Consider the following 72,089-nt stretch of genomic DNA (forward strand, 5'->3'; position numbering starts at 1 on the left):
AACTTATATATTCGTTGTTATTAAAATATTATATGAAAAATCGAAGGTTTACCCGTGAAAAGGTAGTACAAGAAATCAGTAGAAAACTGAATCAGCCCTCAAATCCCCACTGATGCCATATCTTATTCTCGAAGAGATTATTTATCCTTGTACTGTTTTAATTGAATTTTATTATTGTTAATAAAATTTCAAAACGTACGAGGGCTGTTTTTTTTTAATTAAAATCCGTTTTGTTGCTTACACTACTAATAGGTCGCAGCTAGTACTTGCTTCGTGTCTCGGCATTCCTGTGGAACAACTGTGCAGCTGCGTTTGTAACCTCTGCGGTCATTTCTGCGTGTTTAAAATGTTCAGATTTAAGAAATTGCCCTCAGCGAGATGTTTTTAGTCGGCCAAAAACCTGTTTGCTTCATATACCGACAGATTTGTAAAGTTTACGAAGCTTCCAACTGGTATGCTGAAGGAAATTTTGTAACTCCATGACAATCACTCTCACCACAGCTCATTCCCAGACAGCTAATTGGACTCTTTCGGCTGGGAAGTTTTGGACCACCCTCATTACAGACCAGACCTAGCGCTAAGTGATTTTCATCTTTTCCGATGTTCCAAACATTTTGATGGCAACCAGTACTACGATGAAGTCGTGAAAACTGTAGTAACCTCTTTATTATCGGAACAGGCGAAAAGTTATTATAAAAAGGGTATTCTAAACCTAGTTGTAAGGTTTGAGAGGTGTTTAACCAAGCTTGGAAACTATTTAGAGAAAAAAAAAAGAGAAACGTATGTAGAATCAAAAAATAAGCTTAATTGCTTTGTGAAAATTTTCTTTCATTTGGTTTTTATTTTCAAACGGCCCTTACTTAAAAAAACAGCCCTCTTATTAACTGTAGTTCCTCTTCATTTGAACACACTTCATCTGTATCATCGTAAAATTTGAATTTGAGAGGAATGTAATAAAAGTTATCCCCGAAAAATCTAAAAGTGATTTATTTTGGCCGCTATTGTGTAAACACTACCACTCAATTATTTCAATACACCTCCGATTAGGTTAGTTCTTTTTTCCCCATCATAAACAAGTTATTATAATACTAAGCCTTGAAAAATCTTCCGGAATAACTTTTACTCTTATGATTAGAATTTTAGGTAATAAAAACCTATCTTTATGTGCAAAAAATTTGATCACTAATATGCTAATTAATTAGTGCTTAATACTGAGTCATAAAAAAGTTTTTTTTTTTCTTTTAGTAAACATATCTTTTTTCCGGATCTAGTAAAATTTTTGACCATTAAAATATGCAGTTGAGTAGTCACAAACTAGAAAATTTGATCCTAATTATTTAGTTAGATATGCTATAAAAAGTTTGAGCCTTATATTGTTAAATTTATTATTTTTGTAATGTGTTCTCCGTATTTATTACTGGCACTTTTTATGAAGAGTAAAAAAAAGTGCTCACAATTATAAACTTTCCTTACCCAAAGAGATTTTCGTGAAAAAAAATTTAAAAATCGTTTTGTTTAATAATAGTCAAAAGACTTTGAATTGTATATTATTGAACATTTTTTTTTTACATAATTTTAAACTAATTTATTTTAAATAACAAAATATGAAATTTTAACAAAATCGGACAAATAAGCTTAGAGTAATGAAATTTCTAATTTTTATTCTAAAGATTTTATTTCTCAAGAAGTCTTAGAAAAAATGATGAAATGTCAAACGGTGGGGTAAATAAGTCGATGCAAAAACGCACTTAAAATATTAACATATCTTAAAATGTAATATTATCATCAGCTATTTTCCGATTGATCGTAAAGACACAACTCCTAGTAGATCATCGAAATCAAACATCACTGGCAGCTGTCAGTGATGCTTGATTTCGATGATCAGTGAGATCAATCGATGATCAGCATTCGGTGAGCGGGTAGGTGACAACATTGAGCAGTCTGCGAAGGGACCGAGGCTGCGGAGTATCGATCCACGTTAAATTATTTTGTAATAAAGTGCTTGAATTTCCGCCCAAGTCACCAAGCTACCAAAATAAGGGAGCTATTTTCTTCTCGAAAAATCAAAATTGTGGTGGCATATCTTCGAATTGTTTTCCGGAATGTTTGCTACCAACCAACGCTAATAGCCCATTCTGTAGCTCTAGTGCGTTGTAAATAAAAACTATTACTTCATCAATAACTGGACAAATAATTATTTAAGAAAAAAATTTTTTTACATGGATCTTTGGACAAATGAATTTCAAAATTGAGTGCATAAGTTGTTTCATTCTTTTAAAAAAGTTCCTGAGTTCAGAAAGTTTTAAACTATTGAGTTTATATTTTCCAGATTTCAGCCTCCCAATCTATTTTGATAGTTAAAAATCCGAATATGTTTAAAAAAATGATATGTTATGTTTTCATCATAGAAAAAAAATGGGTGAGAATTTCTCACCCTTTCTCAAAAACAGGGTGAGATTTCAGAAAGTTAAGTGAGATTTCTAAATACTAAAAAAATACCAATAGACATGAAAAAAAATTATTTTATTATAATACATTTTTAACGTCTATTTTGTAAAGCATTGAATATTTTTGCTGCATCGTCATAGAAGATTTTGCCTTAACTACGTATTTGACCATCTTACTTTAGTGCATAAAAAATTTGAGCGTCTTACATGAAGAAACCTTACCTACGTTAAACACGTGGTTGCAGAGAAATGTGTTCTGAAAGGGGTTCCGTGGTTCGAAGGGGTTGTGTTCTGTTGTTCGAAAAGGTTCTAAACAATACTGGTAAATAGGGAAGCTAGATAACAGGGCAAATGTTGAAAATAACGACTAGAAAGAAAGAAAACTAGAAAGAAAAGTGAAATGGATTTTATTCTAAATGGCGTAATTCGAAGCTTTTTCCAAAATGCGAGAAATTCGCGAATTTTGAAATTGATTTATAGAATGCGCGAATTTCTCGCGGTAATAATTTTTTAATGCGAGAAAGGAAAAAAATATGCGAGATTCTCGCGTTCTCGCGCTGTAGTGAAAACACTGTATGTTTATTCAGATAGTATTTTTTTGTGTCTGTTTTAGTTACTCGTTTAATAGGTAATATTAATTACTATGTTTGAAGTTGACCCTTTAAACATTAAATTTAGTTTTGTAAAACGCGTAAGTTCTCTACATTTGAGCAAAAGTTATTCAGGGTGGATATCTTCTTTTTTTTTCCGCAACTGTTTTAGTAAATACGTTTTCATTTATTTTTGGACTGTACATGGGTCGTAGAAATGGTTAGAACTACCGTTTTTGAAAGTAGTAACAAAAATTGTAGAGAAGTGTATATTTGCATTACACGCTGCAAACTACTCGAACGAAGTTGCAATATGCTCAGGTTTCAAGCTAAACGAAATGATAGAGATTCTGGAAGAAAATTTTTTTAGGTCTGGATTTGAAACAAGTTTTGTTTTTCATTCCTCCAAAAGAGTTGTGTCGATTCTGGAAGCTTGTAAAGTAATCATCTGTAACAAAAAGAAGAAAAGAAAAATCAGCTAAATAACAAACAAATGAGAAAGTATCTCTGATAAAATGATTCATTACTATATCTTCTCAACCCATTTCTTTGGAAAATTTTCTAAACTGATTACAGCATGTATCTGTAGCTTGGCAGGAATCTGTAACATGGAGGCAGCTTTTGTGGGTTAAGAAGCGTGCTGAATATCGAAAATGTTTCCGACCGTTCTGAATGTCGGAAAACTTCGAAACCGGAAGATAAAGTGTATAGTTATCTATTATATTTGTATGATTACCAAAAAACAAATGCGTTAAGAATATTCCGTTGAATTCGTGAAATGATTATACTTAGAGGAACTTGCATATCGATATCTGTAAATCAACCGTAGTCTCCAAGCCGCTGATTAGAAGAGCTGTTTGTCAACAAGAAAAACACTTCGACGGCATGAAAAATCAACATTAAATTCATAGATTTTACTCATGATCAGTTGAAAGAAAATACAGGCATGAATTATTTAAAATACCCATATTCTTGGAAAGTATAAGTAATATTCTAAGATTCGAAAAATATTTTTTTGGAAGTACAATCCTTCAATTTCAAGCTATTGTCTTTCTCAGCTCTTCCTTATTACTTCTCTTAATCTTTTCATCCATTAACAACTTGTCTTTTATTTTAATACTTTTTTAACTATGAACTTTAAATTTAAAATAGCATTAACATGCGCGCGTTAAGGTCAATTTATATTGAATTTATATTGTCTGAATATTTTTTTTAAAAGTAGTTGTTTCGATCGAGTAACTCCATCTCGTCATTTAAGGGGAAATGGAATTTTTCGGGGAAAGAATTAAAACAATATTCTTAACCCCTTCTGATTAGATAATTAATGTAGTGATGGATAAAGCGATGCGTACTTAACTAAAACGAACAACAAAAAAAATAATAATGAAATAATTTTACGAAACACATTTAAATGCTGTATGACTTAAATATTTTTGTCTTTGTGTTTTCTTTCAAGGTGTTAAAACTGTTTTAAAAAGCCCTTTCTTAACAAGTTTTATAGTAGGTACTACTTGCAAGTATTTTTTTTAATGAGAACAGAGTTAGTTGTACTACCAGAATTGTAGGGTTTTTTCTAAGATAAAAATAACTATTTTCCTGCATTTAAAACCATCGTGAATTCCTAATTTTTATGAAAATATTCCTTTTTTTATGAAATTCTTTTTTTTATGAAAATATAACAGGAGACTTATTACTTATGATTGTTTTAAAGAAGGGTTCTAAAAATTAATTATAAGCGGTCTAGAGCAAAATTTTTTTTAAAAACCTTTTTCGAGCATCAAGTTAAGCTTAAAACAGGGTATCTGCGCATCTGGAAAGGCATGAAAAATCATGGAAAGTCTTGGATTTAGGTCTCCGAAAAATCTAATTTTTAAAATGGAATCCCCCGCTCCCCAATTTCCCGGTGTTCCGAATATCTGATTAATTTGTAACAAAAACACCACTCACAATCATATTTAATTAAAATATAAGATGTTTTTATGCTGTTCTTTAAAAATTTTGGCGTTCTTTCAAAAAATGAAAGAAAAAACATTTCTAGAACGAATTATCTCTTAGACTTCTGTGATTTAAGATTTTTTATTTTATCAATTTAAATTCTAGCTGAGGCAAACCAGTCATTGGCGAATTTTTTAAATTCCGAAATGAGAACATAAAAATCAGGAGTATTTTTCTTTCCGATAAACAAGAAAAGTATCTTAAGAATATAATTCTGCAGAAAAAAAAGAAAAATTGTTTTTGCTTTTGTATTTTTTTCAGCTATTTTATTGTTTCAACTCTTTCTTTACTCTGTTTTTTAAATTTAAAATCTATAAATATGAAGATGCAGAGTATAACAGTTTTGGTTATACCTATCATTTCAATTAATGTTATTATAATGCTTTTTTTAATTTATTGTTGTGTTTTTGTCGGAGAAAATAGCAACTTCGTTAAGTCAGGAAAAATTCTTAGTATTAGTCATGGAAAGTCATAGATTTGAAAATATAAAATGTAGCAGATACCCTGTTAAAACCAGAGTCTATACTTCCTAAAATAGGTGTTAATTTGTTAAATATTAATTATTTACGTTCATCTTCGAAAAAGACAGTTAATACTCTTAAAATATCTTTTTTCCTCTTGGTGTCTCATATAATTTTACATTTTAATTATTTGAGGCGAACATGCCTGCAGGTTTTCCGTATTTTCAAAAAATTCAATCGAGATTTTTGAAAGCTATTATCATATTGATTTCACGACTTTTAATGAAAGAAACATTGTTGAAAAAAGTTGTGAATGAGTAAATAATACGCATAGCTTTATGCAATAAACATAAAAAAATTCAAATCTGATCATATTTTTTGCTAATGAATGGGATTAAGTATTCTAATAATGAAATATTAAATTGAATAAATATGAAGTCAATGCAGCCTTCATTTAAGAGTGCTTGATTATTTGTTCACATTTTCATTTTTTTTTTTAAAAACTTAACTGTATTTATTTTCCAATTTCCGATCCCAACACTTTTCATTTTACACCTTAATGTCTCAAGATCTAAGAAATTTTGTATTTCCATAATAAGTGCGGTTTCAAAAACTAACTCCTTTATGAAAGGTGCTAAAATGGTAACTGATTTTTGGAAGCAAGGAAGGGATAAAAAGGAAGATAGGGGTTAAGAATCATTTGTTAGAAACCCTAAGAATGTAAGGGGTTATTGTTAAAGACAAGCCACAAAGAAAAAGTTAGAGAAAATATAAAAGAAACTATATACCGAAAAAAGAAAGATAAAAAACTTACTTAGAATTTCCAATCACAGGGATGAGATTCTTCCGCGGATTCGCGAATTTCCGCTTTTTTTCAGATTTTTCCATTTTTCCCGCGAATTTCCGCTGAAATTTTTTTTTGCCCAAGTTAAAATGTTTTATGAGGAATTTAATTTTCCGCGGAGGGAAATTGTTGAAGTCCCTTTTCCTCCCTCTAAAGTTTCTCTAAAAATCATTTCCTTGGGATAAAACTGGTTGACCTTTATACAGGGATGAGATTTTTTTTGTCTCTCGAATTTCAGCCTTTTTATCAAAAACTCCGATTCTCTAAAAGTTTCGTTTTTTTAAATAAATATCCCGTTTTTTTTAAATTCAGTCATTGAAGTAAAATAATTATATTTATTTACGATTTTCAAAGATAAACAGAAAATTCAATCTACGCCCTAGCTGCTAACCCTTCCGCATTTTTACTTATTTTAGCTATTTTCTCCGATTTCACGCACAGAAAATAAGATTTTCCGTATTTGTATTTTTTATCCATCGGCTGGATAGCTCGTATTTTCGTAATTCAGATCTCGATTTTTATTCACGCGATTTTAATATCAATCATCGATTTTCGTATTTACCTGATTTAAAAGTTGCACATTGCGATTCTTATTTACGCTATTTAAATATCGTATATTATGATTCTTATTTACGACATTTAAAAATCCAATATCGTGTTTTGTATTTATGCATTTTTAAAATCTCGATTTTATTATCAAATCTCGATTTTCGTATTTACCTGATTTAAAAGTTGAACGTTGCGATTCTTATTCAGGCGATTTAAATATTGCACAGTGCGATTCTTACTTACGAGATTTAAAAAATCAATATCGCGATTTGTATTTACGAGCTTTTAAAGCCCCATGTAGCAATTCGTATTCACGTGAGCTTAAAATCCAATATCGTGATTCGTTTTTGTGGTTGTAATATCGCGCAATTTAAAAATTATGCATCGTAATCAAAAAATTAAAAAATCATGATTTCTATTTTCGCATTTTTTAAATTCGATGTAGACTTTCATATTTACGTGATTTAAAAGTCTCATATCGGGATTTATATTCACATGGTTTACAAGTTTAAAAACCGCACTTTTTTGTCAAATTTTTGTTTATATATATATATATATATATATATATATATATATATATATATATATATATATATATATATATATATATATATATATATATATATATATATATATATATATATATATATTTATTTATTTTTTTTTTTTTTTTTGGATTTCCTCTTTTTTACTTTCTGACTACTCTCATCCCTGTAATATGTAACTGATACGTTATTTGTTCTTTCCTTTCTCACCTTTTTTTAATCTTTATTTTTAATGTTTTTTTTTTCTTTCTTTTTACTTATAACCACCTTGTTGCCTGCAATGCTGTTGTCTGGGGAAGACACTGGAATGTGCACTGGGCGTTGTAGGATGATGATGTCCCACCTCGTTGGAGGTAGGGAGGCCCAGTAACACTTTCAAAGTATCAGGCAGTACAAAACTCTCTTCTGTTATTATTTAAGCTCTAACGTTTCCTCATATTTTTTAAAAAAAAATTTTCTAATATGTAACTGATACGTTATTTGTTCTTTCCTTTCTCACCTTTTTTTAATCTTTATTTTTAATGTTTTTCTTCCTTCCTTTTTACTAATAACCACCTCGTTGCCTGCAATGCTGTTGTCTGGGGAAGACACTGGAATGTGCACTGGGCGTTGTAGGATGATGATGTCCCACCTCGTTGGAGGTAGGGAGGCCCAGTAACACTTTCAGAGTATCAGGCAGTGCAAAACTCTCTTCTGTTATTATTTAAGCTCTAACGTTTCCTCATATTTTTTAAATATTTTTTTTCTAATATGTAACTGATACGTTATTTGTTCTTTCCTTTCTCACCTTTTTTTAATCTTTATTTTTAATGTTTTTCTTCCTTCCTTTTTACTAATAACCACCTCGTTGCCTGCAATGCTGTTGTCTGGGGAAGACACTGGAATGTGCACTGGGCGTTGTAGGATGATGATGTCCCACCTCGTTGGAGGTAGGGAGGCCCAGTAACACTTTCAAAGTATCAGGCAGTGCAAAACTCTCTTCTGTTATTATTTAAGCTCTAACGTTTCCTCATATTTTTTAAATATTTTTTTTCTAATATGTAACTGATACGTTATTTGTTCTTTCCTTTCTCACCTTTTTTTAATCTTTATTTTTAATGTTTTTCTTCCTTTTTACTAATAACCACCTCGTTGCCTGCAATGCTGTTGTCTGGGGAAGACACTGGAATGTGCACTGGGTGTTGTAGGATGATGATGTCCCACCTCGTTGGAGGTAGGGAGCCCCAGTAACACTTTCAAAGTATCAGGCAGAACAAAACTCTCTTCTGTTATTATTTAAGCTCTAACGTTTCCTCATATTTTTTAAATATTTTTTTTCTAATATGTAACTGATACGTTATTTGTTCTTTCCTTTCCCACCTTTTTTTAATCCTTATTTTTAATGTTTTTTTTCCTTCCTTTTTACTAATAACCACCTCGTTGCCTGCAATGCTGTTGTCTGGGGAAGACACTGGAATGTGCACTGGGCGTTGTAGGATGATGATGTCCCACCTCGTTGGAGGTAGGGAGGCCCAGTAACACTTTCAAAGTATCAGGCAGTACAAAACTCTCTTCTGTTATTATTTAAGCTCTAACGTTTCCTCATATTTTTTAAATATTTTTTTCTAATATGTAACTGATACAATATTTGTTCTTTCCTTTCTCACCTTTTTTTAATCTTTATTTTTAATGTTTTTTTCCCCATCCTTTTTACTAATAACCACCTCGTTGCCTGCAATGCTGTTGTCTGGGGAAGACACTGGAATGTGCACTGGGCGTTGTAGGATGATGATGTCCCACCTCGTTGGAGGTAGGGAGGCCCAGTAACACTTTCAAAGTATCAGGCAGTACAAAACTCTCTTTTGTTATTATTTAAGCCCTAACGTTTCCTCATATTTTTTAAATATTTTTTTTCTAATATGTAACTGATACGTTATTTGTTCTTTCCTTTCTCACCTTTTTTTAATCTTTTTCTTCCTTTTTACTAATAACCACCTCGTTGCCTGCAATGCTGTTGTCTGGGGAAGACACTGGAATGTGCACTGGGCGTTGTAGGATGATGATGTCCCACCTCGTTTGAGGTAGGGAGGCCCAGTAACACTTTCAAAGTATCAGGCAGTACAAAAGTCTCTTCTGTTATTATTTAAGCTCTAACGTTTCCTCATATTTTTTATATATTTTTTTTCTAATATGTAACTGATACGTTATTTGTTCTTTCCTTTCTCACCTTTTTTTAATCTTTTTCTTCCTTTTTACTTATAACCACCTCGTTGCCTGCAATGCTGTTGTCTGGGGAAGACACTGGAATGTGCACTGGGCGTTGTAGGATGATGATGTCCCACCTCGTTGGAGGTAGGGAGGCCCAGTAACACTTTCAAAGTATCAGGCAGTACAAAACTCTCTTCTGTTATTATTTAAGCTCTAACGTTTCCTCATATTTTTTAAATATTTTTTTTTTCTAATATGTAACTGATACGTTATTTGTTCTTTCCTTTCTCACCTTTTTTTAATCTTTACTTTTAATGTTTTTCTTCCTTCCTTTTTACTAATAACCACCTCGTTGCCTGCAATGCTGTTGTCTGGGGAAGTTACTGGAATGTGCTCTGGGCGTTGTAGGATGATGATGTCCCACCTCGTTGGAGGTAGGGAGGCCCAGTAACACTTTCAAAGTATCAGGCAGTACAAAACTCTCTTCTGTTATTATTTAAGCTCTAACGTTTCCTCATATTTTTTAAATATTTTTTTTCTAATATGTAACTGATACGTTATTTGTTCTTACCCTTCTCACCTTTTTTTAATCTTTTTCTTCCTTTTTACTAATAACCACCTCGTTGCCTCCAATGCTGTTGTCTGGGGAAGACACTGGAATGTGCACTGGGTGTTGTAGGATGATGATGTCCCACCTCGTTGGAGGTAGGGAGGCCCAGTAACACTTTCAAAGTATCAGGCAGTACAAAACTCTCTTCTGTTATTATTTAAGCTCTAACGTTTCCTCATATTTTTTAAATATTTTTTTTTCTAGCATGTAACTGATACGTTATTTGTTCTTTCCTTTCTCACCTTTTTTTAATCTTTATTTTTAATGTTTTTCTTCCTTCCTTTTTACTAATAACCACCTCGTTGCCTGCAATGCTGTTGTCTGGGGAAGACACTGGAATGTGCACTGGGCGTTGTAGGATGATGATGTCCCACCTCGTTGGAGGTAGGGAGGCCCAGTAACACTTTCAAAGTATCAGGCAGTACAAAACTCTCTTCTGTTATTATTTAAGCTCTAACATTTCCTCATATTTTTTAAATATTTTTTTTCTAATATGTAACTGATACGTTTTTTGTTCTTTCCTTTCTCACCTTTTTTTAATCTTTATTTTTAATGTTTTCCTTCCTTCCTTTTTACTAATAACCACCTCGTTGCCTGCAATGCTGTTGTCTGGGGGAGACACTGGAATGTGCACTGGGCGTTGTAGGATGATGATGTCCCACCTCGTTGGAGGTAGGGAGGCCCAGTAACACTTTCAAAGTATCAGGCAGTACAAAACTCTCTTCTGTTATTATTTAAGCTCTAACGTTTCCTCATATTTTTTAAATATTTTTTTTTCTAATAATGTAACTGATACGTTATTTGTTCTTTCCTTTCTCACCTTTTTTTAATCTTTATTTTTAATGTTTTTTTTCCTTCCTTTTTACTAATAACCACCTCGTTGCCTGCAATGCTGTTGTCTGGGGAAGACACTGGAATGTGCACTGGGCGTTGTAGGATGATGATGTCCCACCTCGTTGGAGGTAGGGTGGCCCAGTAACACTTTCAAAGTATCAGGCAGTACAAAACTTTCTTCTGTTATTATTTAAGCTCTAACGTTTCCTCATATTTTTTAAATATTTTTTTTCTAATATGTAACTGATACGTTATTTGTTCTTTCCTTTCTCACCTTTTTTTAATCTTTATTTTTAATGTTTTTCTTCCTTCCTTTTTACTAATAACCACCTCGTTGCCTGCAATGCTGTTGTCTAGGGACACTGGAATGTGCACTGGGCGTTGTAGGATGATGATGTCCCACCTCGTTGGAGGTAGGGAGGCCCAGTAACACTTTCAAAGTATCAGGCAGTACAAAACTCTCTTCTGTTATTATTTAAGCTCTAACGTTTCCTCATATTTTTTAAATATTTTTTTCTAATATGTAACTGATACGTTATTTGTACTTTCCTTTCTCACCTTTTTTTAATCTTTATTTTTAATGTTTTTCTTCCTTCCTTTTTACTAATAACCACCTCGTTGCCTGCAATGCTGTTGTCTGGGGAAGACACTGGAATGTGCACTGGGCGTTGTAGGATGATGATGTCCCACCTCGTTGGAGGTAGGGAGGCCCAGTAACACTTTCAAAGTATCAGGCAGTACAAAACTTTCTTCTGTTATTATTTAAGCTCTAACGTTTCCTCATATTTTTTAAATATTTTTTTTCTAATATGTAACTGATACGTTATTTGTTCTTTCCTTTCTCACCTTTTTTTAATCTTTATTTTTAATGTTTTTCTTCCTTCCTTTTTACTAATAACCACCTCGTTGCCTGCAATGCTGTTGTCTGGGGAGGACACTGGAATGTGCACTGGGCGTTGTAGGATGATGATGTCCCACCTCGTTGGAGGTAGGGAGGCCCAGTAACACTTTCAAAGTATCAGGCAGTACAAAACTCTCTTCTGTTATTATTTTTAAGCTCTAACGTTTCCTCATATTTTTTAAATATTTTTTTTCTAATATGTAATTGATACGTTATTTGTACTTTCCTTTCTCACCTTTTTTTAATCTTTATTTTTAATGTTTTTCTTCCTTCCTTTTTACTAATAACCACCTCGTTGCCTGCAATGCTGTTGTCTGGGGAAGACACTGGAATGTGCACTGGGCGTTGTAGGATGATGATGTCCCACCTCTTTGGAGGTAGGGAGGCCCAGTAACACTTTCAAAGTATCAGGCAGTACAAAACTTTCTTCTGTTATTATTTAAGCTCTAACGTTTCCTCATATTTTTTAAATATTTTTTTTCTAATATGTAACTGATACGTTATTTGTTCTTTCCTTTCTCACCTTTTTTTAATCTTTATTTTTAATGTTTTTCTTCCTTTCTTTTTACTAATAACCACCTCGTTGCCTGCAATGCTGTTGTCTGGGGAAGACACTGGAATGTGCACTGGGCGTTGTAGGATGATGATGTCCCACCTCGTTGGAGGTAGGGAGGCCCAGTAACACTTTCAAAGTATCAGGCAGTACAAAACTCTCTTCTGTTATTATTTAAGCTCTAACGTTTCCTCATATTTTTTAAATATTTTTTTTCTAATATGTAACTGATACGTTATTTGTTCTTTCCTTTCTCTCCTTTTTTTAATCTTTATTTTTAATGTTTTTTTTCCTTCCTTTTTACTAATAACCACCTCGTTGCCTGCAATGCTGTTGTCTGGGGAAGACACTGGAATGTGCACTGGGCGTTGTAGGATGATGATGTCCCACCTCGTTGGAGGTAGGGAGGCCCAGTAACACTTTCAAAGTATCAGGCAGAACAAAACTCTCTTCTGTTATTATTTAAGCTCTAACGTTTCCTCATATTTTTTAAATATTTTTTTTCTAATATGTAACTGATACGTTATTTGTTCTTTCCTTTCCCACCTTTTTTTAATCCTTATTTTTAATGTTTTTTTTCCTTCCTTTTTACTAATAACCACCTCGTTGCCTGCAATGCTGTTGTCTGGGGAAGACACTGGAATGTGCAATGGGCGTTGTAGGATGATGATGTCCCACCTCGTTGGAGGTAGGGAGGCCCAGTAACACTTTCAAAGTATCAGGCAGTACAAAACTCTCTTCTGTTATTATTTAAGCTCTAACGTTTCCTCATATTTTTTAAATATTTTTTTCTAATATGTAACTGATACGTTATTTGTTCTTTCCTTTCTCACCTTTTTTTAATCTTTATTTTTAATGTTTTTTTTTCCATCCTTTTTACTAATAACCACCTCGTTGCCTGTAATGCTGTTGTCTGGGGAAGACACTGGAATGTGCACTGGGCGTTGTAGGATGATGATGTCCCACCTCGTTGGAGGTAGGGAGGCCCAGTAACACTTTCAAAGTATCAGGCAGTACAAAACTCTCTTTTGTTATTATTTAAGCCCTAACGTTTCCTCATATTTTTTAAATATTTTTTTTCTAATATGTAACTGATACGTTATTTGTTCTTTCCTTTCTCACCTTTTTTTAATCTTTTTCTTCCTTTTTACTAATAACCACCTCGTTGCCTGCAATGCTGTTGTCTGGGGAAGACACTGGAATGTGCACTGGGCGTTGTAGGATGATGATGTCCCACCTCGTTTGAGGTAGGGAGGCCCAGTAACACTTTCAAAGTATCAGGCAGTACAAAACTCTCTTCTGTTATTATTTAAGCTCTAACGTTTCCTCATATTTTTTATATATTTTTTTTCTAATATGTAACTGATACGTTATTTGTTCTTTCCTTTCTCACCTTTTTTTAATCTTTTTCTTCCTTTTTACTTATAACCACCTCGTTGCCTGCAATGCTGTTGTCTGGGGAAGACACTGGAATGTGCACTGGGCGTTGTAGGATGATGATGTCCCACCTCGTTGGAGGTAGGGAGGCCCAGTAACACTTTCAAAGTATCAGGCAGTACAAAACTCTCTTCTGTTATTATTTAAGCTCTAACGTTTCCTCATATTTTTTAAATATTTTTTTTTCTAATATGTAACTGATACGTTATTTGTTCTTTCCTTTCTCACCTTTTTTTAATCTTTATTTTTAATGTTTTTCTTCCTTCCTTTTTACTAATAACCACCTCGTTGCCTGCAATGCTGTTGTCTGGGGAAGTTACTGGAATGTGCTCTGGGCGTTGTAGGATGATGATGTCCCACCTCGTTGGAGGTAGGGAGGCCCAGTAACACTTTCAAAGTATCAGGCAGTACAAAACTCTCTTCTGTTATTATTTAAGCTCTAACGTTTCCTCATATTTTTTAAATATTTTTTTTCTAATATGTAATTGATACGTTATTTGTACTTTCCTTTCTCACCTTTTTTTAATCTTTATTTTTAATGTTTTTCTTCCTTCCTTTTTACTAATAACCACCTCGTTGCCTGCAATGCTGTTGTCTGGGGAAGACACTGGAATGTGCACTGGGCGTCGTAGGATGATGATGTCCCACCTCATTGGAGGTAGGGAGGCCCAGTAACACTTTCAAAGTATCAGGCAGTACAAAACTTTCTTCTGTTGTTATTTAAGCTCTAACGTTTCCTCATATTTTTTAAATATTTTTTTTCTAATATGTAACTGATACGTTATTTGTACTTTCCTTTCTCACCTTTTTTTAATCTTTATTTTTAATGTTTTTCTTCCTTCCTTTTTACTAATAACCACCTCGTTGCCTGCAATGCTGTTGTCTGGGGAAGACACTGGAATGTGCACTGGGCGTTGTAGGATGATGATGTCCCACCTCGTTTGAGGTAGGGAGGCCCAGTAACACTTTCAAAGTATCAGGCAGTACAAAACTCTCTTCTGTTATTATTTAAGCTCTAACGTTTCCTCATATTTTTTATATATTTTTTTTCTAATATGTAACTGATACGTTATTTGTTCTTTCCTTTCTCACCTTTTTTTAATCTTTTTCTTCCTTTTTACTTATAACCACCTCGTTGCCTGCAATGCTGTTGTCTGGGGAAGACACTGGAATGTGCACTGGGCGTTGTAGGATGATGATGTCCCACCTCGTTGGAGGTAGGGAGGCCCAGTAACACTTTCAAAGTATCAGGCAGTACAAAACTCTCTTCTGTTATTATTTAAGCTCTAACGTTTCCTCATATTTTTTAAATATTTTTTTTTCTAATATGTAACTGATACGTTATTTGTTCTTTCCTTTCTCACCTTTTTTTAATCTTTATTTTTAATGTTTTTCTTCCTTCCTTTTTACTAATAACCACCTCGTTGCCTGCAATGCTGTTGTCTGGGGAAGTTACTGGAATGTGCTCTGGGCGTTGTAGGATGATGATGTCCCACCTCGTTGGAGGTAGGGAGGCCCAGTAACACTTTCAAAGTATCAGGCAGTACAAAACTCTCTTCTGTTATTATTTAAGCTCTAACGTTTCCTCATATTTTTTAAATATTTTTTTTCTAATATGTAATTGATACGTTATTTGTACTTTCCTTTCTCACCTTTTTTTAATCTTTATTTTTAATGTTTTTCTTCCTTCCTTTTTACTAATAACCACCTCGTTGCCTGCAATGCTGTTGTCTGGGGAAGACACTGGAATGTGCACTGGGCGTCGTAGGATGATGATGTCCCACCTCATTGGAGGTAGGGAGGCCCAGTAACACTTTCAAAGTATCAGGCAGTACAAAACTTTCTTCTGTTGTTATTTAAGCTCTAACGTTTCCTCATATTTTTTAAATATTTTTTTTCTAATATGTAACTGATACGTTATTTGTACTTTCCTTTCTCACCTTTTTTTAATCTTTATTTTTAATGTTTTTCTTCCTTCCTTTTTACTAATAACCACCTCGTTGCCTGCAATGCTGTTGTCTGGGGAAGACACTGGAATGTGCACTGGGCGTTGTAGGATGATGATGTCCCACCTCGTTGGAGGTAGGGAGGCCCAGTAACACTTTCAAAGTATCAGGCAGTACAAAACTTTCTTCTGTTATTATTTAAGCTCTAACGTTTCCTCATATTTTTTAAATATTTTTTTTCTAATATGTAACTGATACGTTATTTGTTCTTTCCTTTCTCACCTTTTTTTTAATCTTTATTTTTAATGTTTTTCTTCCTTCCTTTTTACTAATAACCACCTCGTTGCCTGCAATGCTGTTGTCTGGGGAAGACACTGGAATGTGCACTGGGCGTTGTAGGATGATGATGTCCCACCTCGTTGGAGGTAGGGAGGCCCAGTAACACTTTCAAAGTATCAGGCAGTACAAAACTCTCTTCTGTTATTATTTAAGCTCTAACGTTTCCTCATATTTTTTTAATATTTTTTTTCTAATATGTAACTGATACGTTATTTGTTCTTTCCTTTCTCTCCTTTTTTTAATCTTTATTTTTAATGTTTTTCTTCCTTCCTTTTTACTAATAACCACCTCGTTGCCTGCAATGCTGTTGTCTGGGGAAGACACTGGAATGTGCACTGGGCGTTGTAGGATGATGATGTCCCACCTCGTTGGAGGTAGGGAGGCCCAGTAACACTTTCAAAGTATCAGGCAGTACAAAACTCTCTTCTGTTATTATTTAAGCTCTAACGTTTCCTCATATTTTTTAAATATTTTTTTTCTAATATGTAATTGATACGTTATTTGTACTTTCCTTTCTCACCTTTTTTTAATCTTTATTTTTAATGTTTTTCTTCCTTCCTTTTTACTAATAACCACCTCGTTGCCTGCAATGCTGTTGTCTGGGGAAGACACTGGAATGTGCACTGGGCGTCGTAGGATGATGATGTCCCACCTCGTTGGAGGTAGGGAGGCCCAGTAACACTTTGAAAGTATCAGGCAGTACAAAACTTTCTTCTGTTATTATTTAAGCTCTAACGTTTCCTCATATTTTTTAAATATTTTTTTTCTAATATGTAACTGATACGTTATTTGTTCTTTCCTTTCTCACCTTTTTTTAATCTTTATTTTTAATGTTTTTCTTCCTTCCTTTTTACTAATAACCACCTCGTTGCCTGCAATGCTGTTGTCTGGGGAAGACACTGGAATGTGCACTGGGCGTTGTAGGATGATGATGTCCCACCTCGTTGGAGGTAGGGAGGCCCAGTAACACTTTCAAAGTATCAGGCAGTACAAAACTCTCTTCTGTTATTATTTAAGCTCTAACGTTTCCTCATATTTTTTAAATATTTTTTTTCTAATATGTAACTGATACGTTATTTGTTCTTTCCTTTCTCTCCTTTTTTTAATCTTTATTTTTAATGTTTTTTTTTCCTTCCTTTTTACTAATAACCACCTCGTTGCCTGCAATGCTGTTGTCTGGGGAAGACACTGGAATGTGCACTGGGCGTTGTAGGATGATGATGTCCCACCTCGTTGGAGGTAGGGAGGCCCAGTAACACTTTGAAAGTATCAGGCAGTACAAAACTTTCTTCTGTTATTATTTAAGCTCTAACGTTTCCTCATATTTTTTAAATATTTTTTTTCTAATATGTAACTGATACGTTATTTGTTCTTTCCTTTCTCTCCTTTTTTTAATCTTTATTTTTAATGTTTTTTTCCTTCCTTTTTACTAATAACCACCTCGTTGCCTGCAATGCTGTTGTCTGGGGAAGACACTGGAATGTGCACTGGGCGCTGTAGGATGATGATGTCCCACCTCGTTGGAGGTAGGGAGGCCCAGTAACACTTTCAAAGTATCAGGCAGTACAAAACTTTCTTCTGTTATTATTTAAGTTCTAACGTTTCCTCATATTTTTTAAATATTTTTTTTCTAATATGTAACTGATACGTTATTTGTTCTTTCCTTTCTCTCCTTTTTTTAATCTTTATTTTTAATGTTTTTCTTCCTTCCTTTTTACTAATAACCACCTCGTTGCCTGCAATGCTGTTGTCTGGGGAAGACACTGGAATGTGCACTGGGCGTTGTAGGATGATGATGTCCCACCTCGTTGGAGGTAGGGAGGCCCAGTAACACTTTCAAAGTATCAGGCAGTACAAAACTCTCTTCTGTTATTATTTAAGCTCTAACGTTTCCTCATATTTTTTAAATATTTTTTTTCTAATATGTAATTGATACGTTATTTGTACTTTCCTTTCTCACCTTTTTTTAATCTTTATTTTTAATGTTTTTCTTCCTTCCTTTTTACTAATAACCACCTCGTTGCCTGCAATGCTGTTGTCTGGGGAAGACACTGGAATGTGCACTGGGCGTCGTAGGATGATGATGTCCCACCTCGTTGGAGGTAGGGAGGCCCAGTAACACTTTGAAAGTATCAGGCAGTACAAAACTTTCTTCTGTTATTATTTAAGCTCTAACGTTTCCTCATATTTTTTAAATATTTTTTTTCTAATATGTAACTGATACGTTATTTGTTCTTTCCTTTCTCACCTTTTTTTAATCTTTATTTTTAATGTTTTTCTTCCTTCCTTTTTACTAATAACCACCTCGTTGCCTGCAATGCTGTTGTCTGGGGAAGACACTGGAATGTGCACTGGGCGTTGTAGGATGATGATGTCCCACCTCGTTGGAGGTAGGGAGGCCCAGTAACACTTTCAAAGTATCAGGCAGTACAAAACTCTCTTCTGTTATTATTTAAGCTCTAACGTTTCCTCATATTTTTTAAATATTTTTTTTCTAATATGTAACTGATACGTTATTTGTTCTTTCCTTTCTCTCCTTTTTTTAATCTTTATTTTTAATGTTTTTTTTCCTTCCTTTTTACTAATAACCACCTCGTTGCCTGCAATGCTGTTGTCTGGGGAAGACACTGGAATGTGCACTGGGCGTTGTAGGATGATGATGTCCCACCTCGTTGGAGGTAGGGAGGCCCAGTAACACTTTCAAAGTATCAGGCAGAACAAAACTCTCTTCTGTTATTATTTAAGCTCTAACGTTTCCTCATATTTTTTAAATATTTTTTTTCTAATATGTAACTGATACGTTATTTGTTCTTTCCTTTCCCACCTTTTTTTAATCCTTATTTTTAATGTTTTTTTTCCTTCCTTTTTACTAATAACCACCTCGTTGCCTGCAATGCTGTTGTCTGGGGAAGACACTGGAATGTGCACTGGGCGTTGTAGGATGATGATGTCCCACCTCGTTGGAGGTAGGGAGGCCCAGTAACACTTTCAAAGTATCAGGCAGTACAAAACTCTCTTCTGTTATTATTTAAGCTCTAACGTTTCCTCATATTTTTTAAATATTTTTTTCTAATATGTAACTGATACGTTATTTGTTCTTTCCTTTCTCACCTTTTTTAATCTTTATTTTTAATGTTTTTTTTTCCATCCTTTTTACTAATAACCACCTCGTTGCCTGCAATGCTGTTGTCTGGGGAAGACACTGGAATGTGCACTGGGCGTTGTAGGATGATGATGTCCCACCTCGTTGGAGGTAGGGAGGCCCAGTAACACTTTCAAAGTATCAGGCAGTACAAAACTCTCTTTTGTTATTATTTAAGCCCTAACGTTTCCTCATATTTTTTAAATATTTTTTTTCTAATATGTAACTGATACGTTATTTGTTCTTTCCTTTCTCACCTTTTTTTAATCTTTTTCTTCCTTTTTACTAATAACCACCTCGTTGCCTGCAATGCTGTTGTCTGGGGAAGACACTGGAATGTGCACTGGGCGTTGTAGGATGATGATGTCCCACCTCGTTGGAGGTAGGGAGGCCCAGTAACACTTTCAAAGTATCAGGCAGTACAAAACTCTCTTCTGTTATTATTTAAGCTCTAACGTTTCCTCATATTTTTTAAATATTTTTTTTTCTAATATGTAACTGATACGTTATTTGTTCTTTCCTTTCTCACCTTTTTTTAATCTTTATTTTTAATGTTTTTCTTCCTTCCTTTTTACTAATAACCACCTCGTTGCCTGCAATGCTGTTGTCTGGGGAAGTTACTGGAATGTGCTCTGGGCGTTGTAGGATGATGATGTCCCACCTCGTTGGAGGTAGGGAGGCCCAGTAACACTTTCAAAGTATCAGGCAGTACAAAACTCTCTTCTGTTATTATTTAAGCTCTAACGTTTCCTCATATTTTTTAAATATTTTTTTTCTAATATGTAACTGATACGTTATTTGTTCTTACCCTTCTCACCTTTTTTTAATCTTTTTCTTCCTTTTTACTTATAACCACCTCGTTGCCTGCAATGCTGTTGTCTGGGGAAGACACTGGAATGTGCACTGGGCGTTGTAGGATGATGATGTCCCACCTCGTTGGAGGTAGGGAGGCCCAGTAACACTTTCAAAGTATCAGGCAGTACAAAACTCTCTTCTGTTATTATTTAAGCTCTAACGTTTCCTCATATTTTTTAAATATTTTTTTTCTAATATGTAACTGATACGTTATTTGTTCTTTCCTTTCTCACCTTTTTTTAATCTTTATTTTTAATGTTTTTCTTCCTTCCTTTTTACTAATAACCACCTCGTTGCCTGCAATGCTGTTGTCTGGGGAAGACACTGGAATGTGCACTGGGCGTTGTAGGATGATGATGTCCCACCTCGTTGGAGGTAGGGAGGCCCAGTAACACTTTCAAAGTATCAGGCAGTACAAAACTCTCTTCTGTTATTATTTAAGCTCTAACGTTTCCTCATATTTTTTAAATATTTTTTTTCTAATATGTAACTGATACGTTATTTGTTCTTTCCTTTCTCTCCTTTTTTTAATCTTTATTTTTAATGTTCTTTTTCTCTCCTTTTTACTAATAACCACCTCGTTGCCTGCAATGCTGTTGTCTGGGGAAGACACTGGAATGTGCACTGGGCGTTGTAGGATGATGATGTCCCACCTCGTTGGAGGTAGGGAGGCCCAGTAACACTTTCAAAATATCAGGCAGAACAAAACTCTCTTCTGTTATTATTTAAGCTCTAACGTTTCCTCATATTTTTTAAATATTTTTTTTCTAATATGTAACTGATACGTTATTTGTTCTTTCCTTTCCCACCTTTTTTTAATCCTTATTTTTAATGTTTTTTTTTCTTCCTTTTTACTAATAACCACCTCGTTGCCTGCAATGCTGTTGTCTGGGGAAGACACTGGAATGTGCACTGGGCGTTGTAGGATGATGATGTCCCACCTCGTTGGAGGTAGGGAGGCCCAGTAACACTTTCAAAGTATCAGGCAGTACAAAACTCTCTTCTGTTATTATTTAAGCTCTAACGTTTCCTCATATTTTTTAAATATTTTTTTCTAATATGTAACTGATACGTTATTTGTTCTTTCCTTTCTCACCTTTTTTTAATCTTTATTTTTAATGTTTTTTTTCCATCCTTTTTACTAATAACCACCTCGTTGCCTGCAATGCTGTTGTCTGGGGAAGACACTGGAATGTGCACTGGGCGTTGTAGGATGATGATGTCCCACCTCGTTGGAGGTAGGGAGGCCCAGTAACACTTTCAAAGTATCAGGCAGTACAAAACTCTCTTCTGTTATTATTTAAGCTCTAACGTTTCCTCATATTTTTTAAATATTTTTCTTCTATTATGTAACTGATACGTTATTTGTTCTTTCCTTTCTCACCTTTTTTTAATCTTTTTCTTCCTTTTTACTAATAACCACCTCGTTGCCTGCAATGCTGTTGTCTGGGGAAGACACTGGAATGTGCACTGGGCGTTGTAGGATGATGATGTCCCACCTCGTTTGAGGTAGGGAGGCCCAGTAACACTTTCAAAGTATCAGGCAGTACAAAACTCTCTTCTGTTATTATTTAAGCTCTAACGTTTCCTCATATTTTTTATATTTTTTTTTTCTAATATGTAACTGATATGTTATTTGTTCTTTCCTTTCTCACCTTTTTTTAATCTTTTTCTTCCTTTTTACTTATAACCACCTCGTTGCCTGCAATGCTGTTGTCTGGGGAAGACACTGGAACGTGCACTGGGCGTTGTAGGATGATGATGTCCCACCTCGTTGGAGGTAGGGAGGCCCAGTAACACTTTCAAAGTATCAGGCAGTACAAAACTCTCTTCTGTTATTATTTAAGCTCTAACGTTTCCTCATATTTTTTAAATATTTTTTTCTAATATGTAACTGATACGTTATTTGTTCTTTCCTTTCTCACCTTTTTTTAATCTTTATTTTTAATGTTTTTTTTCCATCCTTTTTACTAATAACCACCTCGTTGCCTGCAATGCTGTTGTCTGGGGAAGTTACTGGAATGTGCTCTGGGCGTTGTAGGATGATGATGTCCTACCTCGTTGGAGGTAGGGAGGCCCAGTAACACTTTCAAAGTATCAGGCAGTACAAAACTCTCTTCTGTTATTATTTAAGCTCTAACGTTTCCTCATATTTTTTAAATATTTTTTTTTCTAATATGTAACTGATACGTTATTTGTTCTTACCTTTCTCACCTTTTTTTAATCTTTTTCTTCCTTTTTACTAATAACCACCTCGTTGCCTGCAATGCTGTTGTCTGGGGAAGACACTGGAATGTGCACTGGGTGTTGTAGGATGATGATGTCCCACCTCGTTGGAGGTAGGGAGGCCCAGTAACACTTTCAAAGTATCAGGCAGTACAAAACTCTCTTCTGTTATTATTTAAGCTCTAACGTTTCCTCATATTTTTTAAATATTTTTTTTCTAATATGTAACTGATACGTTTTTTGTTCTTTCCTTTCTCACCTTTTTTTAATCTTTATTTTTAATGTTTTTCTTCCTTCCTTTTTACTAATAACCACCTCGTTGCCTGCAATGCTGTTGTCTGGGGAAGACACTGGAATGTGCACTGGGCGTTGTAGGATGATGATGTCCCACCTCGTTGGAGGTAGGGAGGCCCAGTAACACTTTCAAAGTATCAGGCAGTACAAAACTTTCTTCTGTTATTATTTAAGCTCTAACGTTTCCTCATATTTTTTAAATATTTTTTTTCTAATATGTAACTGATACGTTATTTGTTCTTTCCTTTCTCACCTTTTTTTAATCTTTATTTTTAATGTTTTTTTTCCTTCCTTTTTACTAATAACCACCTCGTTGCCTGCAATGCTGTTGTCTGAGGAAGACACTGGAATGTGCACTGGGCGTTGTAGGATGATGATGTCCCACCTCGTTGGAGGTAGGGAGGCCCAGTAACACTTTCAAAGTATCAGGCAGTACAAAACTTTCTTCTGTTATTATTTAAGCTCTAACGTTTCCTCATATTTTTTAAATATTTTTTTTCTAATATGTAACTGATACGTTATTTGTTCTTTCCTTTCTCACCTTTTTTTAATCTTTATTTTTAATGTTTTTCTTCCTTCCTTTTTACTAATAACCACCTCGTTGCCTGCAATGCTGTTGTCTGGGGAAGACACTGGAATGTGCACTGGGCGTTGTAGGATGATGATGTCCCACCTCGTTGGAGGTAGGGAGGCCCAGTAACACTTTCAAAGTATCAGGCAGTACAAAACTCTCTTCTGTTATTATTTAAGCTCTAACGTTTCCTCATATTTTTTAAATATTTTTTTTCTAATATGTAACTGATACGTTATTTGTTCTTACCTTTCTCACCTTTTTTTAATCTTTTTCTTCCTTTTTACTAATAACCACCTCGTTGCCTGCAATGCTGTTGTCTGGGGAAGACACTGGAATGTGCACTGGGTGTTGTAGGATGATGATGTCCCACCTCGTTGGAGGTAGGGAGGCCCAGTAACACTTTCAAAGTATCAGGCAGTACAAAACTCTCTTCTGTTATTATTTAAGCTCTAACGTTTCCTCATATTTTTTAAATATTTTTTTTTCTAATATGTAACTGATACGTTTTTTGTTCTTTCCTTTCTCACCTTTTTTTAATCTTTATTTTTAATGTTTTTCTTCCTTCCTTTTTACTAATAACCACTTCGTTGCCTGCAATGCTGTTGTCTGGGGAAGACACTGGAATGTGCACTGGGCGTTGTAGGATGATGATGTCCCACCTCGTTGGAGGTAGGGAGGCCCAGTAACACTTTCAAAGTATCAGGCAGTACAAAACTTTCTTCTGTTATTATTTAAGCTCTAACGTTTCCTCATATTTTTTAAATATTTTTTTTCTAATATGTAACTGATACGTTATTTGTTCTTTCCTTTCTCACCTTTTTTTAATCTTTATTTTTAATGTTTTTTTTCCTTCCTTTTTACTAATAACCACCTCGTTGCCTGCAATGCTGTTGTCTGAGGAAGACACTGGAATGTGCACTGGGCGTTGTAGGATGATGATGTCCCACCTCGTTGGAGGTAGGGAGGCCCAGTAACACTTTCAAAGTATCAGGCAGTACAAAACTTTCTTCTGTTATTATTTAAGCTCTAACGTTTCCTCATATTTTTTAAATATTTTTTTTCTAATATGTAACTGATACGTTATTTGTTCTTTCCTTTCTCACCTTTTTTTAATCTTTATTTTTAATGTTTTTCTTCCTTCCTTTTTACTAATAACCACCTCGTTGCCTGCAATGCTGTTGTCTGGGGAAGACACTGGAATGTGCACTGGGCGTTGTAGGATGATGATGTCCCACCTCGTTGGAGGTAGGGAGGCCCAGTAACACTTTCAAAGTATCAGGCAGTACAAAACTTTCTTCTGTTATTATTTAAGCTCTAACGTTTCCTCATATTTTTTAAATATTTTTTTTCTAATATGTAACTGATACGTTATTTGTTCTTTCCTTTCTCACCTTTTTTTAATCTTTATTTTTAATGTTTTTCTTCCTTCCTTTTTACTAATAACCACCTCGTTGCCTGCAATGCTGTTGTCTGGGGAAGATACTGGAATGTGCACTGGGCGTTGTAGGATGATGATGTCCCACCTCGTTGGAGGTAGGGAGGCCCAGTAACACTTTCAAAGTATCAGGCAGGGCAAAACTCTCTTCTGTTATTATTTAAGCTCTAACGTTTCCTCATATTTTTTAAATATTTTTTTTCTAATATGTAACGGATAGGTTATTTGTTCTTTCCTTTCTCAGCTTTTTTTAATCTTTATTTTTAATGTTTTTTTTTCTTCCTTTTTACTAATAACCACCTTGTTGCCTGCAATGCTGTTGTCTGGGGAAGACACTAGAATGTGCAATGGGCGTTGTAGGATGATGATTTATGCATTTTTAAAATCTCGATTTTATTATCAAATCTCGATTTTCGTATTTACCTGATTTAAAAGTTGAACGTTGCGATTCTTATTCAGGCGATTTAAATATTGTACAGTGCCATTCTTACTTACGAGATTTAAAAAGTCAATATCGCGATTTGTATTTACGAGCTTTTAATGCCCTATGTAGCAATTCGTATTCACGTGTGCTTAAAATCCAATATCATGATTCGTGTTTGTGGTTGTAATATCGCGCGATTTAAAAATTATGCATCGCGATTAAAAAATTAAAAAATCATGATTTCTATTATCGCATTTTTTAAATTCGATGTAGAGTTTCATATTTACGTGATTTAAAAGTCTCATATCGGGATTTATATTCACATGGTTTACAAGTTTAAAAATCGCACTTTTTGTCAAATTTTTGTTTATATATATATATATATATATATATATATATATATATATATATATATATATATATATATATATATATATATATATTCTTTTTTTTTCTTTCTTTTTTTTTGTTTTTTGGATTTCCTCTTTTTTACTTTCTGACTACTCTCATCCCTGCAATCAATACCTTCTATTATGGAATATGGTTTCAGAAAATATTTTTCCATTTGCGAAGATTCTGTATGATTCTAACTTTAAAATTAAAAGAAATGTCCACTATATTATTTGTACGTAATACTGTATAATTGTACGTACTGGTATATAAATAATTTGAACATACGTCAGCTTGACAAGTGTTCGTGCTCATAATTTCGAAAGAAATTTTTTTTAAATTTGATTTGTTTTAAATATTTTGGTATTAGTTCTTTTCCTCAGGAAATATCTCTTAAACTTCGCATAAACACCCTTAATGAATATTTAATTCAATAATTTTACTCTTTTGTGGTTGTATTCATCAGCCTACAAAAAAAAATCTTTCGAAACTTTTTAAGTGTGTTTTTTGTTATAATATTACTATCAAAATAAATCTCTATATTGAAGAGAAAAAAATGTCTAAAGTCATCTTACAGAATTTCACAATAAGCCTTTTTCATAGGACGATTGATGGTGAAACGATTCTAAAATTCATTTTTGATGTTCAAAACTTTTAGAGGTTTGAAATCTATTGAATGGCGAAGCATACTTGGACCCTTTAATACTCAAAATCGCATTCATCAAATGATTTTGAGGTGTCTAATTAGTACATTACTTAAGTTTGAGGTATGTCACTTAAGAGTGCGATACCTTATTTTTTCTATTTTCGAAACAAGCTTTAACTTATGAACTTCAAGGGGACAGAAACCTGAGTAGTGTTTTTTTTTTATTTATTAATTTTAATTTTATTTATTTATTTTTTGGTAATTTTATATCTCAATAGCAAATATGTGCCTTCTAAAAGGTCACCCTTCTAAAATTTAGAAATACAGCAAAAGTTCATTATAATGACACTTTATAATAGAAGATGACATTGTCGTTAATGATCAAATACACGTATCTAATATTAAAATGGGAATAAAAATGACTTAATAGTGTACTCGACATGTTAACCTCTTTTTTTTTTATCTATTGTGTACACTTTTTTTAATTCAATTTATTTAGAGTAGACTGGTTTTCATAGAGTTTGTACACTGAATTGACTCTGCACTTTATAACAACTCGAAATGTCTACAACAAGAATGTTTGAATAAAGAAGAAAATGAAATGAAGGCAATGCCTTTTGACGCCCTTGATAACGGTGAATTTTGATTTTAGTTGTAATTAGTTTAAAAGGAAAATAAAGAAATATGGTAGATATGTGGTGATAAGAAGGCACATTTCTTGAAGTGCGTGTTCTAAAAATAGAACTTGCTTTTTATTATGAGGAATGTAACTTAGCTTGTGGTTGCTCATACATTTATAAAAATAAAAGATTTAAATTGTAAAAATAAAATGATATTCGTTTTTGGCTCTTCTGCATTGATATACTAAAAATAAATAACTTATCCTATTTTAGCTTTTTTGTAAAGCATTATTCACTGAAACAGCGGCAAAATGTATTTCTTTAAAAACAAAATGATTGTAATAGAAGTATAGTAATCTTTAACATTAGGATTTTAAGGGTGATTTGGAAATTCGTTCTAATAGTGGGGTAATCTTAGTAATACATCGAAATCGTTATATGGAGCTTTTACTGTATCATATTTTTTAGTTTTCTAAAGTGGATTTAACTTGCAAGAGGCGGAGCAACTGAGATAAATCATCGAGCAACTTAGGTGAAATAAAAATTTTATAATTTTTTTTTTTTACCTAAAAGTATTTTAATAATACTGAAGGTGAATTTTGTATTTAAAGTAGTTGTTATAGTGATGATTGCAGCCTGACGGATGACGCAAATTGGGGCGAAATGGTTCAACTACAAGTCCCAATATAATTATGATAACAGGGTGCGTAGCGTTTTAAAAAAGTGCTTAAAGGTGCTTTTTTTATTCGGGGTTTGTTAAAAGTGCTTAATTTTCGATCTTAAAAAAAAGAAGAAAGAAAAAGATTTTTTCTTTGCCGTGTCGATTGTCGTTCTAAATTACAAATAATGCGTGATTTTCACAAATTTCTCTTCAATATTTATCAGAAACTAGTTATTTTATCATGATTATGTAAAGATTTTGAAAATGTTTATGGATTTTATAGATTTTATGTTTATAAATTAAGAACTTTAAACGATAGAAAAATAATTTTTATTTCTTCACAGATCCAAATTATGATTTTTTTATTCGAAAGTGATTGAAAATATTTTTTGAGTGCTTAAAAAGCATCTATTTTTTGTTGAAAAATTTGGCTACGCACCCAGGATAATCTGGATAAATAACTTTTACAATTCTAGATCTATTTAACGGCCTTTTTCATTGAACAAAATTATTGTTAAATATAAGGACTTTAATATTAAATATTATTTAAATATAAAGAATATTAACTAAACACTTAACCCTTTCCTTTTACAAATAGAAATTGAAGCTTCTAAACATTTCATCCTTTTTTTTTTGACAACCACCACTCTTAAAGCAACAGAAAACTGAAGTATAATTATTTAGTTTCTACGATTACAATTACTTATGTGATGTTTGACTTAAATACCAAATGCCTGAAACGGTTGAAGTTATAATTTTTTAACTGGTGAATGACTATTAAATCTATCAAATAATAAAAAACCTCTCAATAAAAGCTTGCCAATTAAAGTAGAAAGTCGGAGTTTTCTTGGAATACTTATTAATAACATACAGTTTCAAGACAACTTTGAATGTTTAAAGAAGCATTTAATAATGTATACTTATTAGAAAGTTATGAACAGTTAATGTTTGCACGTTGGTGATTTGTTTTTCGCTTTTTCCTTTTGTCTTGTTTTATCATTTGATCACGTCAGGCTTTTTTTCCACAACTTTTCATTTTTTTCATTTGTAATGGTGGTTTTTTTTAAAGTTTTCATTGAGCTTCTTAAGTTATGTTTTATTGATTATTCCCGTTTTTACTATACTATTTTTCTTTTCTTTTTCTTCCTATCATTTGTTTTCACATGCTTCTTATACTTTATTTTAATTTTAAAGCATTTAATTATTCCAAGTTTGCTTTCGATCTCTTGCGAAACTAATGATTTTTAACCAGCTGTGCTATTCTTTTTAATATAACATGTTTTAGATTTTTAGGATTATTTTGCATAGGACTATTATAGATAAGGAACCTTTTGGATGATTGAAACATAGTTTATTGAATCAAGAACTGTCGAACTTATTTGGATGCTGATCTGTCAAATTCGAACAATTCCGGAGATTTGATGACTTTTGTAAGTATAGCATATTTATTTCTTCTAATTTTTTTATAAAGCTACAGATTATATATATTATCAGGGTTGCAACGGCATTGAAAAAATAAAGCAGTGGTAGCTAAAGTTTTTCTAGGCTAATGAGAAAAACTTTAATTTATCTTTCATTTTAGAAATTCGATATGCGTATTTCTTTCAAATTAAAAATTTATTGGAAGTTTAAATCATCTAGTTCTCTCTAAGTTTTGTCACCACTTCAAAAAGTGTTGAAAAGTTAGCTCTTCAATAAAAGAAGAAAAAAATTTAATTTGGAAATAGATATGTACCATAAAAGTTTACAACTATGGATGTGGTCGTTTTTTTCTTCTTTTTTCCCCTGTTTTTATATATATATATATATATATATATATATATATATGTAATATAGAATTTCTCATACGAGTCATTCTATATTAACTGGTAAGCTTAAAACATATGTTTCTTATCAAGTTTAAGATGTAGAAGTCGGTCTCTCACAAAGAGCCATAAAAAGTCAAGATGAACCAGATAAGGCCAGATAAAAGATTATGTTCTGAAGTTAATGGACAATAATTCATCAATGAAGATAGTCCCAGAAAGTTCCCACCGTTAGAGTGGCGAGATACTTTTAGCGAATCAAAACCTCTAAATTTTATAAATTGAATGACGTTTCATTCAGATAAGAAGATACTTGCAACCACGCCCTCTCAGAATCTCACTTTAAAAACTCAGGACAGGCAAAATTGCGTGTCTTTCTCATATTTTCAATGGCTAGATAAAGCTGGGCCAAGCCAAACAATCCCTGTAAAGGGGGAAACCTGATGTAAATATCCCACGCATAATGTTTGCAATACTCCATCTAACGAAATAAAATGCCTTTTTAACAGAAGCCGTATAAGTCTCTTCAATTATCTAGCTTTTAAAGACGTAACATGACATATATATATATATATATATATATATATATTGAGAAATTGAGCAATAAATTTAAGTTTTATAACTTTTAAATAAAGTAGCTAAAAGTTGAAACTTCTAATTTTTTTCAAAGCGCGTCGGTCCAAAAAATATTGAGCAACCTAAAATATGAATTGCGTGATCGCAATATCATACTGTTCAATGTGATGCAAAGTCACCAAGTCAGCAAATAAGGTAAATTAATTTAAAACTCTTTAATTACTTTAAATAGACCCTTTTTTATATCTGAAAGTAGTTAGGACACAAACCGCGTGCAGAAACCATTAAAACATTACTAAAGTTAATAATATTGGAAAAACAATTATTGCAAAATAAACTTATTACTTGCTATCTTTTCTAGCGTTAAAATTTTTGAGTCTGTTTCTTACCATTAAGATTTAACTTTCCACATTTATGAACGAATTTAAATTAATTATGAATTTTTAATTTTGATAATTCATCAAAATTCCTAAAGTTAAAAATTAATTATGCATTTCTAAATTTACTGATAATACTTGATTTTTTTTAGATCTCTTCATAATGAACTACTAATAACTTAAATATTTTAAACCTGAGATATTTCTATTTACATGAGGACGTTCAAATAAAGCTTGTTTTTCTGAAGTAATCTAATTTTAGAATTTAATTTAAATAAATCATATAACTTTTCAAGGAAAAAAACAATAGGAGATATTTAATTTTATAAAATTTTACGAAGAATATTCTTTAGGAATCTTCTGTGTTTTTCTGAAATGGTTAAAATTCGAGAAAAAAGCAATTTTTGTCCAAATTTTTTTCTTTCTCCAAAATGTTATTTCAAGTGTAATGTAAATTGTTTCAAGTGTAATTTTTCCCAAATTAAAAATTTTTTTTTTGTTCTTTTCCTTTTCACAAAAAACTTGAAATTATCATATGATTTAAATGACATACCTAGGTGTTGCTTGCGTTCGTCCAGCCCCTTGTCTTCAAATAAAAGCAAATTATACCAATCCCCATCCCCGCTATGACCTTAAGTAATGTTTGAAAGGCCCCTATAATTGCGTTGCATAAATATTTATATAATTTTAATCAGTCTGTGGTATTTTTTTCAGCTTTCGAAATGTTTAGGAAATCTACATTTAACCAAGACCCGACATCATAGTTTTTTTTAAAGGTAAGTCATTTAAACACTCAAAGAATTTAATAATCTTCGTGTTAAATAAAAATGCATTCAAAAATTAACCAAAACATTATATTTGTCAAAACCTCAAACAATGAAACAATAATTTTCTTTTAGAATGGTTTAACACCTTCTAATTAGGTTAAAACCACTTTATTTTAAAGGTTTTTATTACGGGGAAAAAATTCACGATGCAATTAAATTGAAAAGATTAATTTTTCTTCTGCAATCGTTCAGAATATCGTGCGCCTGCTGATCTGGACTCGGTGAGATTCTTGCACTCTCATGTGCAATTCTGCTGTATTTTGTAAGATATTCTCATTTTCAGGCTTCATTTTTCACCGTCTGATATTGAACTGGAAAACATCGCGATCGTAATGGCTAATATAATCAAGAAAAGAGTTCCTTGTCAGAAACTAGTTATTTTATCAAGATCTTTAAAATTATCTTATTTTGCATTTTGAAAATTATTTGCAAATTATTTTGTCTTTGAAAATTATCTTGCATTTTGTTAACGTACATTGTGCTTCAAAATATTTTTGAGTGCTTAAAAAAAACTAAAAAGGTGCTTATTTTTTGTTGACCGATTTGGCTACGCACTCTGACCGGCTTTCACTTATTCACTTGTACAAACAATTTGTTTTGTTTTTTTTACGCGAGATCAAGATGTACTAATTCAGTAATTTATGACATTCTTTTTATTCATAAATATGAACGTGGAAACATAAGTATGCTATCCAATTTGAGATGAAACGAATAGTGGGCCACTTATTCTGTATTCGGCAGATTTAACAAAGAATACTCTAAAATTGTGTTGTTGTTTTTCGATACATTATTGGAAATACTTTTTACATATAGGGGAGAGTCGGGTAGCCCCGCCCACTGTCAATTTCATATGTATAGAATATTTTTTCAAGTCAATGGGCCATCGGACATTAATTGTTATATTAAAAAAAGATTATTTTCAAAGTTTCAAGTATTTATGCAGCTGTTAACATGGTAAACAATAGTTTTGAAAATATGTTGAATACAGTAGTCATGAAATTAAGAAAAATTGGTTGAATGTTTCGATTAAACTTCATTTTAGTACTAAAAAAATAATTTTTTCTATACATATAGCATTAAAGTATGTTGTCTTAAGTTTAATTTGCACAAAGAAGGAAGTTTATATGGGAAAAATTGTTCGAGTAATTACAAATTTACAAAAAAATTGGATTTCGGGTAGCACCGCTCACATGAATGTCGGGTATCACCGCCCAATTTAATTTCGTCGATAAATCTACGGTTGCAAAGATTATTATTTTATTGCTTCAAATTTGAATGTTATATGCATATTTAACAACAAATATTGTTGTTATTGAATGATAGAATTCACTAAAAGTATATAAATATGTAATAAATAAAATAATTTTGTGATAAAAATGATAAATAAGGTTAATCTATTGTCAATACATTGGTCATTTTCATTTACACCTGAATACTAATCAAAATCAAGTCAAAAAACATAATTTTTGTAACTGGGCGGGGTTACCCGACACATTTTGAAAAGAGCTGAAAAACATGTTTTTTTAAATTTCTATTTTTTTAAGTTAAACTATTCTTTTCTAGGTTTATTCTTTTTGCATTATTTAATTAGATGATAAAACAATAGAAACATACAAAAATATTGATTATTACTCAATATTATACAGAAATATAAGCAATACTCCTTAAGTGGGCGGGGCTACCCGACTCTCCCCTATTTGTTAAGCTCAAAAACTTGTTCATTTAATTACTGAAATGCAAATGGAAAGGCGAAATTTGAAGTATTTAAACTAAATCAATTTATATAGAACCATGAGATTTGTACTGCTGATTTTGTTAAACTTTTCGTCTTTTCAACACTTTTTGTTTAAGAATTCAGAACCTTTTTTTATACTATTTTTGTTGTTTTTTCTATGTTAATTATAGCACAGCATTTTTTTGCTAATTTATTTCCCTGCACGATAAAACAGATAGCCAGTAACAATGCACGATAAAACAGATAGCCAGTAACAAAGGAAATTGTGATTCTCAACGTTAAAGTTATATTTCAGAACTAAAAACAATTTTTTTCTCTCTCTTACTTCCTGTAACTTTTCTTTTTGTCAGCGTTTTTTATAGAACGTTCCTTATGAACATTATTCTTTTTCATTCATTTGTTCTTAAAAAACGGGTAATGTGAAAAATGAGTGAGATTTTCAGCGTTAAATATTTTGTATAAAACTTACGAACGATTTTTGTTTTGGTTCCTTTCTCGCTTTTACGATTTTAAACATTGTGAGTAACGTTTTTATAAAGTGCTTATTTTTGATTTTCGTTTTTTTTAAAAGCCCTTAAAGGTGCTTTTTTTTTTATTGCGTGTTTTTAGCAAGTGCTTAATTTTCCAAAATGAGACATTTTATCTTTACCATGTAAATTTTCGCCACGAATTATGCAAAATGCTTGGTTTTCTCATTTTATTTTTTAACTGTCGTTCAACACCCGACCCAATTTTTTGGGTTTACGACTACTAATGTTCAACTCAGTACCTACAATATAACATTTACACAATTCATTAAACTACGATCCATTCCGACTTACCATCGGTCTGCCAATCATTTTACACGTTTGATTAAATATTTGCATGTCCGCATATGCGTAAGCTGAGCTGGATTCGGTGGGAAGGATTCTTGCACTCTCATGTGTAGCACACATTTTTAATTGCAAGAGATTCTAAATTTCAGGCTTCATTTTCCGATCTCTGAAATTGAATCGAAAAATCTCTCTCATTTTTGCTGATCACGGGGATCAACTTGACATAGCCAATTTTTTTTCTTCTAATAGTAATTTTTTCTACTTCTTTAAATAATTTTTTTTTCTTCTTGTTGTTGAAGCGTCTTCTTCAATGGTAAGCTAAATGGCCTTCTCGCGCTCATTATATATAGATCGGTACCATAATCCTTGAATTTGAAATGGGGATCATTCACTAATTATGTATTTTCATATTTGTCCCCAGAGCAATCAAGAATTACAAAGCTTTATTATCTCTAAATTTCCATCTTCCATTTATTCCTTAATTTAATAAATATAAAAATTGATTGAGATTCTTAGTTGCAATATTTTTATCTGAGGGACCATCAATCTAATGCATAATTATTTGTAAAAAATTTTTATTCTACTTTTATAATTTTTTTTATTAACTTTTATTGTTGTATTATTACTTTTAAAATTTTCAGTGCACTTATCTAGTTTTTTCATAAAATGAATTAATATTTAGAGGCAAGATTTTAAAAAAGTATGATTCAATATTTTAAATGCGGCAAAAAATCTTACATTGTTCTAAAAAACTTTAAATTCGTTTCTTCATGATTTGATTTAAAAACAATTCAATTGATGAAAAACAATTCATCAAATTCAATCATATCAGGTTTGTTAAATATTATAAATTTAGGGGCCATATAATAATTGACTGCTGACAAAAATGCTTTGTTTCAAAACTCGTGTATTTACATTTCAAAATTATTTAAATTTTATTAATAATTTTATGAGAGAAATGCTAAAACCAAGTAACACATTTTAATAAAAATTTATTAGGGGTCACTCACTAATTTGCATTTTTAATACCAATTTATAAAATTTTTTTTAATTTGCTAAATTCTTTACATATCTCTATAAATTCGATTATAATCAATAGCATAATCTTGTCAATGCTTTGTTGAATATGCTTTTATAAATAATTTTTATTTAAATCTAAAAAATATAGTTGAGAACCTTTTTGAACTATAAGTTAAATTGATTATAATTTTGAATTTTTTTTACCTTATTAAATAATGTAATTATTAATTTAAAAAATATGAGTTTCTCAATATCACAAATATATTTAAAATTGCGTATAAATTGATTTTATGGTGGCAAATGAAATCAAGAAACGAGTTCTTTGTTAGAAACTAGCTATTTTATTATGATCACCCGAAGTCCTTGAAAATTATATTCCATTTTGTTAATTAGGAACTTTCCAACAGTAGGAAGAGAAAATTTTGATTAGTAAGTGCTTACAAATATTTTTTGAGTACTTAAAAGGTGCTTATTTTTTTGTTGAATTAGGCTATGCACCCTGGTTTTAGCGCATGAAAATCGGTGATTAGATCAAAATTTATTAAGGGTGGACTCTTTTTAATTTTGCGCTCTCTACATGCCATGTACACTTTATTTTATACATTTTTTTAATTGAAAAAATGAGCACTTTTTATGAACGTTTTCTTCAAAATTATGAGGTCATTAATGTTAAATTTCACTCTTTGCGTATTTCGTCATATTTCAAAAGTATTTTAAATCCAACAAAAATTTAACCCATATTAAAGGGTTTAGGTTCAAAACCCATTTTAGCTGGCAAGGAAAACACAAGACCACAGACGTAGGTATAATGTATGAAATCGTTAGACCACACGAAAAAAAGTTCTGTCAAAAACATGCGTTAACAGATTTATGATCTAAAACAGGGTTTCCAACTTACATGAGGCCGGGGGCCACAATTAAAAACAAAAATCAAATGGCGGGCCGCAACTTTATCACAATTTTATGTAGGACTCTTTTATGTTTGTAGGAACATTAAATATTACTGTCAGATTTTTTGATTTTTACCAAGTTGTACAAAACAAAAGTATTGAATTACAAATTAAAATAAGAAGTAGATTTTAAAAATATTTAATTGAATATTTAAAAATTCGGGCCACAATAACTTGCGGGTCCTTATGTACATCTACTGGGTCAAGGTTCCCACGGTCCTTAAAAACTGCTTAGTTTTTTTTTTTGAAAATTAAGGGGCCTTAAAAGTACTTAATTTTGATTCAATGTTCTTAAAAGTCCTTGATTTCTAGTATCACTAGTTAGTTGGAACAATTTTTTTAATCTTGTGAAAATACCCAGAATTAAAAAGTACGTCTTTATTTCGCCTAGAATGAGACCCTGCATCGAGGGTAGAACATTTTGAATGCGTGTGAGGCGGTGATACCTGATTGCGCTAATGGTTTTCTGAAATATGGTGGACTGCGCTGGTAACATCTTATCCCCCTTTAATAAAGGTTGGTGGACTGCGCTTAAGGCAACCCTTATGACCATCCCTCCTACTTCATTCATGCAGTAAAACAATTTCTGATAAAAGCATCGTCTCGCCAGAAGCTAGTGTGCTGAGGGTGGAGGGGGATTTGTCAATCAGTTTTCCTCCATCTTTTAGTAATTTTTATATAAAAGGAATTTTTTATAAACTGCTGTTTGTAGAAAATGCAACACCATGAAGGAATCATCAGAATCAAATGAAATTCGCAGCAAATGTCAATTATAGGATATTATGCAAATTAATAAAGTTTCAGAGCCATCGCGCGTGCGTGGCGCGCGCAGCGCCCTCTGAATTGATACTGAAAGCGTATAAATAAAGTGCTGTAGCGGGACGTTGAAAATAGTCTATGATTATTTGTTAGTGGCAAACGTTTAGTGAGACCTGAGTATGCCTCCACGACGGAAGAATAAGAAATTCAAGCAACTTACGGAGTTTGAACGAGGGAGGATAATCGGCCTTCGAGAAGGAGGATTTTCCTATCGCGCAATAGCAGCTCGTATGCAGCGGAACAGTTCCACAGTGATGCGAGTTTGGAAGCAGTGGACCGACGAGCACCGAACAACTCGAAAAACAGGCACTGGACGACAGAAGGTGACGTCAGAGCGCGATGATCGACACCTGCTCCGCATGGCGGTGAATGATCGCACAGCTTCCTCCAGGCAGCTGGCAGCACATTGGTCTACTGCTACAGGTGTACAATTGTCGGCTTCGTCAATTCGTCGTCGTCTGCTGCGCCGTGGATTGCGTGCAAGGGTGCCATTATACAGGATTCCCCTCACGGCGGATCATCGACGGCTGCGTCGGCAGTGGGCTCTTGAGCACAGAGACTGGCGAGCTGATTGGCACCAAGTTGTCTTTTCAGATGAATCACGCTTCAATTTGTGGACCCATGATGGCCGTGTTCGTGTTAGACGTTATGCCGGTCAACGCTGCCTTCCTGAGTGTATTATTGAACGACATAGTGGTCGAACACCCGGAGTTATGGTCTGGGGTGCGATTTCGTATCATGGATGATCCAATTTGATACGAATTGAGGGTAATCTCAATAGCAACAGATACGTCCGTGAAGTGCTACAGCCCGAAGTCGTTCCTTTCCTTCAAGGCATCCCTGGAGCTATCTTTCAGCAGGATAATGCACGCCCACATGTTGCGCGGACTGTTAGAGACTTCTGTTCAGCACAACGCATGCAACTTCTTCCTTGGCCTGCTTATTCGCCGGATATGTCGCCTATTGAGCACGTGTGGGATATGGTTGGTCGGCGTCTCACTCGTGATCCGCGTCCTGCAGTTTCCAAAGACGAACTTTGGTTGCGCATACAAGCGATATGGAATTCTCTTCCTCAAGCAGATATTCAACATCTGTTTGACTCCATGCCACGTCGTATAGCAGCACTTATTGCAGCGCGTGGTGGCTGCACCAAATACTGATTTCGGACGCTTAATTTGTTTCTTTTGTTTTGAAAATTTCATCATTTATTTGTATCAGTACAAGTCGTTTCTGCATTAAATTTCATTTGATTCTGATGATTCTTTCATGGTGTTGCATTTTCTACAAACAGCAGTTTATGTTTGTAAATTTTAATACTTCTGTAATTTTAAAATACAAACAGTATTTAAGCTATGAAAAAAAAATTTCTAGTTCATTTTAAGGGGACATATGGCTTTCAAAGTTTCGAAAATCGGTCAAAATTTTAATTAGACCTATGCAATTGTTTCAAGAATATTAGTTAAAAAGTTAACAAATATATACATTTGTTGCTCACTTTTCGTCTTAAGTTGGTTAAAAAATAAGAGTTCAGGGTGCAGTATCAAGTTTTAATTAAGTTTAAAAAACCTTACTTTAATAATTTGAATTTATTTAATATATTTCATAATTTAAAATTTTTTTATGCATGCAATTTTTGAATATATTTAATAATTTGAATTTTAAACCAGTTTTAACCAATCTATCTTAATCAAACTTCTGCATATTATTTTTAAAAAAATATTTGAACATAAAATGACTCTGACCAGAAGCCATGGTTGGCAATCATTATTTTTTTTACTCCAAAATCGCACATATTTGATTTAAAATGGATTTTTTTTTATTCGAATAAAATTAATTGGATTTTTTAAAATTTACCATCCAAAGCATCTGATACAATATTTTAATAATACTATTTTTTAAAAATAGAAGTAAAATAGTTAATATTTCTTACAAAAAATGAATAAAATTATTATTATATTATTACATACTAATCACTGCGTTAAGAAAAAAAAATCATAGTTATAATTCTCAGATTCAACTTGGTGATAATTGCTAAAATTGTCAACTAGACATGATGACAATTTGTCAACTAGACGTCAAATCAAAAGTAAATTAGTTTAGATAAGAAAACATAACTGAAAAAAAAAATTACGTCATTCTGGTTTGAGGAAGTCTTGATACACTCTAACTCTATATTCAATAAGATATAAAAGCTTTGCATTTTAATTAGCAAAAAACTAAATGGATATAATTGAAATATGTTTTTTGAAAATTATTTTAAACATATTAAGAGGAAAATTACTATTTAAAGGTTTCATATCACTCTTATTTAAGTGTAGTCTATTTTGAAACATAATAATTACATGAATATCCCTTTTGATATTTCTTAGTAAAAAAATCTTTCAATTCAAATCAAATTTCTTAGTAAAAAAATATTTTAAAATATATATTTTTTCAATTAATATTTTTTAATAATTTTGTTGAAATTACTGATTTATTTTTTTAAAAAAAATAATCACTATTTACATCAATGCATTTTATAATGAAAGGGATAACATAGTGATTTCAATGCATATGCATTTTATTATTCCGAAGTAAAAAAAATAGCTTCCTTAATAAACATACATTATAAATTAAATCAGACTTTTTAAAAATTCACACATTTAAGAATGTATTTATTAATTATACTGTATGAAAATATGTAAAACTTAAATTAATAATTTTTTTAAAAATTAATTCATTATTAATGTTATAAAAATTATGTCTGTTTGAGTTAATGTTTTTTTTTTTAATTAAACTGATTTAAATTAGTGATTTATTTTTAAAAAATTTAATCAGGATTTAATTTATGACTAAAATGAAGTGTTTTATGCCAACCCTGACAGAAGCAATCAGAAACTTAAAAATCTAGTATATTTTTTTTTAAATTTAATTTATGTGTTTTTAAAGAAAAACCTTAAAATAAAGTTGAATTATTTCGTACATTTTTTCTCATTCGAAATGATTTTTAACAAATTCTTTCTGTTTTGCTTACAGTAACATCGTAGTAAGAATTTGATTTTCAATATATATATTGAAAATCATATTCTTTTTATCTACTAAGTTGATAATTGAGTCAATCAGGAGATTAATATAAGCTTTACTCTATAGATATGTGCAATACAAATATGATCTTATATAGAGTTTTGCTGTAAATTCAAAATTTAAAAAAAGAAGAAAATATTGGAAACAATTTTTTTTAACACAATTCAATTATTTTTCTATAATCACTTAATAAAAATCCTAATATGTCTTATAAAATAAAATAGTTTCAAAAAACAACAACTTTTCTAAAGTTTTGTTAGGAAAAGCAAAATTTTTTAACTTATGAGTGTCGAGTCGAGATAGTCTCAGTTGATTTTCCAAGTACATGTTTTTTTTTAATATAATTTTTATCATAAAAGCCGTTGCAAGAATTTCTTATAAATTATTTTCTAAGAAAGTAAAAGAATAAAAGTTGGTAACTTATTTGATATTTTTATATTATTCGACTTTTTATCTTTATTTTTAGAGTTAATAAGAAAACCTTGCAACAAGTTTTAAGATAAAATTTAATAAAATGCCATAATATCTGAAGATATATTAACTCGATTTTCCCAAGTTACCCTCAATATTCTAATTTTTACTTCATCGAATAAAACTATAAAAGAGCTGCTTTGTAAAATTTTTAAAAATTATTTCATTCTTACTCTGAAGATATCACGTGACTGTTGCTAAACTGTTTCTTAATTTTAACTACAAACCACTGAGTACCATATTTAAACAAAATAATGCGTTTAAATGTGTCCTAATCAAATTTTTTATTCACAATGAATTGAAAGTTGAAAAGGGAATAACACAATGTTCCCAAATGCATAAGTTCACCCGTTCTATAATTACATTTGTAAATTAACTTACCCATAAAGATAATAAAATTGTAATGATAAATGCAATACTATCAGTAAATGTATTATATTCTAATTGTAAATCTAATCCTGCTTGAAATAACTCGAATTTAATAAATTGGACTAATATATTTTGATATATTTCTTGGCCAAGTAGAAGCTTATTGCCAAGTTAGTGCTTGATTTTCATAAATTGCACCCCTCACATGTCAATGAGGAGAGAGATCAACTAGCAGCGCAATCAGCATACTGCTAGGGGTGGGGGTTATAATTGAGGCAATTACTGAGCGCAGTCCACCATTGCCCCGTTGAGTATTATATCGTCCCTTTTTTTTCTGTCTGAATTTAACGTTGTCAATCATTTTCAGCAACCTACTGTTACTTGGCGATCGCTGCGCAGTCACTGTTATCTTAACTTTTCGTTCTGAACTTAATATATTAATGAAAATAAATCATGAATTAGAAAAAAGATTCTTTATTGATTTTTTAAAAGTGATAAAATTTAATATTTTATATACTATTTTGTGTTTAAGTAACTTATACTTTGTCATAAAAAGTATTATTTTTTTTTTTAAATTTAATTCACGTAAATATAATAATTTGATAGAATTTGATTAGTTTTTAAACCAATAAATCTTCAGTAGCTTTTAGTTTTAAAAAAATTAAAACAAAGCCTACATTTAATTAATTTGCTTTTATTTTTGAGTAAATTGAACAGAGTTTGCGTTATTTCTTCCTTTTTTTTTAATTTGGCTGTTAGTTAAATTGATTTAATTTTTTTAAATTAAATGAAAAGTTGATTTTTAACGCTTTTCAGTAATTTAACAATAGTGCTCTTAAATATAGAATTTTTTTTTAAAAATTTCTTGAATACGTGTTCATTTAATAATTTGTTAGATAGTCATTTTTAAACATTTAAATCTTTAGTTTATTTCATTTTCAAAAAGGAGAATAATAATGAACTAAATAAAACCTACATTTATTTTCACATTAAAACCATTTGACCATTAGTCAATACAACTTTATTATTTTAAATAAGTAATTAACAAAAGCCTAATTCAAAAGCTCATTTTTTTCAACAAATAATTTAAAAAATGTTTTATTGAAGTGGACATTTTTTTTTTTAATGTAAGTAAAATATTTTGTAACAGTTTTATTATTATTTTTAAAAAATCTAAGTCATTTTTAGTTCTAAAAGAAAATTAAAATAACGCTTGTGTTGGTTTTTACTTTAAGACAGACTTAAATCAATCCATCTTTATTTTAATTGAAAAAATTAAGCAATGCTATTGATGTTATAAAAGCAATTTTTTTTTAGAATTAAAATTTTCTTTTGTTTTAGATTTATTTCTTTATTTATTTTTGATTGATTTAAAGATTTCTGATTGATAAATTTCAAACATATGTTAAATCATGATGTCTGACTGACGATATATCGAAATATAAAATTTCGCACAACGCCCAGCCCTCTTTTTACATAAACTATAATAATTCTTGAGGATTTTTTATTTTTTAAATGTTGTTTGATCTCTGGGTAGGTGGCCGATTTATTTGACCGGATATTTGACTATTCGGCCAAATCACTATTCATTATTTCCTATTTTATAAAATAGTAATATTATCTATCTATCTATATATCTATATATCTATCTATCTATATATCTATCTATATATCTATATATCTATATATCTATCTATCTATATATCTATATATATATCTATATATATATATATATATATATATATATATATATATATATATATATATATATATATATATATATATATATATATATATATATATTGGATGCAAATATGGTATATATAATCCATATTTGCATCCAATTTTCATTACCTTTGATTTATTTGACAAATTATTGTTTTATAATTTCAGACAATATACTTTAATTATTACTTACAAAATTTTTTTATGGTCTATTATTTTAGTTCCTTTAATATTTAGTTCCTTTAATATTTAAGACACAATACTTTTTAACTGAATAAATTCTCATTCCTCAGAGGTGCAGTATTGCTTATCACACACGGTGTAAGCATAAAATAAAATCAGACTATTTTATAAAGATTTTTATCTCTTTTTATAAATGATGTTTCTGATTCCACTATGTTTTGTTGTTTCTTCCCTTCTTTTACAATAAATTTTGTACTGAATGAATTATTTCATTTCATTTTCAATTTCTAGATATGCAATTTTTTCATTTTTATTTCAATTGATCACAGGACAAGGCATCCTGCCTTGTCCTGTGTTTCAATATTTATGTTAGCACTTATTTTAACTATCATTTCTGTTTCTCAGTTCTTAATTTTAATTAATAAGTTTTCTTTGTAGTTTATTTCTTTCTTTTTCCCTGATTGTTAGGTACTAAATATATTCCGATTTTAATCATTAAATTTTTTATATTAATTTTGTGATTTTAATAAATCTTTAGCTTATTATAATTAGGTTTTACTTAGTTTAAAATAATTGTCTTAACTTCAATAAGCTTATATTTGTTAGTTTCTTTTTGTCTTGGTTTAGTATTAGAGCACTCAAAATAATATTTTTATTAATTTAATGAATTTACCATCTTAATTTATATATTTCTATCTGTTTACCCAGTTTTTTTCTATTTTTAAAATAGAAAATCTTAGTGTTTAAGCTGCATTCTTTTAGTTTTTTTATATATTCTTAAAAGCTTACACGAGGTGATTAAATGCAATTTAATTTTAATTAAATACAGATTATTTGTGTTAAACATTTCTTTATGTAGTTTTTTTTTTAAATTTTTAAAGGATGCCTGAGTTGAAGAAAAGCTATTCCATTTTTTTTAATCTATTATTATTAATTTATGATGTTTTATTTGATGATAAATAATCATTATGCCATTTCCTTAATTTCCTGGTCCTTAATTTCTAGAAAAAAAGTCCTTAATTTTTTTGATAAAAGTCCTTTAAAGTGCTTAATTTTTGCTTTGATAAAAGAGTGGGAACCCTGTAATCACATTTTTTTAAAAAAATAAGAACTTTCATTGCGGAAAAAAATCCTCGATATAAGTAAATTAAAATAATTTTTTTGCTGAAAGCATTTAAAATCTTCACGTAGACTTACCAAAAATAGGTTGAAAAATTTTAATAAATGAATTGTAAATAATAATGTAACGTCCTGATAGGAAATGATATTTTCTAATAATGATAATAAAACCATTTCGAGATTAATCCCCTGTAGTATTAAATAAATAAACGTTATATTGAAATGACTGGATAATAAATAGTATATTATCCATTTAAAATAAAACAGTTACTAAATAAATCTCAATGTAGCGAAAATTTAAATGTATTGAACAGCGCAGTGGTGCGCAAACTAGGGGTCGCCAGAAGTTTTTTTGGGGGTCGCCAAATTTTTATGAAATGCATTTTCCCTGCATACCATACAGTGTACACATAAAGAGTGAAACGCCGTCACTCACTGTTTAATTGCAATTTCATGCTGTCCACTCTTTCTTTGACCGTAATGCGTAATGTATGTAAAGTGTGAAGACGCAAGTTTTTCACTCCGGTAGATAGCGCCCTCTTCGCGGTAATTCGCCAGTTTTACTGAAAAGCGCCTATTTGACTAGTTGTTAACCGCAGGGAAAGGGCAAAAATTCGCTTCCGTGATCAGCCAATCAGATGGCGAGGCACGCGGTGTATCTGATAGTCAGAGTGAAGACGTGAAGTGTTCGCAATAAGTTGTAGCATGTAGCAGTTGGCTTGCAATTGTTTTAGTTTATCCTCGAGTTTTATCATGTGACGTTGTGGCATCAGCCAGATTAACTGTGACTGTGTATTAACTGCTTAGTTTTAGTTTCAGTTTGCATTTATGTTTAGTTTCAGTTTGTGTATCTCGTTATGTTGTCATTAAATGTGTTTGCGACATGCTAGGTTTAATAAGTAGTGAAGTAATACTTAACCACCCAGTGTAATTTTGATTTTTTATATTTTTATCGGGCTTTGCTACTCTTTGTTATCAGGTATGTACTATCATTAGAGATAGATCTCTGTTAATTTTATTGAATTTCTCGAAAAAAAAATTATAAAATTTTATATATTACTTGTTTTAATTTAAATAATTTAACCCTTATCTTCATAATGGATAAATGGGTAATACGTACACCAGGTACATGTTCAGCTAACAAACAAACAAATACTGATGGGGAGTCGCAAAATACTGAACTAAATGCCCGATCTAAAAAAATAAGAAAATACAATGAGGAATTTATTAAGTATGGTTTGATATTTTGTGTTGTTGATGATGAAGAACGCCCGATATGTGTCATTTGCAAAGAAAAATTAGCATATGAGAGCATGAAACCAGCTAAATTAAAAAGGCACCTGGAAACTAAACATAAAGAACTTCCAAATAAACATGCCGATTTTTTTCAAAGACGAGCTGAAAATCTGAAAATTCAAAGTGCACATTTAAAGAAATTTACAACAATACCTCAGAAAGCATTACAAGCTTCTTTAGAAGTTTCTTATCTAATAGGAAAAACAATGAAACCCCATACAATTGGAGAATCCCTTATCCTTCCTGCAGCAACTAAGATGACATCAATTATGCATGGCGATAAATATGAAAAAGAACTAAAAGCAATACCATTATCAAGAGATACCGTGTCTCGGCGGATTTCCGAAATGTCACGAAATATCGAGTCAGAAGTCATAAAACGCATACAAAATTCATCTCTATATGCTTTACAACTGGACGAGACTACCGATATTACTAAAATGTCACAACTAATTATTTACGTTAGGTTTATTTTTAATGAAGATATAACAGAAACGTTTTTATGTTGCAAAAGTTTGGAAGGAAAAACAACTGGAGAAAAAATATTCGAAGTAATAAATGAATATTTTGAAACAAAGTCCCTTACCTGGGCAAACTGTGTTGCTGTTTGTACTGATGGTGCTGCAGCATTAACAGGTTCGAATAAAGGACTCAGAGGCTTAATTCAGACGGTGGTGCCTCATATGGTATTTAATCATATATGATTCATCGGCAAGCTCTTGTTGCAAAAGATATGGATGAAGAGTTGCACAACGTATTACAAGACGCTGTTAGTTCAATTAACTACATTAAATGCAACAGCCGTCTCTTTTCAATACTTTGCAATTAGATGGGCTCAACGTATGAGAGATTGCTGTTACACACCGATGTCGGATGGCTTTCACGTGGGAAAATACTACGACGGATATTTGATTTGAGAAATGAAGTGTACATGTTTTTAATCGAAAAGAAACATAGATTGGCAAGTTATTATATCAATGAAGTTTGGCTAGGGAAGCTGAGCTATTTAGTTGATATTTTCGAAAAACTTAACGACTTAAATTTGAGCTTGCAGGGTGAGAATTCAACTATCATAACTGCAGCCAGTAAAATTCAAACTTTTAAGAATAAGCTTAGTCTCTGGCAAACTGAACTGAATAAAAACAACACCGACATGTTCCCTTGCTTCAACGATTTTATCAAGGAAAATAATATAGATATATTTACATTTAAAAACATCATTTCCAATCACATTGAAAAGTTAAAGAAAAATTTTTCGAGAAGATTCGAGGATTTTCCTGAAAACGATCTTGGTTAGATTCGTGATCCATTTTCCTTTGACATATGCAGTTCAACTCTTCAAATTAGTGAGAAAGAGCAATTGATAGATCTAATTAGTGATTATACTCTTCGAAATCAATTTAAGACTCAGCCTTGCCAAAAATTTTGACTATCCGTGGAAAAACAATATCCCGTTTTATGCAAAAATGCCATTAGAGTGTTAATACAATTTGCATCAACGTATGTATGTGAAACTGGATTTAGCAAACTAGTTTCAATAAAAACTAAATACCGCTCGCGTTTAAACCCTGAAGATGATATGCGAATTGCAATTAGCAACATACATCCAAACATCGATGAGATAATTAGAAACTTGCAGTCACATACATCTCATTAAAGGGCAATTTACTGATTTTTGTGTTATACGAAAAGTATTTTCTTAAAATTATAAATAAAATTAATATGAGTCAAATATGATGATGTTTTTATTCGATGAAACGAAAGAAATGGGCGAAATATACATCGTATTTGTGAACATTTATCTCTAGGGGTCGCCAAAAATTTTCTCTCTACAAAAGGGGTCGCAGTCGAAAAAAGTTTGCGCACCACTGGAACAGCGGATAAACCTTGCCCAAAATGCAGCAAAAAAAATAAACTAAATGTTTCTGATTTGTTTATAAATAGTTCAGTAGAATTTTTTGTCGTATCTTCGAATATGATTTAATTTTGCGTGAAAAAAGATGAAATTAGTGAATTATTGATACAAATGTTATATTGAAGCGTCTAAGTAATAAGTGATTCGCAATCAAAATAAGTTGAGCAAATAAAAATATGTAAGTGCAAAGTAAAGTAAAACGTAAAAATAAAAATTGCGCACAGTAATGCATAAAGTGAAGCGAAAATATAAGGTGTAAAAAGTAAAATATTTAATGAAGTAGAATATGAGTTTAGTACAATGAAGTAAAAAAAAGTAAAATGAAACGAAACATAGAATATTAAGCAGAAATTATAGCAGAGAATAAAGAGTAGTAAAATGTGAACTATCAGGAAAAGTTAAAGCGTTTAAAATATGAAGTATAATGTAAAGTGGTACGTAAAAAGTGAGGTAAAGTGAAGCAAAAAGTAAATTTTTTTTAAAAAAGAGCGTAAGTAAAAAATACGAAGTTAAATAAACATGAAGTAAAAATCGGAAAGTACAAAAAGGGAAGTATATAAAAAAAAATCAAGCATAGTAGAAAGCATAGCTTAATAAAATGGGTAAAATATTAAGAAACGTGTAAAGCAAATAAAGGTAAATTCAAGGGAAGATTATATACAGTAAAGTGTAAAATAAAGCATCAACTATAAAATTGAATATCGAATAATATAAAGCAAAAAATATAAAAAACTATCATGCAAAGAATAAAATAAAGCTTGAAGTATAAAACAATGCTTAAAGTAAAAATTATATTAAAATTTAAAATATAGTAAAGTAAAGAAGACTCTAAAATATAATGTAGTAAAAAATATAGCATAGTTTAAAGTAAAGTATGAAATAGAAGCGTCAAGTAAACAAAGCATAGATCAAAGTATGAAATAAAATAGATTGTGAAGTATAAATTAAATTATAAAATGCAAAGTAAACAACTAGTAAAGTAATGCGTAAAGTAAAAAGTGGAAAGCATAATGTAAAAATTGTATAAACTAAAAAGTAAGCGTAGAATTAAATGTAAAATAAAATGCGTGTCTAGTGGAAATTAGAAGGTTAAGTAAAACGTGAAGTATAAATTACAGCGTAAGATAAAAAGTAAAGCATAAAACATAAAGTGAAGCGTAATGTAAAATAACCAAATCTCATCTTATACTTAAGTAAGAAAGTAACAACGCACTATCTTGCTCTAATTTTGGCTCTTACTGAAGTAATCTAATTTTAGAATTCAAATAAACAAGGTAACTTTTCAAAAATTAAAATTAGTAGATATTTCAATTCATTTTAGTGAAGAGTATTCATTATTTCTGTTTTTCTGTTAAAAATCTTGATCTATGAAACACGTAACAGCAATTGTTGTCCAATTTTTATTTTAAATTTGTTAATTAAGTTATTTTAATTGCTATTTTTTTAAAAGAAAAATTTTAAAAAAAATTATGTGATTTAAATGTCTTACGCAGGCGTGGCTCATATTCCATCTGCCACTTGTCAGAAAAAGAAAAAAAAATCACAAACCCATACCTCCTTTATGTCCTTGCATAATGCTTGAAAGATCCCTATAATGTTGCATAAGTATTAATGTAATAATAATAAACATGTAATGTTTTTTCAGCTTTCGAAAACTTCATGAAGTACAAATTCAACGATGATTCGACATCTTAGTTTTTTAGAGGTAAGTAATATAAAAGAAGAGTTTAATAATTTTCATGTTCATATGAACCAACATTTATATAAATTTTCAAGAAAACAAAGAGCTATATAAATGAAGACATCAAACCTCATTTCGTATACTAAAAAGAATTTGCGTCCAAAACTTAGCCTAGACAACTTATATGTCAAAAGCTCAAGCAATAAAACAATTGTTTTCGTTCAGAAAATTTTTGTAAACCTTCCAATCAAGTTAAATCAATTTAAAAAAAGGGAAGGGCTACGCAAAAAAAAAACCGCGATTCATGCAAATTACAGGGTGGCTGCGAAATAGTGTTACAAATATCGAATCATTTTGTTTTATAGATATTAAATTGAAAATGATAGATACACAAATATAATGAACACTATAAATGGAAGTTTACCTTAAAAAATTTTTTTAATTCGAACAGACCTCCATCTTTATCGATTACTAAAGATAATCTCTTGCGCCATTGTCCGATGGCGGCCCGAATAATTTTAAGAGGTAATTGGTCCCATTCACGTTGATAGTTTATATCTTATATTATTTTGATTTATTAATTTTAATTTAATTGTATTTAAACATTCCTTCAAAATAAAATACATTTACACCAAAAAATAAATATAAAGGGATTTAACATTTTAACTTACTAGAACGTTAAATCAATGAGAACCCTGAGCTTGTTTCTTTGCAATGAGACGGTTCCATCTGCGGGTAATCGGAGACAATGATACATTACAAGCATTAAAAAATTTGTCACTACCTTCGGGGGTCCCTTTTTTTGAAATAAATAAAATTTTAAGGGAGCGAAGATATTTTTAATTTGGTGTATAAACCTAGGAATTTAAATTCAGTTTCAATGAAATGGGCGGCCGGTACCATCTGATCCGGGGGTTGGGGAACACTGGTCTAGAGGATTAAGATCTAGTGAAGAAGAGGGACAATCTTCTTGCTTAATAAATTTGAGACAATTGACATGGAACCAAGCCTATGTTGTTTTGGCTCGGTGTGACGGTGCAGAATCTTGCTAAAATATCCATACTTTTTTGGTATACCATGTGTATGTGTAGCCATTACTTCCTTTTTGTAATATTCAACATCGACTTTCGATGTTACCCCGTTATCGATGAATTTCAGAGAAAAAAATTTCCGTTATTTGACACTGCAACCCAAGCCATTACAGAATTCTTGTGCTGAAAGCGTTGAACAGTTCTTAAACTTTCAGGTATAGCATCGAAGGTAACTGAATATACAACATTAACTTTATTGTGTGCAAAATATTTACACATCAGAAAAGACTATTCTGTTAAAAATTTGTTACTGTGCCGGTCAAGCAATTTCTTGCACCATCGTAACTTTTTTAATTTTTGAGCAGTTGTCAAACTTTGAACTCTTCTTTTGAGATAAGGGCGGAAACCCAGGTCCATATTTAACAGAACTTGCTTAGACTCTCGCTCACTTCTATAACCATTTTATTAGTAGGGCTCTGTGGATTTTTTTGTATCTTTTCAGTAGTTTTAAAATGCTCGTTTTTGTGAGAAATGAGCGTGGACTACCTGACCTGGGTCGATCTTTACAGCTTTTAGTATCCAATAATCGATTTATAGTTCTATATATAAATGCTCTATTATACCCAAGAGATTTTAATTGCTTGAAGATTTCTACCTGCAGAAAATCCGTGATCGGAAAGCTTTTTAAAACTCAGTCCTTTCGATTCCATCCTTAAATTTATTCTAAATGCCTTGCTTTAAGCAGGAATCGTCTGCACTTATAGAAAGCGCCAATCACAGGAATAGTGAGAGAGAAATTGTTTTGCCAATTGATTAAAATTAATTATAATTTTTGGTGTAACTGTATTTTGTAGCTACCCTGTAAAATGATTAAATTTCCTGCTGGAAATGTTCAAAATCTTGACGAGGACTGAAGAAAAATTAAAATTTTTTAATCAATGAATTATAGGTGAACTAGTTAATTGTAGCAAGTCCTGATAGGGAACTGTGTTTGCTAATAAAGAGAATAAAACCATCTCGAGAATAATCACCTGTAGTATTAACACGTTGAATGCCACGCTAATTTTACATGGCTTGCCCGTCTGACCAGAATGATTTTCTCAGTATATATTACATTAATTTCTTCAAACCATTTTAGTAGCGATAATAATACGAGACGCATCCAGAAAGTAAGTTTCCCGATGTTTTCTCCTTAAAGTAAACGTAATTAGCCGTGTCAATTGCGCATGCGTAATAGATCCTTGACGTATGAATCATATGCCGGCCGAAGAGGTCCCTCCTCGTTCCAGCAGCGTGGTAGCAGTGGTCCGAAATGGAAGCTTTTATTCCTTCTGCGAGGTTCGGTCAGTGATAAAGTTCTTGAATGCGCAAAGCATTGCGAAAATTGAAATTCATCGTCAGGTCTATGGGCCGAACATCTTGAGTAAGTAGATGGTGCGTCGCTGGTGTAAGCAGTTTTCCAATGCTCGTCCACATACGGCTCGACGCACAGATGTTTTGACAGAATTTGACTGGGAGTTGTTTGATCATCCACCCTACAGCCCTGATCTTGCTCCCAGCGATTTTCACCTTTTCTTGCACATCAAGTAATTCCTATCCTCCGGTGAGAGTTTTGGCAACAACGTAAAGTTGAAGACGTCAGTCACACGCTGGTTCCATTCACTGGCGACAGAGGGATACAAAAGTTGATTCCACGATACGACAAGTGTCCCAATTCTGGTGGTGGCTATGTAGAAAAGTAGCTGAAACATTGCTGTACTTGTTGCCATTAAATATGTTCCTGAAAGTATGATTTCTTCTTTGAAAAAAAATAGGGAAACTTACTTTCTTTAGGCCCCTCGTATAAAAAAATTAAAAGTATTAAAAATTTACTCGAATTATGTGTTTCTTATAATCTTGGCTTCACCGGTGACCCCCGTGGCTCTACGATCAAACTCAGGGCCGGCCACCGGTGACCCCCATGGTATTCAACGTGGTAAATTATTAAACGTTTTATTGAAAAGTCTTGATAAGGAATGGTAACATTATCCAAGTAAAATAAACGTTTTAAATTAAATCTCAAAGTAGCAAAGTATTATATTTATTGAACTGCGGTTAAACCTTGTTCATTTTGACATAGTCCTAAAATGAGGTAAAAAAAATGAAATTAAAAAGCTTAAAATAAATTAATTTTTTAGTCTTAAATAACTAAGAATTACTAAGTAGAGTTTTCTTTGTGGTATCTTCGATTATGATCTTATTTTTCATTAAAAAAACAAATTAGTAAATTAGAAGCATTAATTACATAATGTTTTACTGAATCATCCCGATATTAAATCATGCCAAAACCAAATTAAAGTAAATTTAAGCATGAAATAAAGTGCAAAGTTTAATATAAATAGTAAAATAAGAATTGTACATAGTAGTAATGTATAAAATACTTGTATAAAGTAAAGCTTAAAATATAAGGAATGCATACTTTTTACTTCACTAAACATGTTACTCTTTAAGGTAAAAGTAGAAATTATTGAAAGAATAAAGATGAGTAAAGAGTAAAGTACCGGGTAAACTAAAAGCGCAAAATATGAAGTATAAAGTAAAGTGTAAAGCATAAAAAATTACTTAAAAAGCGAAAAGTATAAAATGCAAAGTATAGAAAAAAGTTAAACATAAAGTATATCATAAGTAACGCATAAAATATAGAGAAAAGTGTAAAGTATAATGAAAAGCGCGAAGCAAATAAAGGATAAGATAGCATGAAATATATAGGAAAGTATAAACCAAAGCTTTAAATGTTAAGTAAAATATAAAATAACGTAAAGCAATTTAAAATAATTTAACCAAAATGTAAAACGCGCAAAGCAATGTAAAATAATAATGTAATAAGCAATAATAATAATAAGCAATATAAATAATAATAGCATAATATAAAATAATGGAAGGCGTAAAATATAAACAAAATATAGTAAAAAGATTAAGTAAAGTATGCAGTACAAATGTATATATAAAATGCAATATCATAAAGTAAAGCGTCTAGTTAAAAGTAAATTTTGAAAAAGAAGCGTCATGTAAACGAAGCGTAAAGTGTGAAGTAAAACATAATGTGAAATGTAAGTTAAATCTACATTTAATCTAAATTTAATATTTTCCAGATAAAAACGTATAAAGTAAAGAGTAACGAATAGTAAAATATGTGTAAAATAAATAATAAAATGAAATATAATCGAATATGAATAATAGTGTCAATTAAAGTACGAAGTAAATAAGTTAAGTAAACTAAATTGAAAGCGTATAAAAATTAGAAGTTGAATATGATATTAAGATTTTTAAAAAAATAAGTGTAAAAAATACTGCTAAATAAAAAATACTATATAACGTGAAAAGTTATATTTTAGCATTAAGAAAATAACACGTAAAAAGTAACGCATGAGAAAAGGAACGCATAAAAATGTCGAAGTCATATATAAGAAGAAAAAATGCACTTTGAGGTAAGGTGTAGAAGCAACATGCAAAATACAATAAAGCTTATCAGTTAAACATAAAATTTTTGTGCGTAAGGAAAATTAACACGTTAAGAAAGGCGCCGAAATAATAATGCATAAGAAAAATAGAAGTAACGTATAAAAGAGTTATGCATTAAGAAAAATGACAGATAAAGTACAGTAAGACCCCGTTCAACGCGTAGGATACGTTCTATCAAAATAGAGCGTAATGCGAAACAGCGCTAAACGAGGCTGTCTTAACATGTAAATAATGGGGTTAGGGAAGATGTTAGCTAGGTATTAAATTTAATAATTATGTTTTTTTAATAAAAATAAAACCAATCATTTATTTCTTACGGAAATAAAATAAATATAAACGAATATACGTACTTATAAAAAAACAAAAAAAATTCACTTCAAGGTATTATGAAAAAATATATTGAATTAAATTTAATGAATAATTAGTTAAACATAAGAAAATTGTTAGTCTTTTGAACAAGCGTAATAATGCCATATTAACAATCACACATTTAATCAGACAAAAAAAAACAATAAATTACGAGTTCACATCTCTTTAAAAATAATTGTATTAGTTAAAAAAAAAAAACATTTGAAACTGATGGTTTAACGGTAAAAGTTTTGGCATAATAATTTGGTCAACATTTCATATATATGTTTAATTGTTCTGATATAATTTATTAAATGGTTTTCAAAGAGATCATTATTATACTAATGTTACAGGTAAAGATAAAAATGATTTTTCGAGTCGAGGACGAGATTAATGGTATAATTAAAAGTACCCTTATTCAATTACGGTAGAGGGAAAGCATTTGGCCTTGGACCACACAATATGGTGGTCTCGAGAGGGTATGGCAGTCACTTTTCTGAAGTTGTCTTTTCTTCTCTACTCTATGAATGAGAAACAAGAGTTTTGCAAGCATTATGAATTGTAAAGGCATGTTATAAAGAGGTAATATAGTGTTATTTCATTACAGGATCTTAAGATACTTGGAAAAGTGAGTGTTAAAATCGACAAGTCGCAAAACTGTTTAGAAGATGATGGTATGTTATAATTGAACGTACGCCACCCCTGTCATGTTCGTTACAGTCTCCAACGTACACTAAATATACTCCTACATATTCAAGAATAATATGATTTAAAATCTTCTATAAACTGAAAGGGTCGCCGCATGTTATGGTGTTCAACAATTCACGTCACTGGAGCGGTTTGAGTGAGAAAGTTCCATTGAAAGAAGATTATTTTCGATGAAGTAAACGAGAACTGTAAAGGCAGCCAAGTTAACTTACTAAAATGTTTATTTATATTTTATTTATACTTACAATTTTATTTATACTTACAATTTTATTATTATTATTTATACTTTATATTTAATCTTTTTATTCTTGTGAATCTAATTAAAATGTATTGCGTGCGTGTCTCTTACTTTACCCCTAAAACGTGAAATAAGGTATTGAAAAAAGAATATCTTTTTAAACTAAATTTCTCTTGAAATATAATAAATAAACAGAAAGTTTAATTTTATCGAAATAATAGTTAAAATGCTATTGGAGCAAAAAATAAATCCCTTTTTTAACAAGTTAAGTGAGATAGAAATAAATTGGAATTCACTTTCTCATTTTGTAGCTCTATTACAAGTAGTCATGCTTAGTTAGATATGATGTATATTATATCAGATATCAATAATTCTGAACATAAACTACAAATTGATTAATTGCAATATAAAGAGAGACTTACTCTCTAAATAAACGATCAGTTCGGTAAATACAAAATAGCTAACAACTGCTTCTGGCAAACTATGTAGTAAATATATGAAAATTATGGTTTCTGTAAACGAGAAAATTATAATAGTAAACGAGAAAATTATAAGACATACAGAAAAAAGCAAAAGTTAAATGCTTAAAAGCAGCGCATAAAGATAAGGATTAATTTATTATGTGAGGAAAATCTTAACTTAACCTGCCTGAATAATTGTTAAACACTAAAATTACAATATTTATATTTTAAAAAAAGGTTTTGCAGGTTTAAATAATGTTTTAAAAGAACCAAGACAGCTGCTTTTAAAGTGTTAATAGAAGGCACATGTTTTCACTTTAAATGGGAATTCATTCTTTAGTCATCTCGGTAGCCATCGAAGCATACGCTGCTACATTTCAAACGTCCAAGAAAATGAGACAATTTAAAGTTTTTATTTTACTTGAGTTAGAGGAATTTCAGAAGTATTTATGCACTTTATGTATTACAGTTTTCTATAAGTTTTGGAATACATACGAAAAAAGCGTCGTGTGCTCCGGAAAAAATCTGGAATTTTCCCTAACAGTGATCCGGAAGTTTCAAATAATCATTCATCACAGAAGTTTCCGGAAATCAAATTTTCAAAGGTGGAACTTAAAATTACAGTTTATTTTATTTGTTTGTAAGGGAGAGCCAGAGAGATACTTTATAAGCTTATATTCATGATTAATATTAATTTTTTATCAGTAAGTAGTTGTTATAATCATAAACTAAAGAAAGAAAGACATATTTGTAAATTTTAATTACTTCTCCACGTCATCATAGATATGCGTAGAATTTTAAATATGATTTAAGTAAACTAAGAAATATTGAGGAAAAGGCAAAAAAACCTTGTTTAAATTTTTTTCAATTTAAACTTTTTTTTTAACTCGAGTAATTTTCCGGAATTATGACTTGGGCTCACAATCACCCCTGATTATTAAATGTAACCTATAAAAATGAAATTTAAAACTACACAAATTCAGAATAAAAGAAATTCAAATTGGAAAAACAAAATAAAAACTCAATTGGAAATAAATTTAATGTTAAATTAACTATTTTTTTCTACATTAGTAAGTAAGTACGTTTAAATAATCAAATTCCACCTGAAGGAAAGTTGTAAATATTACATATACCTAGATATGTTTACAAATTCAAATAACTAAAATGTGAAAGTGAAAAATTATTCCTTGCAAATGAATTAAAAGAAAAAAGCAGGAATTTATACTCTTACTGATGTCATCACACATCTGTCGTCCACATAACATGCGTCTATATTAATTTATATAAATATTAGCATCGAGTCCTCTAATTAAAATAAATCTTTAAATAGATGATTGGTTTTGGTTCACCAAATAAATTTTAAAAAATCGTATTACTTAACTTTTCGGGATAGTGTAAAAATTGCGCTAGAAAAGGTCAATTTTTAAATTTGAAAATTAAATTACTGATTTTTTTTTTTTTTTAGTCAAAAGCGGCTGCGAAAAATTATAATTTTACTGCTATTAGTTTTCATTGAGAAATCCAAAATACAACCGATGTGACCTATTTAATACCTCTAAAACTAATTCGAAATACAAACAGAGACCAGTTATTCTTTTTTTCTAACATTAGTAGCGTTTGAATTTAAAACAATCGCAATTCTTTTATTAACAGTTTTCACCAAATTGAATTACGCGACGCAAAACAGCGATTTTATATTTAACGTATAGCAACTCAACTAATCCAACATTTTGATAAAAGAATTTTTTAATATTTTTCTGTAAGTGTGTAAAATTTTATTTAATAGGTTTTGAGTTATGACAGAGAAAAGTACGCTCGGTAAAAATTTTCTGAAACGATAGTGGTGGCATCAATAGTTTTATTTAATAAAGAGACGTAACTTATTTTCCTGATGAAACACAAACACCTTCAGAATTCAAAACTTTAATGAGCGTATCGTATATACCAGATAAAGTTTCCGAGCAAAACGATAAAAGTAGACTAAGGTAGAAAAATAATCCATCTGAGTTCTGTAAGCCATGGCGTACTAATATTATTTGTTTCATCCATAAGCGTTTAGGGGTACGCGCACGGTACATTTTAGACGAATTCCAGGTTGCAATCTTGAGCAGGAGCATTTTATCAACTGTAATTTAAATAAATTATAATAACTGATGCATTGAACAATAATGAAGAACACTGCACTGAGTCCACCGTTTTAAACTAAATTACATTTTTTTTTACTTGAATTTCATAGCTTTCCTTTGCCAAGATTTTTATTCAAGCATGTAGAGTCTAATTTATATCAGAAAATAATTGTCCATTTAAAATATTTTAAGAGTTTCGAATAGATAGCAAACCACTTACTTCATCAGCAAAACATAAATAATTTTCACTTTGAGAGTCGTAAAACTATCATTTAAAAACGCTTGTGTTTTAACTTTCAAGACAAAGCGGTCAAATAGGCAGGTACAAGCTAATTGTTTCGTATGAGCCAATCTATAATTTATACAAAATGGTATAATAATATTAAAATGGCTGTCATATTATGACTTGACCTCTGGAATGACAGTCATACATGGGTGAAAGCCCTTATATAGCAAGACGGAAAGGAGAAAAACCTGCTACGTAAGACATTTCATTCCAGCATTCGTTTCGAAAAAAATGAAATATCTGTAACTATCAAGATTTCTTTTATAATTATGGCATATATATAAAACTGCTTCTTTTCCAAGATAAAGTAGATATTGTTGAAAAATTTACTAAGTAAACTCCTCCCCAAAACTAGCTATAACTGAAATGGTTTTACTACCAGCCTTTCCTCTTTTCCGTCTCGCTTTCACCCCTGCAGTCATAAATTAGACTAGCATATATTTGTTCTGAAATGGGATATTTTTTGCAACATGAAGTCTAAAGGCAAAATAGAACTCAATAGTTTTATAATGTATTATCAGGGCCTGATTATCGCCTAGGCACGGGCCTAGGGCCCACACTTTCTGGGGGGCCTCAAAAGTTAGTAAAAAGACAGCAATATTACATTTAAAATAATACTGAAAAAAACAATTTATCTCAAAAAAGACATTTCAAATTATCTTTATATTGTGATAAACCAAACTCTTGAAAACATTACACTAATCAATTTCGAAAGTACAACTGAATTTTAATTGGTGAAATTTTTACTCCAAAGGCTTAAGCAAATGCAAGGAGAATGCATATTCCCAAAGTCTTTTATAAATGATTAGTGTCAACAAGAGCTTAACAAATATGCAAAGCTGTAAATGGAAGGCTGCAATCTTTAAAATAATTAAGCTAATCAGGGACTTAAGTAAAAATCATTGATTTCAATTGTTTGTGGTCACCAAACTATTTTTATTTTCATTCAACATTGTTTTGTTGTTTTATATTTTGCTTTAATAATTACATGTTTAAACTTTATTTTAGAAAAATAATCTTCAATTGTCTACTTACAAAATTTTTTAGAATGTTTCTCTTGAATCATGCAGTTCAATAGATTCTTTTTATAGTTGGGACTACTCTTCAGAAATTTAATTTCAAAATACTTTGTTTGGGGCCCCGAAAATTTTGTGGGCCTTGGGCCTGAATTTGTCTTGATCGGTCCCTGTGTATTATAAATATTTTAGTTGAGTTGCTCTAATTAAAAGTTAGGAGAAGCTGATAATTTTAAATTTCTTCTAAACACATAAATCTTTGACCTTTCATTAAAAAAAAATCGAGTGATATTGTTATAAGAAAGTTTTGACAGAATTTCTTTAATTATATAAAAAAAAATACTCTTACAATTCAACTTTTATTTATAACACAACGTTAAATAATTAATGCTTACATAAATTTCGAGATTTAATATTTTAAAGAAAAATATTAGTTTCACTTACCCCCAAAAAAGGAATAAATGGCTCGAAGAGTTTTTTAGAATAAGTAACTCTTATTACTAAACGACCAAGAAATATGATTATCCTGGTAGATTCATTTGAAGTCAAAATTTGTGCTTCTGCGTGATTTCCTATTTTATTTTATGTCCGACGCTGAACAGCTGACGCAATTTTGGTTTTATGTTCAATTCCGTTGCCTTGTAAATTTTAACACAATCCTGGAGACAAGGCAACTCATTTATCAAATATTTGGAGAAATTTGCCTTCGTGGAAGACTCTTTGATGAAACTAGCCCGCATTTGCGTTACATAGAGTGGAAAACCTCGCAATGTGGCACACTATAAGTACGTCTGAATACATTTGTAAGTGTATATATATAATAGCGTTAAAATGGAGAGAGTGTTGTTATATATATATAAATTCCATCACGTGATCCAGCAAGGAATGTGCTAATCTGTATTTTACGGTAATTTATTTTTTGCTTACATAATATCTTTCGTTGCTTACATTCTCTCAGGGCTAAAGAGAATAGAAGGTCTAGTTCACTCCGCTCTTAGAGTTGAAGCTACGATTTCCCTCCTCATGACGTCACTGTGTCCACAGATCTCGGAGATCATAAGTTAGACTTTTTCTGGTTATTAGTTTTCAAACTACGAAATTAACACATTATTTCCGTTCATAAACATAGTTCAAAAAAAAACTTTCTTGGCCATTATATTAAAAAAAAATACCATTTTAAACTTATAAAAATGTTTTATTAGTTGGCGAAAATGACGCTATAAATACTTTATTTTAAAAAGTTCAGTTTTAACTTCAATTATTAAGAAAAATGAAAGCATATATCGACACTTTTTTTATCTACATATTCTTGTATAACAATAAGTTGAGTTAAATTTAAAATTCCTCATTTAAAATATGCCGTTAATAGCAATTTGTTCATACTTAATCATTAGGAAACATCAACCTTAAACGCTAATTACTGAAACAAAATAATAATTTAGGTTCATAATGATATTAGAAATTTTACAATTGTGTATAGATATTTAAACGTACGATGATATAATTTATAGATATTTAAATTTAAGAGAATATAATTTTTTAAAAACAATCATAAATATTCAGAATAACTACATTAAAAAATATGTTATGAAATTAGGAGAATTTCAACTATATATTTTATTTACACTTTAATTTTCATTGATTTCTATTTTTTAAAATTTTTATCCACCTGCCTTTCTTTTTGAAGTAACGAGGCGGTTTCTAAGATAATGAATTTTTATAAAAGTTCTTAACGACAGAATTAACGTATTGCTGTTTTATGTTAACTGTGTCATTTCGGGATCCATTCTTTAGGGAACACGTGGAAAATTAAATTTTTTCCTTTTGTTTTTCCATCAGAATTTTTGCAAGTTGAATCGCGCAAACTGGCATTTCGATAATAGTTTTAAATTCACTGCAAAAACTGAGGAAAGTCATTATAGAAAATAACAAATGTCTAATATCTCGCAAAAAGAAATGCTCCAATATTAGTTAGAGCTACTGAGGCCGAACGCTCCGTTCCTTAAGTAAAAGTGCGAGCTGTGCGCCAAAGTGACGTCACTAGAGAAAATCGGAGGATTAGCGCGGCGAAAGTTTCTTCAAAGGAGTGAACCAGCCCTTCTGTTATTCTCTTTAACCTACATGCTATTTTAAATTTATGAATTTAGAATTACAAAAATCACTTAAAAATAAAATTTATAATGTGGCAATCTTAAAAATATATCAATTTTAACTCAGTTTTAAAATTCACTCAATATCATTAAATTTCAAACTGAAGGTTAAACTAAGGCTTTCGTGTTCCTGGCATAAGGGGGAGAAATACGAATAAAATCATTCTGACAATTATAACAAAAACTTTAAAATGTGATAAATATATAAAAAATAAGCTACATTAGAAAAATGCATAAATTAAACATTCTGTTAAATTTCATGAATTTATCTATAAATCAAACCACATTTAAACTTTCCGAAACTTATTTCATGTATAACGAGGCGTCAATAAACTACTATAAAAATATCTTTATAGTAAGGTTATTTTCTCTCCTGATTTTATAATGGTAATTGTATTCTCCCTAATAACCTGTATTGTTACGTAATTAATCATGAATGGTAGATGGATCATGAGTTAGAGTCCTCTTGCCGCCATTCTAACTTGGAGAAATTTTCCACTGCATGTAACGCAAATGCGGGTTAGTTGCATCAAAAAGTCCTCGAAACCAAATTCTCGATCCAGAAGTTTCCTTGTCTTCTAGGTTGAGTTCTAAATTTCAAATTACGAAATTGAAAATTGGTAGCCGTAAATGGCTACCAATCTTCGGATCGGCTGTTCATCAACGGCTATAAAGTAAAATAACATGCAATAAGCTCAGGGAATAGAGGGTTCACCTTGTTCGCACCGACCATAGTGCTGACAATAGACAGTGGTAGACGGATCCTAAGTTAGAGTCCCCTTACTGTCAGGCTAACCGTGGGAGGTTTTTCTCACCATGTAACGCAAATGCGGGTTGGTTTCATCAAAAAGTCCTCCACGAAGGCAAATTTCTCCAAATATTTGATCGAAGAGTTCCCTTGTCTTCCGAATTAGAATCAAGATTTCAAGGCAGCGAAGTTGAACATTAGTAGTCGTAAACCCAAAAATTGTGTCGGCTGTTCAACAACGGTTATAAAATTAAAATAATCTGTAGTTAGAGCAATGGTGGCTAAGGGATAAAAGGATCCTGTATATAAAAAGTAATTTTTTTTCGTTCAAGAAATTTCAAATAATGCTTAAAAACTGGAAAAATCAGTTTATTTATATTATATTATTTTTTTAAACTTGTTTTCCAATATTTTCACGATACTTTAGCATACCAAAGGTGTTCTATGTATAAAATCATGTTTTTCTATGTGAAAGAGAGCCTGATGGAATAAAAAATAAAATAAAATAAAATGGCGGGAAAAAGGTTGAAATTTCAAAACCGACTAACTCCATTTAATATTAAGCTATAATTTTCAAACTCGGACAAAAAGTAGGTCTCCATGAGCCGAATTACCCTACCAAAAGATATTTTTATACATAAATTAGAGGAGAAGCTGTGGCCCCTTAAGTCTTTTGTTTAGCTAACAACTAGAGGGTACTTGAAGCTATGTAGTAGCACGTTACCAGTGTAAGCGTGGTTCAACGGTTAAGGCCACGTGCTTACGCCTGCAACGAGGGGGGTGGGATCAAACCCCGACTATGTTCAATTTTTGAAATTTTTTTTTCTTCTTTTGTTTATTTTACATTATATTATTTATTTAATGTGTTTTTCGATATATAAAATGATCCTATATATAAAAAGTAATTTTTTTTCGTTCAAGAAATTTCAAATAATGCTTAAAAACTGGAAAAATCAGTTTATTTATATTATATTATTTTTTTAAACTTGTTTTCCAATATTTTCACGATACTTTAGCATACCAAAGGTGTTCTATGTATAAAATCATGTTTTTCTATGTGAAAGAGAGCATGATGGAATAAAAAATAAAATTAAATAAAATGGCGGGAAAAAGGTTGAAATTTCAAAACCGACTAACTCCCTTTAATATTAAGCTATAATTTTCAAACTCGGACAAAAAGTAGGCCTCTATGAGCCGAATTACCCTACCAAAAGATATTTTTATACATAAATTAGGGGGGCAGCTGTGGCCCCTTAAGTCTTTTGTTTAGCTAACAACTAGAGGGTACTTGAAGCTATGTAGTAGCACGTTACCAGTGTAAGCGTGGTTCAACGGTTAAGGCCACGTGCTTACGCCTGCAACGAGGGGGGTGGGATCAAACCCCGACTATGTTCAATTTTTGAAATTTTTTTTTCTTCTTTTGTTTATTTTACATTATATTATTTATTTAATGTGTTTTTCGATATATAAAATGATCCTATATATAAAAAGTAATTTTTTTTCGTTCAAGAAATTTCAAATAATGCTTAAAAACTGGAAAAATCAGTTTATTTATATTATATTATTTTTTTAAACTTGTTTTCCAATATTTTCACGATACTTTAGCATACCAAAGGTGTTCTATGTATAAAATCATGTTTTTCTATGTGAAAGAGAGCATGATGGAATAAAAAATAAAATTAAATAAAATGGCGGGAAAAAGTTTGAAATTTCAAAACCGACTAATTCCCTTTAATATTAAGCTATAATTTTCAAACTCGGACAAAAAGTAGGCCTCTATGAGCCGAATTACCCTACCAAAAGATATTTTTATACATAAATTAGGGGGGCAGCTGTGGCCCCTTAAGTCTTTTGTTTAGCTAACAACTAGAGGGTACTTGAAGCTATGTAGTAGCACGTTACCAGTGTAAGCGTGGTTCAACGGTTAAGGCCACGTGCTTACACCTACAACGAGGGGGATGGGATCAAACCCCGACAATGTTAAATTCTTAAAATTTTTTTTTCTTCTTTTGTTTATTTTACATTATATTATTTATTTAATGTGTTTTTCGATATATAAAAGAATCCTATATATAAAAAGTAATTTTTTTTCGTTCAAGAAATTTCAAATAATGCTTAAAAACTGGAAAAATCAGTTTATTTATATTATATTATTTTTTTAAACTTGTTTTCCAATATTTTCACGATACTTTAGCATACCAAAGGTGTTCTATGTATAAAATCATGTTTTTCTATGTGAAAGAGAGCCTGATGGAATAAAAAATAAAATAAAATAAAATGGCGGGAAAAAGGTTGAAATTTCAAAACCGTCTAACTCCCTTTAACATTAAGCTATAATTTTCAAACTCGGACAAAAAGTAGGCCTCTATGAGCCGAATTACCTTACCAAAGGATATTTTTATACATAAATTAGAGGAGAAGCTGTGGCCCCTTAAGTCTTTTGTTTAGCTAACAGCTAGAGGGTACTTGAAGCTATGTAGTAGCACGTTACCAGTGTAAGCGTGGTTCAACGGTTAAGACCATGTGCTAGTGACTTACGCCTAGAACGAAGGGAGTGGGTTCGAACCCCGGCAGTGTTCAATTTTTGAAATTTTTATTTTTTCTTCTTTTGTTTATTTTACATTATATTATTTGTTTAATGTGTTTTTCGATATATAGAAGGATCCCGTATATAAAAAGTAATTTTTTTTTGTTCAGGAAATTTCAAATAATGCTTAAAAACTAGAAAAATCCCGAAAAATCAGTTTATTTATATTATATTATTTTTTTAAGCTTGTTTTCCAATATTTTCACGTAACTTTAGCATACCAAAGGTGTTCTATGTATAAAATCATGTTTTTCTATGTGAAAGAGTCCAGGATGGAATAAAAAATAAAATAAAATAAAATGGTGGGAAAAAGATTGAAATTTCAAAACCGACTAACTCCATTTAATATTAAGCTATAATTTTCAAACTCGGTCAAAAAGTAGGCCTCTATGAGCCGAATTACCCTACCAAGGGATATTTTTATACCTAAATTAGAGGAGCAGCTGTGGCCCCTTAAGTCTTTTGTTTAGCTAACAGCTAGAGGGTACTTGAAGCTATGTAGTAGCACGATCCCAGTGTAAGCGTGGTTCAACGGTTAAGGCCACGTGCTAGTGACTTACGCCTGCAACGAGGGGGTGGGATCGAACCCCGACTATGTTCAATTTTTGAAATTTTTTATTTTTTCTTCTTTTGTTTATTTTACATTATATTATTTATTTAATGTGTTTTTCGATATATAAAAGGATCCTGTATATAAAAAGTAATTTTTTTTCGTTCAAGAAATTTCAAATAATGCTTAAAAACTGGAAAAATCAGTTTATTTATATTATATTATTTTTTTAAACTTGTTTTCCAATATTTTCACGATACTTTAGCATACCAAAGGTGATCTATGTATAAAATCATGTTTTACTATGTGAAAGAGAGCATGATGGAATAAAAAATAAAATGAAATAAAATGGTGGGAAAAAGGTTGAAATTTCAAAACCGACTAACTCCCTTTAATATTAAGGTATAATTTTAAAACTCGGACAAAAAGTAGGCCTCTATGAGCCGAATTACCCTACCAAAGGATATTTTTATACATAAATTAGGGGGGCAGCTGTGGCCCCTTAAGTCTTTTGTTTAGCTAACAACTAGAGGGTACTTGAAGCTATGTAGTAGCACGTTACCAGTGTAAGCGTGGTTCAACGGTTAAGGCCACGTGCTTACGCCTGCAACGAGGGGGGTGGGATCAAACCCCGACTATGTTCAATTTTTGAAATTTTTTTTTCTTCTTTTGTTTATTTTACATTATATTATTTATTTAATGTGTTTTTCGATATATAAAATGATCCTATACATAAAAAGTAATTTTTTTTCGTTCAAGAAATTTCAAATAATGCTTAAAAACTGGAAAAATCAGTTTATTTATATTATATTATTTTTTTAAACTTGTTTTCCAATATTTTCACGATACTTTAGCATACCAAAGGTGTTCTATGTATAAAATCATGTTTTTCTATGTGAAAGAGAGCATGATGGAATAAAAAATAAAATTAAATAAAATGACGGGAAAAAGTTTGAAATTTCAAATCCGACTAACTCCCTTTAATATTAAGCTATAATTTTCAAACTCGGACAAAAAGTAGGCCTCTATGAGCCGAATTACCCTACCAAAAGATATTTTTATACATAAATTAGGGGGGCAGCTGTGGCCCCTTAAGTCTTTTGTTTAGCTAACAACTAGAGGGTACTTGAAGCTATGTAGTAGCACGTTACCAGTGTAAGCGTGGTTCAACGGTTAAGGCCACGTGCTTACGCCTGCAACGAGGGGGGTGGGATCAAACCCCGACTATGTTCAATTTTTGAAATTTTTTTTTCTTCTTTTGTTTATTTTACATTATATTATTTATTTAATGTGTTTTTCGATATATAAAAGGATCCTATATATAAAAAGTAATTTTTTTTTGTTCAAGAAATTTCAAATAATGCTTAAAAACTGGAAAAATCCCGAAAAATCAGTTTATTTATATTATATTATTTTTTTAAACTTGTTTTCCAATATTTTCACGATACTTTAGCATACCAAAGGTGTTCTATGTATAAAATCATGTTTTTCTATGTGAAAGAGAGCATGATGGAATAAAAAATAAAGTTAAATAAAATGGCGGGAAAAAGGTTGAAATTTCAAATCCGACTAACTCTCTTTAATATTAAGCTATAATTTTCAAACTCGGACAAAAAGTAGGTCTCCATGAGCCGAATTACCTTACCAAAGGATATTTTTATACATAAATTAGAGGAGAAGCTGTGACCCCTTAAGTCTTTTGTTTAGCTAACAGCTAGAGGGTACTTGAAGCTATGTAGTAGCACGATCCCAGTGTACGCGAGGTTCAACGGTCAAGACCATGTGCTTGTGACTTACGCTTGGAACGAAGGGAGTGGGTTCGAACCTCAGCAGTGTTCAATTCTTGAAATTTTTTATTTTTTCTTCTTTTCTTTATTTCACATTATATTATTTATTTAATGTGTTTTTCGATATATAAAAGGATCCTATATATAACAAGTAATTTTTTTTCGTTCAGGAAATTTCAAATAATGCTTAAAAACTAGAAAAATACCGAAAAATCAGTTTATTTATATTATATTATTTTTTTAAAATTGTTTTCCAATATTTTCACGATACTTTAGCATACCAAAGTGTGTTCTATGTATAAAATCATGTTTTTCTATGTGAAAGAGCGCATGATGGAATAAAAAATAAAATAAAATAAAATGGCGGGAAAAAGGTTGAAATTTCAAAACCGACTAACTCCCGTTAATATTAGGCTATAATTTTCAATCTCGGTCAAAAAGTAGGCCTCTATGAGCCGAATTACCCTACCAAAGGATATTTTTATACATAAATTAGGGGGGGCAGCTGTGGCCCCTTAAGTCTTTTGTTTAGCTAACAGCTAGAGGGTACTTGATGCTATGTAGTAGCACGCTACCAGTGTAAGCATGGTTCAACGGTTGAGACCATGTGCTAGTGACTTACGCCTGGATCGAGGGGGGTGGGTTCGAACCCCGGCTATGTTCAATTTTTGAAATTTGTTTCATTCTTCTTTTGTTTCTTTTACATTATATTATTTATTTAATGTGTTTTTCGATATATAAAAGGATCCTATGTATAAAAAGTAATTTTTTTTTGTTCAGGAAATTTCATATAATGCTTAAAAACTGGAAAAATTCCGAAAAATCAGTTTATTTATATTATATTATTTTTTTAAGCTTGTTTTCCAATATTTTCTTGATACTTTAGCATACCAAAGGTGTTCTATGTGTAAAATCATTTTTTTCTATGTGAAAGAGAGCATGATGGAATAAAAAATAAAATAAAATAAAATGGCGGGAAAAAGTTTGAAATTTCAAAACCGACTTACTCCCTGTAATATTAAGCTATAATTATCACACTCGAACAAAAAGTAGGCCTCTATGAGCTGAATTACCCTACCAAAGGATATTTTCATACATAAATTAGGGGGGCAGCTGTGGCCCCTTAAGTCTTTTGTTTAGCTAACAGCTAGAGGGTACTTGAAGCTATGTAGTAGCACGATCCCAGTGTAAGCGTGGTTCAAAGGTTAAGACCATGTGTTTGTGACTTACGCCTGGAACGAGGGGGGTGGGTTCGAACCCCGACTATGTTCAATTTTTGAAATTTTTTATTTTTTTTGTTTATTTCACATTATATTATTTATTTAATGTGTAGGGCACAACTGTTTAAAACGAATAAAATAGTTAAGAGGTAATAGGTTATTCCGATCTAGTTAAATATATATTTAAGGAAAGTGTTCTGAAATTTAGCACTAAGTTAGAGGTTTGCGAAATAATATTGAAGCCAGGAAAAACAAAAATGTGTCAAGAAAGAGGACTGATTGATTGTCGGAGGTAACAGAAAAAACTTGAATTGCGATTATTAGATACAGGAAGTCGTCATCAGGTTGTCAAACAAGTCTCACTTTCATCACTGGTGATTCTTTAGATTTCGACTGTGTGTATGTTTCGCTTTATTAATTTGCTTTTTTAAAACGTGTAAATTATTTATTTTGTTTCCGATAAGTTTAAAAAAATATGCAAAGAGGGATCCTTATCAAACACCCTGCATAATCACCCGGTGATGAACAGCTTATTAAAAATGATTAACTGATTAAACATTATGAACAGCTTATAAATATAATAAATGATATTTTACTCATATCCAAAAAAAATCAGGTTGGTTGAATTTAGAGTTTAATGCCAGAAGTGTCAGAAGCAGTTATACTGTGCTAAATACAAAAGTTATCACGAATACTGAAATCAGCGAAATCAAATGATGACATAAACTATGGTTGGCTTGAAAAAAGGTGAAGCTGGTAAGGTTGAGCAGACGAGTGTTTGTAACGATTAGTGTTGGTAATCACGCAATCCACGTTGTTAAAAGGTACGCAGAGCAAATATTGCTTACCTTTGGTTGCTGCATGGTCAATAGTGCTGTCATACCTTACTCAAGATAACTAAGGCATTCAGTAAAAAAGATCGCCTTTTAAGACTTATTATTAAATAAACATAAGGCGATCTCTTAACAAGAAGGATAGATGAATAGTGAAGAGAAAGAAAAAAAAGTTATGCATTTCATAATTAAACAGCGCCATCCAGTGGCTAAAATAATAAAAGGAGAATTATTAAATTGAAATATTAGTGATATATAGTTTATGACAATTAAGAGTGCCCGGAGGAGATACAGTGCTCACTTATCAGTCGATGATATGTTGACTCAGGTTCGAATCCCAGTGATGGCTGGCAGACTACTCCCTTCTGGTACTGACCACAGTGCTGTGGGCTGTGGTAGATAGTTCACAAGTTAGAATTCCTTTGTCTTCTGGGTAACGGTGGATGATTTCCGTCATATTCCTCTTCATATAACGCAAAAGACTGATTTATCCTAATGCTTGATCCAAGAGTTCTCTTGTCTTCTGCGTTGAGGTCGAAATTACAATGCTAAGGAGTTGAGCCAAGGATGTAAAACGGCTGTTCAATGCTGGTTTTAAAATTAAATTTACCAGAGAAAGCTTCTTTTTTCATGCTTTTCACAGACATCTTTTTGTATGACGTCACCTCTAAAATGAGTTCAAATCGTTACTTTGCCGGCCAGGGGATAGAGAATCCCTAAGAGGCGCGAACTGCGGTGAAATCGCATAGATGATGAATCACTCTGATAAAGTCTGAGTGGTATACAAATAATGAATTTGTTAACTATACAACGATTTTCGTGCTTTTCTTCACTGTGTAACGCAAATGAGGGTGAGTTCTCCACGAATATGAGTTTATTCATTCTAGAACTTCTCTTCCTCAAAACGCGGAATCGATAGTCGTGTTTAGTATTCTAAAAAGTATTCTTCATCGATAGTATTCTAAAATGTGTTTGCTCTTAATAACCAGAAATACTTTTTTTTAATTTTTTAAATTGACAAGAATTGACTTAAGATACGCATACATGAAAACTTACATTTGTAGTTAAGGCAGAGTGGTGCGATTGTTCTTGTTTTCCAGTGGCGCCCTCTATGGCCAAGAATTCGACTTCTGCCACACCCGCTTATAGGGCGGACCCATTCATTCATTCATAGATCTTAATTTTGACCTGAATCAGAAAACGATCCATCTCCAATTCAGTACCCCGAGAGGTATTGATTTGTTATGGAAACATGGAGGACTTTGCGACTCGACAGATTTAACGTGCATCAGTCACCATTTACAACACGGGGAATCTTAGACAGACGGGGTTCGAACCCCAGAACTCTCGGACAAGGGCCCATCGCCCTACAGGCCAGGCTATCCCCCGGCCTAGGTGAAGTATTTAATGAACAATTCTAGTGTAAGACAACAAAATTATCTTATTTTCAATTTCTTTCCCTACATGCATTAAAAATCGATTAAAAAAAATTTGGAGTAAAAATTACCAATGGAAAAATTTTGAATTTGAAATGAAAGTTAAATTTGGAAAAAGAAAAAAAAAGTAAAAAAATTTTTTCTTCATGGAGTTTTTAAAGTCAAGAATTATGACCAGAACAGAAAAATATAAAGGATTCTCGAAGAATATTCTACGTATAAGTGTTGTAAAAAGAATTGAAACGTTCGTTTTGTTTTATGAAAATTTTATCTTTTATTGATATTAAATCGTAAAGTTGAAGTATAAAACAAGAAGGGGTCGTTGCGGCTTTCTTACACAACAATAGTGTGGTAACAATTATGTTAATGGATCAAACGAACTAATTCAAAAAGAAAACCTTGGCAACGACAACATGAAGATTAAAGTTGCATTTGAATAAACACAAAACGCGCCAAATTACATTTAACGATAAAGATCATAGTCTGTCAACCTAGAAGGAATGGTAGACAAAGAATTTAAGGATTATTAGCTTGCAGCCGATTCTAAATTACTTTGGCAATCTGCCAGATGTTGCTTTAAAACTTTAAAATGAAGGAAAAACAAAATTAGAATTTATTTCAAGAGAATACTTATTTTTTATTGTTTCGATAATAATGTTTGTCCATCTATGTTCTAGAATTCGACTTCTGCAACATCCAAACGTCACACCCGTTTATAGAGTGGACCCACTCAGGTTTTGATTTTTTTATGGGAACATGGAGGACTTTGTGACTCGACAGATTTAACGTGCATCAGTCACCATTTACTACACGGGGAGTCTCCGGCCGGCGGGGATCGAACCCGCGAACTCTTAGACATGGGCCCAGTGCCCTACCAACCAGGCTATCCCGGTTGGAAATCAGAATTCTGGAAATCAGAATCTGTTAATGAAAATCTGTCACTTAAGCAGAGCTTCCAATAGTTTTTGGCCGAACGGCTAAATCTTCGGCAGTTGTGACGTTGGGCAACCGTTGAGTTGTTCCCTAATTCTAGTTTGATTCTTAATTGTAATTGGGTGATAGAAAAATATGAATAAGATCTTTACTAGTAAATTATTGATTCTTCATCTTGTTTACTTTTTTCTCGTTAAACCCCGGTTTATTAAGATCTTTTAGACTGTAAATTATAGACTCTATCAATTATTTTCTGTTAAGAATGGAAATAAATCTCCTGTCCCAAACCGTATTAATAACGCTCACGTTGGGTCAATTTTGAAAGTAGTCTCGGCCAATAAAATTTCTCCCCAAAATAGAAAAGATAGTAGCAGAGAAGAGATATGTCAAGTATCAGAACGTAAACAATAATTTGACTTTATATATGTTTATTACAATGTACTATTCAAAATAAAAATATTTGTTTCTATGAACATTGATTTTTTTTTTTGCGGCCCACCTAAAGTTATGCATTGTTTATTTGGCTCAAGTTAGCTTTTGAGTTTGACACCCCTGTTTTAGAGTATCTAACGTAACTAAACTCATTTTCCCACGGAGTATTATTTTTTGTCCAAAATTTGATAACATTCCAATGTTTATTAGGAGTTACAAATTAGGCGTTAGCATTAATTTCATAATTAAATCTCAAAACATTTTCCATTCTGTGGTTGATTTTAATTAAGTAATTAGGCTGTTATTAAAAATAAGAGGTGATAAATATCATAGTTTTAAATGGGCATTATTTTAAGATAAGATTTTGAAAAGTGTATATGACCATAATTTTTAAAAGAACAGGATAAAAACATTTTAATAAAATATGACTCTGAGTGGGGATTTTGTTACAAATTCAGATATTCGGAGCACCATGAAATGGTGAGGGGGTAAATTCCATTCTAAAAATTAGATTTTTCAGCGATCTAAATTCGACTTTCCATAATTTTTTTTAAAAAAAATAGTTAGAATCATGACACATTTTGCTCAATACCGAAATTCATGACTTTCCAGCAACGTAGATACCCAGTATAAATAATCTAAGATTAATAATCTAAGATGGATTTGATACACAGATCTTTAAGAAATATTAATTCGTTCCTTTTTTTAAATTTTTTATGTGAAATCGAAAAAAAGAAGTTTTCTTTGATTTCCAAAATGAAATAATCAATAATAAATCCAAATGAAGGATGTTCTCTTTAAATGTGGACAACGCGTTGAAAAGGATTAGATAACAAAAGATTGGGATCTCAAGACGGTATCTATCTTTCACGACGGTATCTATCTTTTATACAAAATCTTGAGTTCAGAAAGAAATTGCCACATAAGTATTTTCTTCAACAGAACTGACTTGCGTTATTGGGGATATTATTATCTTAGCCATGAGAACTACTCGTGATCAATTTTTGCTTTCACAAACAAAAATTTAATTCATAAGTAGAGTCAATTAAAAAATTTTAATAATTTGTATACATTTTTTTATTTATAGATAGTATGCGATTCATAAACATTTTTTCAGCATTCACGTTCCTAAACTTTATGTGTTAAAATATACTTTTCAAACAATATATTTCAGTACAAGTAGTTAGTGATTTAAAATGACAAATTGGAAACTCATAATTCAGCAAAAAAAAATTATGAAAATTTGTATTTAATTTTTTGATTAGTAGATATAAATGAATAAAATACTAAATGAATAAATTTTAGACGTTAAATGAATTAACCCTTAACGCACTATAAGTGGCATGGGATATCGGCCCAATGTCTTTAATATGGTAGTAAAAATCATTCTATAACTTCTCTTTCTTATTATTAATTAATTATATAATAATGATAATTTACGTAATTA

At 31.2% G+C, this 72,089-nt stretch overlaps 1 long non-coding RNA gene across 1 annotated transcript; it reads left to right on the forward strand.

Annotated features, from left to right (window-relative positions):
* The first annotated feature begins 25,662 nt into the window (after window positions 1–25,662).
* Window positions 25,663–55,043, forward strand: LOC147816085 (uncharacterized). The gene is made up of 4 exons (XR_015431669.1): window positions 25,663–28,935; window positions 30,978–31,039; window positions 48,216–48,275; window positions 53,739–55,043. It is a non-coding gene; the product is annotated as an uncharacterized LOC147816085 (long non-coding RNA).
* The last annotated feature ends 17,046 nt before the right edge of the window (window positions 55,044–72,089 follow it).

The sequence above is a fragment of the Parasteatoda tepidariorum genome, chromosome 2 (genome assembly GCF_982258835.1).
Source record: "Parasteatoda tepidariorum strain Cologne lab strain chromosome 2, Ptep-v5.0, whole genome shotgun sequence".
NCBI classification, from domain to species: domain Eukaryota; kingdom Metazoa; phylum Arthropoda; class Arachnida; order Araneae; family Theridiidae; genus Parasteatoda; species Parasteatoda tepidariorum.